We start from the raw sequence: 72089 nt of genomic DNA, 5'->3' as shown, positions 1-72089 counted from the left end.
GTTATAATGATTAATACACACACACACTCATTACATAACATACATTACCTGATGTGAAGTATTTCTGAGGGAAGCTGCAGAAAGCTCTTCCCTCACTTGCATCTATTTATGGTATGATTAGTACACAGACACAATAATTACTTTTCATCCATTACCGGATGTGAAGTATTTATGAGGGAAGCTGCAGAAAGCTCATCCCTCAGCTACATCTGTTTCTTGTTATGATTAGTACACAGACACAATCACTTCATTTCATCCATTACCTGATGTGAAGTATTTCTGAGAGAAGCTACAGATGGCTCAAGTGTCTTTTGCGTTTGTTTGTTTTTATGGTTACTACAAAACCAGAATCATCGCAATTCATTTATTACTCTATGTGATATATTTCAGAGAGAAGTTGTGGAAAGCTCTTCCCTCACTTGCATCTGTTTGTTGGTATTATTAGTACACATACACAAACATTAAATTTCATTTACTAGATGATGTGAAGTATTTCTGAGGGATGCTACAGAAAACTGCTACCTAATTTGCATTTGTTTGTTGGTATGGTTACTACAAAGCCAGAAACATCGGATTTCATCTACTACCTTATGTGAAGTATTTCTGAGACAAGCTGCAGAGCGCTTCTCCCTAACTTGCATCTGTTTGTTGGTAAGATTACTATACAGACACTATGGTTACATTTCATCCCTTACCTGATGTGAAATATTTCTGTGGGATGCTACAGAAAGCTCCACCTGCACTTGTGTTTGTTTGTTGGTATGGATACTAGAAGCCCAGAATCATCGCATTTCATCTATTACCCTATGTGATGTATTTCTGAGAGAAGCTGCAGAAAGATCCTCCCTCACTTGCATCAGTTGTTGGTATGATTAGGACACAGACACAATTATTACACTTCATCCATTACCTGATGTAAAGTATTTATGAGACAAGCTACAGAAAGCTCATCCCTCATATGCGTTTGTTTGCTGGTATGGTTACTTCAAAGCCAGAATAACCGCATTTTATCTAATACTCTATGTGAAGTTTTTGTGAGGGAAGCTGCAGATCGCTCCTCCATCACTTGTATCTGATTGTTGGTGAGATTAGTGCTCACACTCATTCAATACCTTTCATCAATTACCTAATGTGAACTATTTCTGAGGGTAGCTAGAGAAAGCTCCTCCCTCATTTGTGTTTGTTTGTTGGTATGGTTACTACAAACCCAGAATCATCCCATTTCATCTATTACCCTATGTGAAGTATCTCTGATAGAAGCTGCAGAAAGTTCCTCCCTCACTTGCATTTTTTTCGTATGATTAGTACACAAACACAATCATTACATCTCATCCATAACCTGATGTGTAGTATTTCTGAGGGAAGCTACAGCAAACTCATCCCCCAATTGAGTTTTTTTGTTGGTATGGTTACTACAAAGCCATAATCATCGAATTTCATTTTTATCCTATGTGAAGTATCTCAGAGAGAAGCTGCAGAAAGTTCCTCCCTCACTTGCATATGTTTGTTGGTATGATTAGTACACAGACACAATCATTACATTTTATCCATTACCTGATGTGAAGTATTTGTGAGGGAAACTGCAGAAAGCTCCTCCCTCATTTGCGTTTCTTTGTTGGTGTGGTTACTAGAAAGCCAGAATCATCGCATTTCATCTGTTACCTTAAGTGGAGTAATTCTGAGAGAAGCTGCTGGAAGATCCTCCCTCACTAGCATCTCTTTTTTGGTATGATTAGTACACAGGAACCATCATTACATTTCATCCATTAACTGATGTGAGGTATTTATTATAGAAGCCACTGAAAGCTCCTCCCCTATTTGCGTCTCTTTGATGGTATGGTTACTGCAAAGCCAGAATAATCGCATTTCAATCATTACCCTATGTGAAGTATTTCAGAGAGTAGCTGCAGAAAGCTTCTCCCTCACTTGCATCTGTTTGTTGGTATGGTTAGTACACAGACACAATCATTACAGTTCATCCATTCATGATGTGAAGTATTTATGAGGGAAGGTACAGAAAGCTACTCCCTCATCTGTGTCACTATGTTGGTATGGTTACTACAAAGCCACAATAATCGCATTTTGTCCACTACCCTATTTGATGTATTTCTGAGAGAAGCAGCAGAAAGCTTCTCCCTCACGTGCATCTGTTTGTTGGTATGATTAGCACACAGACACTATAATTTCACTTCATCCATTACCTGGTATGAAGCATTTCTGACGGAAGCATCGGAAAGCTCCTCCCTCATTTGCGTTTGATTGTTGGTATGGTTACTACAAAACCAGAATCATCACATTTCACCTATTACCCTATGTGAAGTATTTCAGAGTATAGCTACAGAAAGTTCCCCCATCATTTGCGTTTGTTTGTTGGCCTGGTAACTCCAAAGGCAGAATCATCGCATTTTAATTATTACCCTATGTGATATATTTCAGAGAGAACATGATGAAAGCTCCTCCCTCACTTGCATCTGTTTGTTAATTTGATTAAACAGGCACAATCATTACATTTCATCCATTTCCTGATGCGAAGGATTTCTGAGGGAAGCTACATAATGCTCCTCCCTCATTTGCATCTGTTTGTTGGTATGATTAGTACACAGACAAAATCATTACATTTCATCCATTACCTGATATGGAGTATTTCTGAGGGAGGCTACAGAAAGCTCCTCCCTCATTGGCGTGCATTTGTTGATAAGTTTACTACTAAGCCAGAATCATTGCATTTCATCTATTACCCTATTAGATGTATTTCAGAGAGAAGCTGCAGAAAGCTCTTCCCTCTCTTGCATCAGTTTGTTGGTATGATTAGTACACAGACACAATCTTTATATTTCATTCATTACCTAATGTGAAGTATTTCTGAATGAAGCTACAGATAGCTCCCCCCTCAGTTGGATTTGTTTGTTGGTATGGTTACTACAAGGCCAGAAACATCGCATTTCACCTACTACCCTATGTGAAGTATTTCTGAGACAAGCTGTAGTATGCTCCTCCCTCACTTGCATCTGTTTGTTGGTAAAATTACAACACAGACACTATGGTTACATTTCATCCCTTACCTGATCTGAAATATTTCTGTGGGATGCTACAGAAAACTCCACCCGTTCTTGCGTTTGTTTGTTGGTACGGTTACTACAAGCCCAGAATCATCGCATTTCATCTATTACCCTATGTGAAGTATTTCTGAGTGAAGCTGCAGGAAGCTCTTCCCTCACTTGCATCTGTTTGTTGGTATGATTAGTACACAGACACAATCATTACATTTCATCCATTACCTGTTGTGAAGTATTTCTGAGGGAGGCTACAGAAAGCTCCACCCTCATTTGTGTTTGTTTGTTTGTATGGTTACTACAAAGCCAGACCCTCGCATTTAATCTCTTACCCTATGTGAACTGTTACTGAGAGAAGCTGCAGGACGCTCCGCCCACTCCCCCCTCGTCTACGTCTCTTTGTTGGTATGGTTACTACAAAGCGAAAATAATCTCATTTCATCCATTAGCATATGTGAAGTATTTCAGAGTGAAGATGCTGAAAGCTCCTCCCTCACTTGCATCTCTTTGTTGGTTTGATTAAACAGACACAATCATTACATTCATCCATTTCCTGATGTGAAGTAGTTCTGAGGGACGCTACAGAAAGCTCCTCCCTCACTTGCATCTGTTAGTTGGTATGATTAGTACACAGACACAATCATTACATTTCACCCATTACATGATATGGAGTATTTCTGAGGGAAGCTACAGAAAGCACCCCCACATTTGCATGCATTTGTTGGTAAGTTTACTACTAAGCCAGAATCATTGCATTTCATCTATTTCCCTATTTGATGTATTTCAGAGAAAAGCTGCAGAAAGCTCATCCCTCACTTGCATCTGTTTGTTGGTATGATTAGTACACAGACACTATGGTTACATTTCATCCCTTACCTGATGTGAAATATTTCTGTGGGATGCTACAGAAAGCTCCTCCCGTACTTGTGTTTGTTTGTTAGTATGGTTACTACAATGCCAGAATCATCGCATTTTGTCTATTACCTAATGTGATGTATTTCAGAAAGAAGCTGCAGAAAGCTCCTCCCTCACTTGCATCTTTTATTGGTATGATTAGTACACAGACACAATCATTACATCTCATCCATTACCTGATGTGAAGTATTTCTGAGGGAAGCTACAGAAAACTCATCCCCCATTTGAGTTTCTTTTTTTGTGTATGGTTACTAGAAAGCCAGAATCATTGCATATCATCCGTTACCTTAAGTGAAGTATTTCTGAGAGAAGTTGTTGGAAGATCCTCCATAACTTGCATCTCTTTTTTGGTTTGATTGTTACACAGAAAAGATCATTACATTTCATCCATTAACTGATGTGTTATAGAAGCCACTGAAAGCTCCTCTCTTATTTGCGTCTCTTTGTTGGTATGGTTACTGCAAAGCCAGAATAATCGCATTTCATTCATTACCCTATGTGAAGTATTTCAGAGAGTAGCTTCAGAAAGCTCCTCCCTCACTTGCATCTGTATGTTGGTATGATTAGTACACAGACACAATCACGACTTTTCATCTTTTACCTGATGTCAAGTATTTATGAGAGAAGCCCCAGAAAGCTACTCCCTCATTTGTGTTACTATGTTGGTATGGTTACTACAAAGCCACAAGAATCGCATTTTGTCCACTACCCTATTTGATGTAATTCTGAGAGAAGCTGCAGAAAGCTTCTCCCTCACTTGCATCTGTTTGTTGGTATGATTAGTACACAGACACTATCATTACACTTCATCCATTACCTGGTGTGAAGTATTTCTGATGAAAGCTTCAGAAAGCTCCTCCCTCATTTGCGTTTGATTGTTGGTATGGTTACTACAATGCCAGAATCATCGCATTTCACCTATTGCCCTATGTGAAGTATTTCTGAGTATAGCTACAGAAAGCTCCTCCCTGATTTTAATTAGTTTGTTGGTATGGTTATTACAAAGCCAAAATCATTGGATTTCATTTTTTACCCTATGTGGTGTATTTCAGATAGAAGCTACAGAAAGCTCCTCCCTCACTTCCATCTGTTTGTTGGTATGATTAGTAGACGGTGACAATCATTATATTTAATCCATCACCTGATGTGAAGGATTTCTGAGGGAAGCTGCTGAAAGCTGCTCCCTCACTTGCGTCTCTTTGTTGGTATGATTAGTACAAAGCCAGTATCTTATCGTTACATCCATTACCCTATGGATGTGTTTCAGAGAGAAGCTGCAGAAAGCTCCTCCCACACTTGCATCTGTTTGTTGCTATGATTAGTACACAGACACAATCATTTCATTTCATCCATTACCTGATGTGAAGTTTTTATGGGAGAAGCCACAGAAAGCTCCTCCCTCACTTGCGTCTCTTTGTTGGTATGGTTAGTACAAAGCCAGAATATTCGCATTTCTTCTATTACCCTATTTGAAGTATTTCTGAGAGATGTTGCAGAAAGCTCCTCCCTCACTTGTATCTGTTTGTTGGTATGATTAGTACACAGACCCAATCATGACATTTCATCATTTACCTGATGTGAAGTATTTATGAGAGGAGCCACAGAAGGCTCCTCCCTCATTTGCGTCTAATTGTTGATATGATTACTACACAGACAGAATCATCACGTTTCATGCATTACCCTATGTGAAATATTTCTGAGAGAAGCTACAGAAAGTTCCTCCCTCCTTTGCATGTCTTTGTTGGTATGGTTACTATCAAGCCAGAAACATCGCACTTCACCCTTTACCCTAAATGCAGTATTTCTGAGAGAAGCTGAAGAAAGCTTTTCACTCATTTGCTTCTCTTTGTTGGTATGGTTACTACAAAGCCAGAATCATCGCGTTTCCTCCATTACCCTATGTGAAGTATTTCTGAGAGATGTTGCAGTAAGCTCCTCCCTCATAGGCATATCTTTGTTGGTAAGGTTATTACAAACTCGGAATCATCGCATTTCGTCCATTACACTGTTGTTGTTGTGGTTGTTGTTGTGGTCTTCCGTCCTGAGACTGGTTTGATGCACCTCTCCCTGCTACTCTATCATGTGCAAGCTTCTTCATCTCCCAGTACCTACTGCAACCTAGATCCTTCTGAGTCTGCTTGGTGTATTCATCTCTTGGCCTCCCTCTACGATTCTTACCCTCCACACTGGCCTCCAATACTAAATTGGCGATCTCTTGATGCCTCAGAACATGTCCTACCTACCGATTCCTTCTTCTGGGCAAGTTGTGCCAGTCACCAACTTTCTCTTCCGAATGCGAAAATACTTTGTTGATCCCAACCTACATAGGTAGGAATGATCATCAAAATAAAATAAGAGAAATCAAAGCTCGAACAGAAAGGTTTAGGTGTTAATTTTTCCCGCTCGCTGTTCGGGAGTGGAATAGTAGAGAGATAGTATGATTGTGGTTCGATGAACCCTCGGCCAAGCACTTAAATGTGAATTGCAGAGTAGTCATGTAGACGTAGATGTAGATGTAGGAGGCATTGATTGTAAATTGCCACTAGCATACTTCATATACGACCAGAATATCTTGGATGTGTTTGCCAGGTTTCGAGACAAAGTTTCGTCGTGGAAACTGTTATAGGCATCTCGCATTGAACTCTGGCTATCCTTTAGAGAAGCCCGGAATTTAGCGCAATCTTAGGGATTTTGCGTCTGTTTAAATTTGGCATGTTTGTTTCGTTGTTTCTGCAACAGTGTTCTAACCCGTTTTGTGTACCACGGAGGATCAGCTCCGCCGTTTCTTAGTTTATTTCGTATAAATCTCTCAATTACTGCCGATACTATTTTTTGAATGCAAACGACTTCTGGTCTACACTTATATTATTAATTTGGAATGAGTCTCTCAGGAAGGCGTCAAGTGAATTTTTATCAGCATTTTTGAATAGGTATACTTTTTGTTTGTTTTTCGAGGATTTCGGGATTACAATATACAGTCTCACTACGACAACCCTGTGTTCACTAATCCCTATAACGGTTTTGATGCTCGTTATTAACTCAGGATTATTTGTCATTTGCACTTTCTTTAGTTTCAGTAAAAACCTAAATTTGGGAAATTTGTGGTAAGTTCCTATGGGACCAAACAGCTGAGACCATCGGTCCCTAACTTAAACTGACTTACATTACGGACAAAACACACACCCGTGGCCCGAGGAAGGACTCGAACCTCCGAGGGGAGCCGTGCGAACCGTGGCAAGGCGCACAAGACAAATCGGCTACCGCGTGCGGCTCTCTCTACCTGCATTATTCCGTGAAATATTGACTTTTGAAATAATACGGACTTTAGCATATCCCCGCACAATATCAACAGCAAGGCTTCCAAGACACTTCCCTGGGGCACAATCTAAGTTACTTTGATATTTAATGATGACTCTTCATCCAAGATTACAAGCTACATTCTCCTTATCAAATATCCTCAACTGACGCAAATTTTCATTGATACCTAATAGTGCCTTACTTTTGATAATAGTATAGCCGTGGTACTGAATCAAATACTTTTCGAAAATCGAAAAATACTGCATTTATCTGCCTTCGTCCATTACTTTTAGCAGTCATCTGATAAAATAGCGAGTTGCGTTTCACGTGATCATTGTTTTCGGAAATCATACAGGTTGCCATGGGGAGGTCATTCTGTCAGAGATACCTCGTTATTTTTTAAATTTAGAATATATTCGAAGATTCTATAACAAATCGATATCAAGGATACCGGGTACGATCTGTGATTTCTTCCAACTACTGGGCAGGGCTTTTGTTCGTGCGATGGGCGATGGATTGTAGTTAACAGAACTGCTAACGCAGCTGCAAATACAATGCACCGTGTTAAGGGATCGGTCGAGCCATGGAGCTTCATTCAATTTGAGAGATTTCAGCTGTTCTCAATGTTCGATGATCTATTGGAATTTTCCGGACGCAATGGCCGAATGGTTCTAGGCGCTTCAGTCCGGGAATGGGCTGCTGCTACGGTCGCAGGTTCGAATCCTGCCTCGGGCATGGATGTGTGTGATGTCCTTAGGTTAGTTAGGCTTAAGTAGTTCCAGGTCTAGGGGACTGAAGACTTCAGATGTTAAGTCCTATAGGGCTCAGAGCAATTTGAACCATCTGTTGAAACTGATTAAAGGTAAACACATTATATGAGCAGAAGCGTTCTCTTCAGCAAATGCTTTGCAAAAAACAGATGACAGTCCTTTTTGAACAGCAATCTGTTGTAGACTAATTATTATTGGTTTTCCCATATTAAGGATACTGCAAATAATTAAATAGTATTTTCACCATATTTATAACGCATCTTCCTAGTCATTCTGGGAGTATGGATATACGTTATAACACACATAAAAACTATAGGCCATGAAAGAATAATGCGAATGAGACGAAAATCCGTCGATGTGTAGTACATGTACAGAACAATGTGGATGATTTATCCAACAGAAAGTGCTTCAGAAATCGAGCAAGTAAGTAACGCGTTGATCCACATCTGGTGCTTATTCAGGTATTTATTCGATTCGGCATTATTAAGTACAGTTGTTGGATGTTCTCCTGAGGTATATCGTACCAAAATTCTGTCGAACTGACGCGTTAGATCGGCGAAATCCCGACGAAAGATCCATACCCAAAGACTGGAAAGTTGCACAGGTCACACCAATATTCGAGAAAGGTAGTAGGATAACATTATGAATTACCTCGAAGAAAACGACCTATTGACACACAGTGAACATGGATTTAGTGAAGATCGTTCTTATGTAACATGTGAAGTGTTGACTGCTATTGACAAGTGATTTCAAATCGATTCCGTATTTCTGGATATCCAGAAGGCTTTTGACACTGTACCACATGAGCGGCTTTTAGTGAAATTGCGTGCTTTGGAACATCGTCTCAGTTTTGTGACTGGATTTGTGATTCGCTGTCAGAGAAGTCACAGTTCGTAGCAATCGACGGAAAGCCATTGAGTAAAACAGAAGTGACTTCTGGCGTTCCAAAGGTAGTGTTATAGGCCCTTTTCTGTTCCTTATATTTATAAACGATTTGGAAGACAATCTGAGTAGCTGTCAAAGATTGTTTGCAGATGACGCTGTCATTTATCGACTAGTAAAGTCGTGAGAACAGCAAAACAAATTACAACACGATTTAGAAAATATATCTGTATACTGCGAAAATTGTCAATTGACCCTAAATAACGAAAAGCGTGAGGTCATCCATTTGAGTGCTAAAAGGAATCCGTTAAACTTCGGTTACACGATAAATCAGTCAAATATGAAGGCCGTAGATTCAGCTAAATGCCTAGGAATTACAATTACGAACAACCAAAAATTGGAAGGAACACAAAGAAAATGTTGTGGGGACGGCTAACCAAAGACTCCGTTTTATTGGTAGGACACATAGAAAATGTAACAGATCTACTAACGAGACTGACTACACTACGTTTGTCCGTCCTCTTTTAGAATACTGCTGCGTGGTGTGGGTTCCTTACCAGATACGACTGACTGAGTACATCGAAAAAGTTCAAAGAAGGGCAGCACGTATTGTATTATCGCGAAATATGGGAGAGAGTGCCACAGAAATGATACAGGATTTGGGCTGGACATCATTAAAAGAAAGCCGTTTTTCGTTCCGACGGAATCTTGTCATGAAATTCACCAACCTTCCCCTCCAAATGCGAAAATATATTGTTGACACTGACTACACAGGGAGAAACGATCACCATGATAAGGGAAAGCAGAGCTCGTACGAAAAGATAAGGGTGTTCGTTGTTTCCGCGAGGTTTATGAGTTAGGAATAATAGAGGATTGTGAAGGTGGTTCTATGATCCCTCTGCCAGGCACTTCAATGTAATTTGCAGAGTATCCATGCAGATGAGGTGCTGCCCATAATGCTCCGAACGTTCTCAGTTGGAGAGAGACCAGGCGATCTTGCCGGCCGAGGTATGGTTTGGCAAGGACGAAGACAAGCAGTAGAAACTCTCGCCGTGTGCTGACAGGCATTGTCTTTCTGAAGTGTCAGACCAGAATGGCATCTCATGAAGAACAAAAAAAAAAAAAAAAAATAAAAGCACGTGCAATGTCTTGGACTGCTGTGCTGTAAGGGTGTCGTGGCTGACAACCAAAGAGGCCTTACTGTGAAAAGTAATGGCACCCCGGAGCATGACTCCTGGTCGTCGGGTCGTATGGTGGTATACCACCACTGTCCATGAGGTTTCCACAAACGCTTTCGGCCTGGAATCTCATTGGCTGGGGTAGAGCTGTCTTCATTCTTGAGTCCCGCTTCGAACTGAGCGAAAGTGTGTCTGGAGGCGCCCTGGACAGCAGTGGGATACCTACTTGACTCTTCCAAATTGGCCTGTAGAGTGTAACGTGGTTACCGGTTCCAGTGTCTGCTTAGAATCGACGTTTAACGTGATCCGGTAACAAGATTTTGAGGTAATACTATTTTGTTCCCATCGGGATGCTTACTATCGCTGAGCACCCATGCCGCTCACCATTGGAATGCTTGATTTCGTAGAGTATCCATGGCATTCGAGCCTGTCATTAACACCTTGTGGGCATTTTAACTTATTAGAGTGGTTGTGGTTTGTGTTCCGCGTAGCGGCCAGCGTGAGATTTACAGCGGTTGGGCGGAAACGCACATCTAAATCAGTCACCCTGTTGGAGGAGTTCGAGGGAGACGACCGAAGTGAAGCATTCAGCTTCAAATGGTTCAAATGGCTCTGAGCACTATGGGACTTAACATCTGAGGTCATCAGTGCCCTACAACTCAGAACTCAGGATTGGAACCTGCGACAGTAGCGATCGCGCGGTTCCAGATTGAAACGCCTAGAACCGCTCGGCCACAACGCCCGGCGATGCATTCACGTGGTTTCTGAGAGAACTAAGTGTTCTACATCCCACAGTACACTGAGGTATCTGCCAACCACAATCACTCACCTCGGGCCACCACAGTACTGATGAAACACGTTGAAGACTCTATCACCACTAAATTGCATCATAAGTGATACAATCACAGCCACCCCGTAGGAAACAGAAAACTACGTTACCATACAAGTAGCTTATTTGCTAGAAATGTCTTTTATTTGCCCCGTACACATTTACAACACACTCAAGCAATGTCTGAAGATCAGTATGTACCTTTTGAACAGAAAGGTTTTCATTTACATCGTAAATACTTTGTGTCTTAAATGCAAAAACAGGCACAGTGGATATTCGTCGATTACAGCGCCATCTACCGCGATTGGGAAACAAGAAACAATGGTTTGGGTAGGCCGTAGGAATGTTTCCTTTTAATTTTCTTTTCTTTCTTTTACTTACACACTTTCCTGCATGACGGACTGCCACCGACTCCTTGTTATGTTCGTAGCTATCGCTTGGTCTCACGCTGTTAGTAAGATAGTAAGGGACTTCTGTCTTGGTGCGTGACAGTGGATAAGTGTGGCGAACAGAAATTCGCGAAATACTGAGCAACAAATACTCTTAGGAAGAGCTACATACTCTGTGATTTACGAACTTTACCGTACATATGAAAATGCGTTTATTGTTTCATTTGACAGACGCCATACGATGCTTGCCCAGTTTCATTATTCAAACATTAATAAATATATCAGTTTTTAATGTTCCAGTGCGTTTTCGTTAATTGCAGTTTGCCGACAATCAACAGAGTCACAAAGAAAAAAAAATCCAGATATACTACGAGGTAAAACCACTCGTAACAAACAAATGAGTAACCGAACGATTCTCTACAGTGATCTCGCATAAGCATTTCGCTTTTTCTTCATATGTATAATGCTTTTCACGATTTTGCGCGTTTCCGTCAGTAACTGCAAATATAGTCTGTAAGAAAATATTATGAAAACAATATATTACATATATGCAATGAAAAGTACATGCCTAATGACATAAGGCAGCTTCCTCGCATTTCGAGCTTCATTTAAATAGCATTATTTTAAGAGAGTATTACTGCTGTTAAATATGTCGCGTAACGCAACGTTAATGCCAGTATGGATGCAACAGGGAGAGGATTGTATAAGCGTGTATATTAAGTAATGCGGTAAAGTTCAAAGGTAATAGAGAATATAGCCTTTTCTGAGAGAACTAAGTGTTCTACATCCCACAGTACACTGAGGTATCTGCCAACCACAATCACTCACCTCAGGCCACCACAGTACTGATGAAACACGTTGAAGACTCTATCACCACTAAATTGCATCATAAGTGATACAATCAAAACACTTTTACATATATGGCAATGCTCTTAAGTCATATACACTGAAGAGCCAAAGAAACTGGGACACCTCCCTAACATCGTGTAAAGCCCCCGTGAGTACACGGAAGTACCGCAACTCGACGTGGCATGGCTTGACTAATGTCTGAGGTTAGAATTACATTAACACCTTCAGCTGCTGATGGGCTTTGATATATATAAACGAGCACAGGTGAAAATGTGTGCCCCGACCGGGACTCGAACCCGGGATCTCCTGCTTACATGAAGGACGCTCTATCCCGGTCGGGCACACATTTTCACCAGTCCCCGTTGCTATACGTCAACGCCCGTCAGCAGCTCAAGGTATTAATACAATCGTAATTTCGTTCTAGACGGCCTCAGGTCAGCAATTGTGTCCGTTCTTTTGGACGAGAGTCGTCCGACCATGCAACATATTTCCAGTCACCAATAGTCCAATATCGGTGTTGAAGGGCCTAGTGCAGGCGTAAAGCTTTGTGTCGTGCAGTTATCAAGGATACACGAGTGGGCTTTCAGCTCCGAAAGCCCATATCGATGATGTTTCGTTAAATGATTCGGACGCAGCGATGTGGGAGACTTGATATTTTACCGGATTCCTGATATTCACGGTTCACTACACATACATCCTCACTTCGTCGCTACTTTGGAGATGCTGTGTCCCATAGCTCGTGCGCCTACTATAACATCACGTTCAAACTCACTTAAATCTTGATAGCCTGTCATTGTAGCAGTAGTAACCGATCTAACAACTGAGCGTGTCACCTGTTCTCTTATATTGCCGTTGCCGACCGCAGCGCCGTATTCAGCCTGTATTTGAATACGCATGCCTATACCAGTCTGTTTGGCGCTTCAGTGCATATTATTTAGTATTACCGAAGAGTATTTATTGCTCCATATTTCGCGGATTTTGCCTACTTCACTCAGCCACTACCACGTACCGCGACCAAACTAACATGGTAACTGCATTCATAATATCCTTAATGAGATATACGTCTGTGTGCATCTCATATCTAGACCGGTACGCATGGGTGTTCTCATGCCACACATTTTTACTCGGGCAACGATCTGGATGAGAAAAACTGGCGATACCTGCAAGAAAATGACCCAGGTTCCGAGCCAGAACCACAATCCCACAACGAGGCAGCTTTCATCGCATAACCTGGTGGCTGGGATTTGTTGCAGCTGCAGTGTTCATTCCTTCGTATGGGCCATTACTGTGGAGTAACACTTGTAAGCAGCAACAATCTGATGTAATGAAAGTTTACTTTATTACTGGCGCTTCCTGGCAGATTAAAACTGTGTGCCGGACCGAGACTCGAACTCGGGATATTTGCCTCACGGCGTTCTCTGCCGTCTGAGCTACCCAAGCACGACTCACGACCCGTCCTCACAGCTTCAATTGTACCTTCCTAAATTCACTGAAGCTCTTCTGCGAGCGTTGCAGAACTGGCTCTCCTGGAAGAAAGGATTTTGTAGAGACATGGCTTAGCCACAGCCTGGTGGATATTTCCAGATTGATATTGGGTACTTTATTACTGTTTAATTAAACAGCTTCATTAAACAACGAAAAAGTAACTCACATTATATGAGCTGAATCACTAAGATTAAACTGCGTAATAACAGCAGCGCCGTCATTCACTAATGAACATGAAAAATATCAGTTCTGCAGAAGTATGTAAAGATTCTTACGAAAATTCCAATAGAGTTGCAGATTCTCAAGATAAGAAGGCTACACACAGCCCGCTACACTGGCCATACTAATGTAAAAGTTGATTCCTTATTTCCCTCGCAAAGTCCAAAACATCCCCACCACGCCTGAGGTTTTGCGGACCTCCTACCACGCCGTGCGTCAGCGCCGGCACGGAGACCTGTCTCTGAACTAACAGAGCGCTCCATTAATTCGGGCTGAAACACGCCACCACTCTCCAGGACAGGTGCAAGACCCACCCGTGGCTGGCGATAAGTCGCACGGAGACGTGGTGTGGATGTTTTACCAAATAGGCGCGCCTCCACTGACGGAACAGTTTCTGTCAACCTGCAGACTACAGGGCCCCTCATCATACAAGATACTTCCAGTCAGCGTTTGGTATTAGGAAGCCTTCCAAATTTCGTATATACTCTACACTCGACACTCAAAATTATGTTTGAGAACATTTTTCATATTATCCCCACTATTTGTAGTTAAAGAAAGAAAATGATTACAGTGCTTCAAAAAGTAATATTTGCAGTAAACTGAAAAACGTATTGATTTAATTTTACATATTTTAAAAGAAGAAATGTTGAATTTTCTCGCGCAGAGTACGAGAGACTGGCGCGGCTATATGCGCACTGTTTTGACAGACAGGTGGAGCTGAGCTAGATAGGAGCTGGCGTGAATAGCTGGCTGTCTAACGAGCAGGCGATAACCGTGATACTGGCGGAATGTGTGCGCCACTTAGAAAGCGAGTGTCGTAATGACTGCAAGTCTAGTATACAGGCACGTTAATGCAAGTGCTTTTTCCAAGGGAGGGTGGTCTTCCCTGGCCCTCGCGACGTGTGACGGTGCCTCACGCCGCAAATTCTGAGATCGCAAGCTATTAGGATGGTGCATAAGATCGCAGCGTTTTCTTCTGTATATTAATATTGTTATAGGTTTTGGATTTTACAAGGAGTGTTATACTACATTGGTCCCTTACCTGCATTTGTCGTAGATCCCTCGCCCAGCGCGAAGTTCCAAGCGACTGGAAAAAAAGCGCAGATGACTCCAGTATATAGAGAGGTAAAGAAACGGACCCGTAAAATTAGAGACCAATATCCCAAACTTCTGATTGCTGCAAACTCCCTGTACACATTCTCAGTTCGATTATAATAGACTTACGTGAGGCTAAGCAACATACGTCGACGAATCAACATGGCTTTAGGAAGCATCGTAAGTGCGAAACTCAGCTTGCCCTTTCCTCACGTGACATACTGAGAACTATGTATGAAGGGCAACAGGCAGATTCCATATTTCTAGATTTCCGGAAAGAATTTGACATCGTGCCCCATTGCAGATTGTTAAAGAAACTACGAGCATATCGAATAAGTTCACAGATATGTGAATGGCTCGAAAACTTCTTGAAAAATAGTACGCAGTATGTTGTCCTCGATGGTGAGGGTTCATCAGAGACAACGAAATGTGATAGAACGGCTGTTGTTCTTTATACAGGGCGAGGCCATCTAAATGTTCAATACATTAGCTCCGAGGAACAAATGGCAGTTTACTGAAATGTCCAGTCCTAGTTGCTTTTGGTAAAATATCTCAAAAGCTGGGGATAGTGAATTTTACGGGTAATTAAGGAAAGTATTAAATTGATGGGGGTGTTGAAGTAATGACAATTTAATAATTATACTTTGCTAACTTCCAGCATTCTGAAAGGCATTGTAGTGTCTCGAGAATTTCGGGGTAAATTCTAGAGACCCTCGTATTTCCACCGTCTTGAACACGGGTTATTTTAGAGACGAGTGTGGTAAAGTAGAATGTATCTACTGCACCACAATTATGTGTGTGCAGGACGGACATGTATGGGACGGATGATAGGCGCGGGCAGGTAGTCGCCGATCCTGGCTAACAAGGGGAAGGCCTCAGACACGGCCAACCGATTCGGCTCAAATTTGGCAGGTTGCTTGTGTAGAACCTAAAATGAAATAGTCCAAGATCTTTTGGGTCAACACCCCCGCAATTTTGAGAAAATCAACCCTAAAGGTTTTGACGAGCAACGGACTCAGAATTAGAGCGATCGATAGATAATTGTAAATAGAGTATTTTTCATCATCAGGTATGGGGTCCGCAAACGCAAACTTTTCCAAAAATTGAGGAAAGAAACTTTTACAATTGTCGCTCCTGTACCCACATGGTAAACGCTTTTCGCCGACAGCGGCGATAGCGGAACAGCTAAGGTAACTAACTGGCTGGGAATCGGAGAACCCTAGCGGATGTTATTATTTTCGTTTGTATTTTTCCATATCTCAATTGATAGGGATGGGATGGTTAATAAGGTAAATAAATTAATAAAGAATGATAATAATAAAGTAGGCAAACTAATTACCCCAACGCCATTGGTTAGTAAAGTAGTAAACTTTTAAGGCTTGTCACATGACCACAACTACGACTAACAAGGGGAGGCCGCCAATTGTGAAATTCAGATTCGATCCCTACTGCGCATAATAAAAGCTCATGGCCAGAGGTGTAATGTGGCAAAGCACCAAGATGCACTTCTCAGCCGTTGTCGAGAAAATCGACAGTTAAAAGAAACCGTTGCGGTGAAATACTATCTACGATTGATAGTTTTCTACAGCGTCGTGGATCAGCGGTAAACGCTCGGGTTCGTGATCCGAAGGTGGCCGGATCGAACAGCCGGCACGGTAGCTTAGCATGTTCGGGCAGTGTGTTAGCTGCCGTCTGTAATAAAAAAACTGAGTTAATGGATCAACGACTAACTGAAACGGGTGTCTTGCGATGTCCGCCCCGAGCAGATACAATGAACAAAAATGAAATAAAACAAATATACAAAATAAAAAAATCAATGGAACGCCTAACCAACTACTTAGCAGCATAAGCAGTGCAGGGTATATGAAGCGTGTCGGGAGAGGCGGTAAAATAAAAAAAAAAAACAAAATCTCGCGCCGTGCAACATTTTTTATTATTAGTGTTTTGTAATTCATATATGAATTGCTTACACATGTTGGTGAAGGCGGATCGCTGTCCAATTGTACCGCCTCAATTTTTCCGTTTGTTTAACAGGGTGTACCAAAGCTCTCACGTCCGCACTGATTTTCGACGATGTTATAAGTTGCGCTAGGGACCGCACCTACCTTCTTTCGAAGTTGGCAGGCAACTACGCTGTTATGCGGCGACTCGTTTCGGCCCATCTGTCCTTCGAGTGTAACGAGCGAGTAACGGTGTTTATATTTCATACCTGCCACAGCAAATTTGTGTACGTGGGGTTTGTATTCTAATTCGAACGCTTGATTTACGCTATACGTATTCGTTTCGGAATATCGTTTCTACGTCTTCCATTAACTATACTTGGTTAACATTATGAAGACAATTAATAACATTAATGAAATACAACTTTGTTTGCAGAAAACATAATGATGTTCGAAGTTGCCAGTTTTTCCACGACAAACGACTTTCAACAACTTATTATATGCATAATTGTTGCAACTGATTGCTGGGAATTATATATATATTGTATGTATGTACACACATTTGAATTACAAAAAACAAATACTTAAAAAAAATGGTTGCATGGCGCGAGATTCGAACCGGCGAACTTCGGAATTACGAACCCGAACCCGAGAGCTTACCGCTGCGCCACAACGCTGTAGAAAACTATCAATCGTAGTGAGTATTTCACGCCGGTTTCTTTTAACTGTCGATTTTCTCGACAGCGGCTGAGAAGGACATCTTGGTGCTTTCCCACATAGCACCTCTGGCTATGAGCTTTTACTATGCGCAGTATGAATTGAATCTGAATTTCACAATTGGCGGCCTCCCCTTGTAAGAGTGCTTCGAATTCCTCACGAGGGATCACAGACAGCCAACCGCGCGACGGTTGTTTACAGCGAGGCACGGGACAGAATGCACGCGGGGAGAGTTATGTTGTCCCGGTTGCCTCTTCGTCATATCATAGTTGTGAATCTGGAAAAGAGAAGGTGTCCAGCACGAGCCATATAGACGTAAATCGGAAAGAGTTGTTTTCCGTCATTAGGCTGCCGCGATCCTGGCGGATACAGTAGTGATTTTTCCATCATTAATGTGCCGAATGAAATAAGTTTCGTGAATGAATACAGTGTTATTCTGTAAGTAACATATGACGAGTGTTGTATGTAGTTTGTAGAAATTAGCTCGTCTGTTTATGCCGTAGTAACTAGTTATTATTTGTTGTCATATCTTTCAGGTGCATAATCTGAGTAACGGAGGATGTACACCCTTCGACTAGCGTAGTAATATATAGTTGGGAGCCTGTCACAGACGATGGCAAGCGGGAAGTTACCGTCACTGTGTTTTGGTTTGCAAAATACAGATGCATTATCAACGCACTACCGGAAGCAGCCAGGTCTGTTTCTCGGCGTTCCAGGTTGATAAGAACGGCTATGGTCGAGAGATTTTTGGTGGTGACGAACGAAATGACTTTTCTTGATACTGAGGTACTATACCATGAAGACGAAGCAGAAGGTGATTCAGTGGAAGATATCCCGACTAGTGAATCGCTAAATTGTCATAACACTTCAGAAATCTCCACTTCTCTGGGAATATGTGCTTCATCCGTTCCCGATGAGTATCACGAACCAGTTACTAAACGACTTAACTACAGCTCTATACCCCTTGAAGTAAAAGTTAAGGCGGTAGCGCTAGCCTGGAATCATCCAAATTTGAACTTACAAACACTGCAAAAGAATGGAGCAACAACAGCCCTGGAACGGAAGAAGGACTTGAAATTGTGGGAAAGTGATATCGTTAAAGGAGGGACAAGATACGACAAATACCAGGCGATAAATATGTGGACTTACGACCGATTTGTCGAATCTTGTTGACGTAACGAGAATGTAACAGCGAGAATACTTCAGGAGTGGGCTGCAGGTGCAGCGCTTCAATATACGGCCAACAAGGATTCTACGTCTGCTGCATCATTATCTTGGGCAAAAAATTTCAGATCGGGGTATAAAATTCGTCAACGGCGCGTCACTAAATACGTCTCTCATAAGGAAGTACAAAATATAGAAGATATACAGAAAGTGGGAGCTCTTTTCAACAGGCAAACGGCGTCACTTATGACCGGTTTTAATAGTGATTACGTGATCAACACCGGTCATACAGGATGCGAGTATTGGGTGAACATTCGAAGCACGTTATCGCATAAGGGAGAAAAACTAATCCTTGTCGCAGTTGGTAGTAAAAACCTAGTAACACATTCGTACACGGCGCAACATGCCACTACAGCCTCTGGAAAACTGTTACGTAAGGTTTTCCTGTGTTTACAAGAAACGAATGTTACATTTGGTCCTCAGGTTATAGAAGAGGTCAACCGTTTAACCGACTCGTTGAAAAATTTTTACATTACCTTCTCCAAACTGACGAATGCGATTTACAGAACATTTCTTGAGAATGTTTTAAAACCATACGTTTCCGATAGCAAGTTTTTTCTAGTAGTGGATTCCTGGAGTGGACAAAGTAATGCTATATTATATGACACAATGATTATAGTTGGCGAGGGTCAGCCAACGTGCACGGTAAAAGTAATACCGCCCAACTATACACCTGTGTACCAGCCGTGTAATGTTGATTTCGATCGCCAGGTTAAAAACCTTATTTCCAGGCTTCAGGATTGCAGTGTGCTTCTGGAAACCCAGCGGGAATGGACAACCGCACGGATACAATAACTATTTACAACATAATTCATAACCAACTTTCAGCATCGATTTTTCACGCAATGATATCGTATGCGTGGTACGCATCAAAATTAATTCCCGAAAAAGACATTTTGAAATGTAAACCAAGTTTGTTTTCCGCCTACTCTTGGGAAGGAACAGTGTAGCTTTCGAAAGATTGCATTCATTAGATGTTCTTGGTGCCGTGAGTATATTTGTTTCAAATTTTTATGTGACAAGTACCACCCATCTCGTTGTTCGACGAAAAATGAGGACACGTAACAGTGACTGGAAGAGCCATTCTAAAGTGACCTGGAGTAACATTTTAGATGTTTACTACCCCAAGAAGTTTCTGAAATTTATTTACCTACCTTATTTTTATCGTTCCTTATAGATTTACTTACCTTATTAACCCTCCTATTCCTATCAATTGAGATATGGAAAAGTACAAACGAAAATAATAACATCCACTGGGTTTCCTCGCGATTCGAACCCGGTTTCTCAGATTCCCAGCCAATTACCTTGGCTGTTGCGCTTTCAGTGCTGTCGGCAAAAACCGTTTAAAAAGTTGGAACAGAAGCGACAGTTGTAAAACTTTCTTTCCTCGATTTCTGGAATAGTATGCGTTTTCGGATACCATAGCTGATGATGAAAAATGCTCTGTTTACAATTATCTATCGATCCCGCCAATTTTGAGTCGATTGCCCTTCATAACTTTTAGGGGTGATTTTTTCAATAACGCGGCGGTGTTGACCTAAAATATCTTAGATTCCTCCGTTTTAAGTGGTACACAAGCGACCTGCCAAATTTTAGCCGAATCGGTTGGCCATGTCTGAGGCCTTCCATTTGTAAGGAGTTACACGTCCAGCTCAAGGAACAAACGCGCCGTCTCAGTGCGATGTCAAACATTATTTGTGAATATTTGAATGTTGTTGAAAGAGAAGAAGGAACAATTACTTATTCATTCTTTCTCTTACTTTTGTAAGGTCCAGACGGTTGTCTTGTTAAATTTTGTGAGATTTGTACACTGTATTTATGGAAAAATGAATGTGATAGTTTCTGACGGACCAGAAGGTTCCGAGCTTGCGAAAAATGTTTTGTTGTTGTTGTTGTTGTGGTCTTCAGTCCTGAGATTGGTTTGCTGCAGCTCTCCATGCTACTCTGTCCTGTGCAAGCTTCTTCATCTCCCAGATCCTACTGAAACCTACATCCTTCTGAATCTGCTTAGTGTACTCACCTCTTTGTCTCCCTCTACGATTTTTACCATCCACGCTGCCCTCAAATGCCAAATTTGTGATCCGTTGATGCCTCAAAACATGTCCTACCAACGGATCCCTTCTTCTAGTCAAGTTGTGCTACAAATTGCTCTTCTCCCCAATTCTATTCAATACCTCCTCATTAGGTACGTAATCTATCCACCTTATTTTTAGCATTCTTCTGTAGCACCACATTTCGAAAGATTCTATTCTATTCTTGTCCAAACTATTTATCGTACATGTTTCACTTCCATACATGACTACACTCCATACTTTCAGAAACGATTTCCTGATACATAAATCTATACTCAATGTTAACAAATTTCTCTTCTTCAGAAATGGTTACCTTGCCATTGCCAGTCTACATTTTATATCCGCTCTACTTCGAACATCATCTGTTATTTTACTTCCTAAATAGCAAAACTCCTTTACTACTTTAAGCGTCTCATTTCATAATCTAATTCCCTCAGCATCACCCGATTTAATTTGACTACATTCCATTATCCTCGTTTTGCTTTTGTTGATGTTCATCTTATATCCTCCTTTCAAGACACTGTCCATTCCGTTCAACTGCTCTTCCAAGTCCTTTGCTGTCTCTGACAGAATTACAATGTCATCGGCGAACCTCAAAGTTTTTACTTCTTCTCCATGAATTTTAATACCTACTCCGAATTTTTCTTTTGTTTCCTTTACTGCTTGCTCAATATACAGATTTAATAACACCGGGTAGAGGCTACAACCCTGTCTCACTCCTTTCCCAACCACTGCTTCCCTTTCATGCCCCTCGACTCTTATGACTGCCATCTAGTTTCTGTACAAATTGTAAATAGCTTCTCGCTCCCTGTATTTTATCCCTGCCACCTTCAGAATTTGAAAGAGAGTATTCCAGTCAACATTGTCAAAAGCTTTCTCCAAGTCTACAAATGCTAGAAACGTAGGTTTGGCTTTTCTTAATCTTTCTTCTAAGATAAGTCGTAAGGTCAGTATTGCCTCACGTGTTCCGACATTTCGACGGAATCCAAACTGATCCTCCCCGAGGTCCGCATCTACCAGTTTTTCCATTCGTCTGTAAAGAATGCGCGTTAGTATTTTGCAGCTATGACTTATTAAACTGATAGTTAGGTAATTTTCACATCTGTCAGCACCTGCTTTCTTTGGGATTGGAATTATTGTATTTTTTTTTTAGTCTGAGGGTATTACGCCTGTCTCATATATCTTGCTCACCAGCTGGTAGAGTTTTGTCATGACTGGCTCTACCAAGGCTGTCAGTAGTTCTAATGGAATGTTGTCTACTCCTGGGGCCTTGTTTCGACTCAGGTCTTTCAGTGCTCTGTCAAATTCTTCAAGCAGTATCTCATCTCCCATTTCATCTTCATCTACATCCTCTTCCATTTCCATAATATTGTCCTCAAGTACATCGCCGTTGTATAGACCCTCTATATACTCCTTCCATCTTTCTGCCTTTCCTTCTTTGCTTAAAACTGGGTTTCCATCTGAGCTCTTGATCTACATACAAATGGTTCTCTTTTCTCCAAAGGTCTCTTTAATTTTCCTGTAGGCAGTATCTATCTTACCCCTAGTGAGATAAGCCTCTACATCCTTACATTTGCCCTCTAGCCATCCCTGCTTAGCCATTTTCACTTCCTGTCAATCTCATTTTTGAGACCTTTTGTATTCCTTTTTGCCTCCGTCATTTACTGCATTTTTATCAATTAAATTCAATATTTCTTCTGTTACCCAAGGATTTCTAGCAGCTCTCGTCATTTGACTTACTTTATCCTCTGCTGCTTTCAATACTACATCCCTCAGAGCTACCCATTCTTCTTTTGCTGTGTTTCTTTCCCCCATTCCTGCCAATTGTTCCCTTATGCTCTCCTTCAAACTCGGTACAACCTATGGTTCTTTCAGCTTATCCAGATCCCATGTCCTTAAATTCCCACCTTTTTGCAGTTTCTTCAGTTTTAATCTACAGGTCATAACCAATAGATTATGGCCAGTGTCCACATCTGCCCCTGGAAATCTACTACAATTAAAAACTTGATTCCTTAATCTCTGTCTTACCATTAAATAATCTATCTCATACCTTTTAGTATCTCCAGGATTCTTCCATGTATACAACCTTCTTTTATGATTCTTCAACCAAGTGTTAGCTATGATTAAGTTATGCTCTGTGCAAAATTCTACTAGACAGCTTCCTCTTTCATTTCTTAGCCCCAATCCATATTCACCCACTATGTTTCCTTCTCTCCCTTTTCCTACTGACGAATTCCAGTCACCAATGACTATTACATTTTCGTCTCCCTTCACTACCTGAATAATTTCTTTTATCTCATCATACATTTCATCAATTTCTTCATCATCTGCAAAGCTAGTTGGCATATAAATTATACTACTCTAGTAGGCATGGGCTTTGTGTCTATCTTGGCCACAATAATGCGTTCACTATGCTGGTTGTAGTAGCTTACCTGCACTCCTATTTTTTTATTCATTATTAAACCTACTCCTGCATTACCGCTATTTGATTTTGTATTTATAGCCCTATATTCACCTGACCAAAAATCTTATTCCTCCTGCACATAACTTCACTAATTCCCACTATATCTAACTGTAACCTATCCATTTCCCTTTTTAAATTTTCTAACCTACCTGCCCGATTGAGGGATCTAACATTCCATGCTCCGATCCGTAGAACTCCAGTTTTCTTTCTCCTAATAATGACGTCCTCCTGAGTAGTCCCCGCCTGGAGATACAAATGGCGGACTATTTTACCTCCAGAATATTTTACCCAAGAGGACGCCATTATCATTTAATCATACAGTAAAGCTGCATGTCCTCAGGAGAAATTACGGCTGCTTGCTTTCAGCCTTTCCCAGTACCAGCACAACAAGGCCGTTTTGGTTAATGTTGCAAGGCCAGATCAGTCAATCATCCAGACTGTTGCCCCTGCAACTACTGAAAAAGCTGCTGCCCCTCTTCAGGAACCACATGTTTGTCTGGCCTCTCAACAGATACCCCTCGTTGTGGTTGCACCTACGGTACGGCCATCTGTATCGCTGAGGCACGCAAGCCTCCCCACCAACGGCAAGGTCCATGGTTCATGAGGGGAAAAAATGTTTTAGTTGTATGAAAAGTGTTATGTGTGATAAAAATACAGTGAGATTGAGTTCAAAATATTCTTGAGTGTACGGAGTTATTTTAAAAGTATAAAACATTTCCTCCAAAGTAGCATCTTATCTTGGGAGAAGAAGTTGTGCAGGACATCACAGCTGGCTATCCTGAAAAGAAGATCGGAGAAGCAACTCCAAGTAAGTTCGATAGCCAAGAGGGAGTGTGAGTCTTGCACACCAGTACCACACTGACACCCTTAATCACCGGAAACTGCCAGAGCATGGCATAAACAGTTGCCTCACTATCTTTCCCCAAATCCCTCAACATGCATTCTAACCTTACATCTGCAGAAATGGGCTGCAGTCCACCACATAAGAACTGATCCTGACCTTCTAATCCTACCTGTGGACAAAGGCTCCACCACTGTTGTTTTTAACTGCAAGGATTACCTGGCAGTAGGACTCTTCTGGCTGTCAGATACTTCTATCTACAAACCTTGCCACAGCGACTCCATTCCAGTAATCCAGCAAGATCTCCAATCACTACTCAAATCTTATGCGCACATCAGACCCTCTCCCTGGAGTCCATGCCTCGGCTCACCTCTCTCACTCCACTAATAAATCCTACCTTCTACATGATTCCTAAAGTCCATAAACCTAATCACCCAAGACGCCCCATTGTGGCCGGTTACTGAGAGAATTGCTGCTCTCATAGACCAACCCCTACAATCTATTACCCCTAACATACCTTCCTATTTAAAAGATACCAACAATTTCCTCCAGCCAGCCAGAGTGGCCGAGTGGTTCTAAGCATTACAGTCTGAAACCGCGCGACCGCTATGGTTGAAGGTCCGAATCTTGCCACGGGCATGGATATGTGTGATGTCCTTAGGTTAGTTAGGTTTAAGTAGTTCTAAATTCTGGGGGACTTATGACCTCAGAAGTTAAGTCCCGTAGTGCTCAGAGGCATTTGAACAATTTCCTTCACTGACTCTCCACAGTTCCTGACTCTTTACCACAAAGTGCCATGCTTCTCACTATTGGTGCCACCTCCCTGTACACTAATGTTCCTAATGCCCATAGCCTTCCTGCTATTGAACACTCCCTTTCCCAAAGATTGACAGATTCAAAACCAACAACCTAGTCACCATGACAAGTTTATCCTCACACACAATTTCTTCTGCTTTGGAGGCATTACCCACAAACAAATTCAGGGTATGGCTATGGGCACCCTCATAGCACCATCTAATGCCAACCTATTCATGGGCCATATAAACGAACCCTTCCTAAAAACAGAGAATCCTAAACCCCACTCCTGGTTCAGATTCAATGATTACATTTTTGCTATCTGGAGTGAGGATAAGGATACCCAATCCACATTCCTCCAGAACTTCAACTACTTCTCCCCCATTTGCTTCACAAGGTCCTACTCAACCCAACAATCTACCTTCCTAGATGTTGACCTCCACCTCAAATGTGGTTACATCAGTACCTCTGTCATTATCAAACCTACTAACCACCAGCAATACCTCCACTTCAACAATTGCCATCCATTCCATACCAAGAAGTCCCTTCCGTATAGCCTATCCCCACTTGGTCACCGCATCTGCAGTGATGAGCAGCCCCAATCTAACTACCTCACTGAAGCCTTCACTGACCATAATTATCCTCCCATCCTTGTATAATAACAAATCTTTCATGCCTTATCTATTCAGTCTCCCACCACCTCCCAAAATCCCACTGTCTGACCACAGACAACCATGCCCCTCATAACTCAGCATCACCCAGGACTGGAGAAACTGAATTACACTCTATGCCAGGGTTTCAATTACCTCTTGTCGTGGCCTGAAATGAGAAGTATCCAGACCACTATCCTTCCCATGCTTCACATGGTATTCTGTCATCCACCGAACCTACATAATGTACCCATCCTTACACAACCAATGCTCCCAATCCCTTACCTCATGGCTCATACCTCTGTAACACACCTACATCCATACATTCTCCTGAAACCACCTACTCCAGGTCAGGCACCATCACCACTAATCCCATCAAAGGCAGGCCTACCTGTGAAACTAGTCATGTGATTTACAAGCTAAGTTGCTACCACTGTGCTGCATTCTATGTAGGAATGAGAATCAACAAACTGTCTGTCCACACAAATGGTCACCAACAAACTGCAACCAAGAAACAAGTGGACCACCCTGTTGCTGAACATGCTGCAAAACATGATATTTCAATGACTGCTTCACAGTGTGTGCTATATAGATCCTTCCCACCAACACCAGCTTTTCTGAATTGTGCAGGTGAGAACTTTCCCTGCATACATCCGATATATCTATAACCCTCCTGGTCTCAACCTTCATTAGTCACTGTTCTCATCCATCCCACACCTTCCCTGCACCCGTTCCAGCACTATGCAGCCATTATTCCACCACCACACCCAGTCTTTTTATTTCCCTCCGTTTCTGCTACTTCTGCCACCCTCCCCACCTCTCCCCTGCCCGTGGTCTAACCTGCAGCACTTTACTCTACATCACTACCCACCCTCCCTCCCTGCCCCAGTATCCTCCATACCCCCACCCAGTTGCCACTCCCTTCATGCAATGTTGCTGTGTGTATGTGTGTGTGTGTCTGTGTGTATGTGTGTGTGAATTGTGAGAGTCGTTGTTTTGTGTATCAGCGACACAGCATCTCTGGTAGATAGTGAGTAGCAGCTTTCTTTCTCGTAATGTAGAATGCCCAAGTACAAGAAGACCCAAATATAAGTAAATCTATATTTTTATTTGAATGCTCCTGAGAAAGTACCTGATCTGACTATTGTTGTAAGCATACCTGTATTCATTCCATCTATGCTGCGATCAAATGGTTAATTTTCCATACTTGTGTGTGAAGTGTAAATATTCCATTGTACAATTTCCCTGTATAAAACTGATGTGCTCAATACTATGTGGAAAATGATTCAAAATCAGTAGCCAATAATTAATTAAATAAAAAAAGTCCATTTGCAGTGTATATGTACAAATTGAGAAAGCTCATTTTTCTTAGTAAAGACACAAAGACAAGTTTTATGAAATTACATAAGTTTTTTGTACTCAAGTTGATAAGATACACTAATTACATACAGCAGCAGCGTTTTTTCATCATAATGGTCCAGCTAGGCATTGGGGATATGGTATTCTTTGAGAAGGTACTCCACTATTTTCCATTTTTAGATCACCTACAATGCTCAAATATTTCAATATGTGTAAAACCCTAAAAACCATTAACAATACCCTCTAACACAACCGAAGGTCAGATAGAAGGTCAACTGTTTCAGGAACTACAAGAAATGGAAAGAACAGAATCCCATTAGTTGTCAACTGCTGGACACTGGGGGTTCTAGATAGTTATTTCCATAGCGGTACAAAAATATTTTGCTCACTCCAGTAACTATTCTCTCCGGAAATGTCACTGGGTTACCTGTAGTGGTAGCGTGTTAAGTGTCAGAGAATGAAGATTGGAGAGAATAATAACAGCTCTTCCAGATGATATATCCCTCTCTATCATAGCCAGATCTCAGATTAGTTGACGTGAAAGCATAGTATGATCTTCTGTAAACAGGTGGCGCAAAGCACTGTTATTTAAGTAACTGCTAGTATCAGATGAGCCCTTATCACAGTAACTGCTACTTCTCAATAACCAGTTATTTCTATCAGTTATGTTATTTTCTTGTCACCTCTAATGTACACCATTACGCCAGGAGATACTGATTTACTGAATACTGGGGAAAACATCTGCAGTAAAATTCATTTTTACAGCCTTATATACACTCCTGGAAATGGAAAAAAGAACACATTGACACTGATGTGTCAGACCAACCATACTTGCTCCGGACACGCCCCAACATCGTGCATTGTACCTCCAGTGGTGTCGCGACAGGCGTGAATGGAGGGACGAATGGAGACGTGTCATCTTCAGCGATGAGAGTCGCTTCTGCCTTGGTGCCAATGATGGTCGTATGCGTGTTTGGCGCCGTTCAGGTGAGCGCCACAATCAGGACTGCATACGACCGAGGCACACAGGGCCAACACCCAGCATCATGGTGTGGGGAGCGATCTCTTACACTGGCTGTACACCTCTGGTGATCGTCGAGGGGCACTGAATAGTGCACGGTACATCCAAACCGTCATCGAACCCATCATTCTACCATTCCTAGGGAACTTGCTGTTCCAACAGGAGAATGCACGTCCGCATGTATCCCATGCCACCCAACATGCTCTAGAAGGTGTAAGTCAACTACCCTGGCCAGCAAGATCTCCGGATCTGTCCCCCATTGAGCATGTTTGGCACTGGATGAAGCGTCGTCTCACGCGGTTGCACGTCCTGCACGAACGCTGGTCCAAATGAGGCACCAGGTGGAAATGGCATGGCAAGCCGTTCCACAGGACTACATCCAGCATCTCTACGATTGTCTCCATGGGAGAGTAGCAGCCTGCATTGCTGTGAAAGGTGGATATACACTGTACTAGTGCCGACATTGTGCATGCTCTGTTGCCTGTGTCTATGTGCCTGTGGTTCTGTCAGTGTGACCATGTGATGTATCTGACCCCAGGAATGAGTCAATAAAGTTTCCCCTTCCTGGGACAATGAATTCATGGTGTTCTTATTTCAATTTCCAGGAGTGTATATATCAAGATAGATGACAAACAATGTCATATAGTTATTAGCCATATCAAGCGAGAACAAATTCCCTCTCGGTCATGCCACTACACTTCATAACTGTATCAAGAAGAAGATTCCGTAACCTAAATGGCAGCAGATGTCCAGGGCTGTTAAAATGACAATTTTTGCTGGACCCAGGTTGTATAATCTGAGTTGACAAGTAGCATAAATAATAGTTGAAGGAGACCAAAAGAGTGTTACAATACAGTACAAACATGGACAAAGACAACAGTATGGAGATAGCTACACATTGTATAAAAGTCTCATTCACAGTGATTATTATTTTTATAAAAATCATTCATGCACTTGCAGCTTGTTTGATATTTCACTGTACACATATGGACCAAAAATTCACACAATTCAGAGCAATGATCAGTTAATGATTTCAGATTTCTAAAATCAAGGCTATGTTTTTTACTTGTGGTGGCAGGCTGTTCTGTATCTTGGTTAAATGGTGCCATTGTTCATTGTTTGGATATGGAGTTTCCTATCTAATACAAAGTGTGTTGAAATGATGATAATGTAATAATAATCGTTTCAGTTATTTCCTCTTTGTCTTTTTTATGTGTTTTTTCTGTGTTTCTTCGCTCTGTTTGTATTTTGTCTTCATTGTTGTCCCGTGGTTGTAATTGTAAATTGTGTGAAGTAACGAGTTGAAATTATTTATCCTAAATAAGTGTTATTTTCTTAGCAAGTGGTCATGGACCCAGGTGCCAGGTGTTGCAGTACAACAAATAAAGGTGGAAAAAATTGTTCCAGTACCTAATTTAGAGTCATGGCTCAAGAAGAGGAGGAATACAAGGTACTGTTGTTTAATGGGAAGAACTTTAGCAACTGAAAATTTAGGACTGAAATACTTCTATGTGAGCTGGAAGTGAGTTTTGTCTGAAAGAGATACATGGACATGGCTGAGACAGCTGAATGGCAAAACCGATAAGAAGTGTAAGTCTCAAGTAATCCAAAGAATTTCACAAAGTTGCTTGGAGTAGGCCTACACCAAAAATAAGAAATACATTAATTCAAACATTTGAGCTGAAAGGTATGGCTTTTATTAAGAACGGCCTTTAAAGTTTACTGCAAATGACAATAACTCTTGAAATTAATTTTTTGGAGTTTCGTAAGTTAATGGGTAATTTGAAGGATCGGATGATAATATTGGAGGAACTGATATAGTATGCGGTAACTTACAAACAATTCCACCAGAATCCTAAGTAGTTGTTACTGCTCTGAATACCTTCTCAAGTGAGGAATTGGAACCGGATTTCTTAAAGGGTAGATTACTAGACAAAGAAGCAAAACTTAATAATTCTAAAGGTAACAACTGGAAAGTAAATGAATTGCCATCGTCGACAGCATCTGACAGAAAGGTAAAAGGATGTATTCAGAGACAACCAAGTCTCAAGCTATGTATGATGCAGCCAAAGCTTTGTCTAAAAATAAGATTTTAGTTGATATTGTGGATGCTAGGAGTTGTCATTTTTTACTTTGTAGTTCACTGTTGCTATATGAGTTCACATATTGTCATTTTGTTATATAGAGATAATGAGTGGAGGTTTGGACACTAGAAAATGGAGTGCCTAGTGGAGAAATCTAAACATTTCTGATGTATTTTTCTATTACATTTCAATAGGAATGACAGCTACGGAGGCAGTCAGAAACATTCACGTCACATGTGGGAGGGGGATAATTGCATGAGACAGATCATGGCAAGAATGCGGTTTTCTCGTTTTAAGAAGGATCATTTTGACATAAGTGATTCAGCACATTCAGGAAGACAGTCGAAGTTTCATAAAGATTGTTTAAACACATTAACCCACAATAATCAATGTCAGCAAACTCGAGAACTGGCAAATGTTATTAACTGTGATCATTCTACCATCGTGCGACATTTGCATGCAATGGAGAAGGTTGAAAAAAGGTACCACATGCTCTAAGCCGAAAACACATAAATCAGCAGGTGAATGTATGTGCTTTTCTCATTGTTCGTGATCAATTTGCTTGAAAGCAACGTTGACCATTCCTAACTTGTATCGTTATAGCCTTATAGGTGACAAGAAATGGTGTCTTTATCCTAAGATCATAAGGAAAAGAAAAGAATGGTTGCCCCCAAACAAAGCAGCAACTCCCCATATAAAAGCCTGCATGCATCCATAATATTATGCATCTCGTTGAACAGTGATGGTGTGGTGTAGTACAGATTGCTTCCCTGAGATGTAACCATCACTGATGATATTTATTGTCAGTAACTGAGACATCTTGTGGACGCAATTCGAGGACAACGACCAGGCAGACTGCGAAAAGTGATGCTACTCCACGATAACGCCCGTGCCCATTCTGCTAGACTGACCAAAAACTTTATACTAGAGTTGGGTTGGGAAGTCATTCTGCACTCACCTTATTCAACTGATCTTGCACCCTCAGTTTTTCCTGCTCCCTATCGAACAAACTTCAAGCTAAGCTTTGCCGGATGCAAAAGGTTCTCCTACCATACCTCGGCGAGTTCTTCACCTCAAAACCACCCGATGTCTACAGTCATGGAATCAAAAAGTTATCTCAGCATTGATAGACTGTTGTAAATAGTGAAGGAGAATAATTATGGATGAGTAGGGTGTGTATGTGTATCTGTTGTGTTTATCAAACGTACAGAGAAACGCAACAAACTTATGTATCAACCCAATATATGTGTTACAGACGTGGGAAACAATGCCATTATTGGGGAAAAATACAATGTTAGATTGCCACAAACGCATAGAAGTATAGTTCTGCAAATTTAGCTAAATCTCTCCAAAAAATAAACAGAAATGAAAATAATTTTTCTTTCTCAGCTGTTACTGGAAGTTTTCCAGGTGGCAAAGTGGATTGGTTTCTAGATTTGAGGGTAACAGGATATTTAGTTAATTAATCTGTTCTTTGATGGATGTGAACAAACTGGTGAATCAAATAAGAATAAAGGTTGGAGGAATTTATGTTGAAAGCATAGTTTGTGGACTGGAATTTCAAATTAAAACTAAAAGGTGCTCTTCTAGTGTCAGGTTCACTAAATAATTAATTGTCAGTGCATAAACTATAAATGGCTGGATGATGCTTGTTTTTAAAAATTCAGCGGGTTCAATTCAAAAGTGTGATAGCTATAGCTGCAGCTCACAGAAATGATTCAATTGTGTATATACACACACTAACAAGGGGAGTGCGAGGGTTGGGAAATGAAGTTAAGAGTGGGATGGCATGTGTTGGCAGCACTACCCCATAGAGTTACAACGCCCCAGCCATACGGCCAGATGGCTAGCCACTCACGAGAAAAACACTCTGAAACTTTCAGTCCTACAGTATATAATACCCATGTGTCTGCTCACTGAACTGTATGGCACAGTGGTCGATACAATATTGGTAACAATTCTTGCTTCGTATTTCCAAAGTATGTATTTGCTGAAAATCAGGAGATTTAAAAGTGACAACGGTCATGAGTATATTTGCAAATTCAATTACGAAATGGAGTGGCAGAGCGACTAAATCATACTGTCATTGAAAAGGCTCATTGCACAATTTTTGGACGCGAAGTTTGAAAGCAATTTTAGTCAAAAGTTACTGGCAGATACTTTTATCATTAACCATAGTTATACTTCAGTTTTAGATGCAGAAATTTTAGAAATGCTATCGGATGGAAGAAAGCCAAATTTGAACAAATATGACTTTGGGTGTGTTGCATAGTGGCACATTCCAAGGAAAGTATTGAAAAGGAACTAGCCCATTAAAATGTTTCGTGACTGGAAACTGTCTAATTTGCCACAGAATATGGTGTGCCAAGCAACACAAGGTTGTATTTGGGAGAGATGTAATTTTTGAAAAAGATATGTTTCTATTTGAAGGTGAAAGCAGTGATGATTGGATCTTGAAGAAGACCATTCAAGTGAACAATGTAATTCAGAACATTCTTCAGTTTCCTCAAAGTTAGTTCTGTTTTGAAGTCCTTGATTTTGTGCAAACTGTTGAAGGTAACTCAAGGCCCACGATGTCAGAAGAAGTGGAAGCGAGCAGAAACTTTGTGGAAAAGCAATAGAATAACAAGAAAATTTAGGTTTTTCAAGTATTATGCAATGTTTCCCTTGAATGCAAAAACATTCGTGGGAAAACTTACCTCAGAAGTCTGAAGACGTTCAGGTAAGGCATCATGAAGAAGATGTAGGAGAAGAATGGAAAAAAAATTAAGGAAAAATTGGGCTCTCTGTCATCTAATGGAACTTTGACTTATGAACCACTTACAGCAAATATAAGTATCACTGACAGTAAGAGGATGTTCAAAGTAAAAATAGACATGTCTGGAAATATTGAAAGAGATATGACTATACTCCACTTGCTCAATTCACAACACTAAGAATGCTCCTTAGTGTGGTGAAGGAACATAATTCATTTATGGAACAAACAGATGTACAAAATTGATTCCTGCATTGAGACCTGGTGTAAAGATTAAGAAAAGTCTTGTATGCAAACTAAAAAAAAAACTTTTGACAGTTTTATGAAGGAAATCATGTTTCGACAACCCAAAATTGGCAGATGTCTCTATGTTGAAAGCATTGATGATCATTATACTCAATTTGCTTCCATATGTAGATAATATTCCAGCTGGATGTAATAGTAAAAAAAAAAGTCACCTACATTAAGAACTAGTTAAAATGTCGAATGTGAGAACTTGGAGAACCAAAATCATTCCTCAGAATAAATATGCAGAGCAACAGTGGCAAAATGTTTCTTTGTCACTATGTTCATCTTGAATACTTATTGAAAAGATTCAACATGGAAGACTGTAAACACTGAGAACATCGATGGAAGTCAAATGCAGTGGAGATGCTTGTGGTCAAATGGATGAATTTAAACCAGATGGACAATTACTGTGTTTTTCAATGTATATAATGACAGCTGTGACCAGACGAAGTGCATCACTTAACTATTTTAGCAGACAGCAAAATAAACCAACAGAATTAGAGTAGAAATTTTTGAAATGAATTCTTTGATATATTAAAGGAACACTTGATGTTGGCCTGTGATACAAAAAGGAAATTTTAAATGCTATTACTGCTATGTTGATTCTGACTGTGTTATGTTGTAGATCTTCTGTCTTCTTCACTTTCTTATAGTTTTTTGTTTGAAAATACTGTTTCTTGTGACAAGGAGACATATGAGTTTCACTATGAAATAGAAGCAGAATATCCAGCTTCGTCGACAGCTATGACAGACACCCCATGGCTTAAGCATCATCTTGAAGAATCTGTCAATTACGGAAGTGGGAACATAGATGACTGAAGCATGTGGATGTGAAATCCGTTCTACACAAGAGCTATACAACAAAGGCCATCTGAATGTTCAATACATTAGCTCCGAGGAACAAATGGCCCATATTTTACCAAAAGTAGCTAAGAGTGCACGTTTCAATAGACTGTGTTAAAAGCTGGGGATAGTGATTTTTATGGGCAATTTAGGAAATTATTAAATTGATTGGGGGGGGGGGGGTGTTGAAGTAATGACAATTTAATAATTATACTTTTCTAACTTCCAGCATTCTGGAAGGCATTGTAATGCCTAAGGAATTTCGGAGTAAATTCTAGAGACCCTCGTATTTCCACCGTCTTGAACACGCGTTATTTTAGAGATGAGTAGATCTGTGTCTACTGCACCACAGCTATGTGTGTGCAGGACGGACGTGTATGGGACGGATGATCGGCGTGGGCAGGTGGTCGCCTATAGTTACACATCCAGCTCAAGGAATAAACGCGCCGTACTCCATGCGACATGAAACATTACTGTGTGAACATTTGAATGTTGTTGAAAGAAGAGAAGGGACAATTACGAATGTAAGAGAAAGAATCAATAAGTAAGGTCTAGACAGTTGTCTTGTTAAACTTTGTGAGATTTGTAGACTGTATTTATGGAAAAATTAATGTGATAGTTTTCATACAACTAAAACATTTTTTGTAAGCTTGGAACCTTCCGGTCTGTCAGAAACTGTTGTGTGTGATGAAAATACAGTGAGATTGAGTTTTAAAATAACTCTGTACACTCGAGAATATTTTAAAGTATAAAAAATTTCCTCCATGTAGCATCCTATATTCAGAGAAGAAGTCGTGCAGGACATCACAGCTGGCTATCCTGAAAAGATGATCGGGGAAGCAACTCCAAGTAAGTTTGATAGCCAAGAGGGAGTGTGAGTCTTGCACACCAGTACCACACTGACACCCTTAATCACCGGAAACCACCAGAGCATGTCAGAAAAAACACTATGGTTTACCAAATTATGCAATAAATTGCAGAGAGCTGTCAAAGTAGAAATATTAATTTGTTTTACTTCATTACTATGCACCAATTAATGCAGAGTAATGTCGGAGGTAGCCACTTCCAGGTATGTTGGAAATGTGAGATGGTCTATGGACAGCTGATTCTGAGTGAGAAAGGACAACCATGGCAGACAAAGCCCTGAATTCAAATTTGTGTCCTAAGCTAACCACAACCCCATGATGTGAAATGCATAAGAGAGAATAGCAATCAACAATCTGTGCAGATTTAAAAATCGCACTTGCTTTGTTTATGGTGGTTAAAGCTAACCTCTATGAAGCAACTCGAGACGGACACACACACATTAACATTTATTTCCACATTATAGGTGACACAGGCAGAGTACAGGAGAAAAAAGAATGGCAGAAAGAAAAATAAGGGTAAATAAAACAAACAATAATATCAAAAATTACATGTAAACGAATTAATTGAATAAAAATAATAATAAAATTCTTTTGATCGGATTTATAAATTGAAAAAAAGTTTCATTTGTAGTTTTTTGATCCAACAACCTTCTACATCATGTTTATATGATAACCATTGCGCTAGGCCCCAACACAGGTATGTAGCTGGTGCATTAGTTTGTATAATTTTTCTATAGGTTTAATAAACATAACAGAGACTTCAGCGTACAATAATATATCATCCTTCAGTGCTTACAATGGACAGCAAACATTGGGGAAATTTTCGATTCTGCGAAATGTAAATGGCATGGTTTTCTGGTGAAGAATTCATTGAGTCATCTTCAGAACACTTTCTTAATCCGAAAGGGAAGTTCCATGAAAGTTATTTGATAGAGAGTGGAAAAGGCTCAAATCTGAGGCACAAGATCAGGTGAATAAGGTGGGTGTGACATGACTTCCCAACCCAACTTTTGCTAGACTGACAAAAAAATACTGTACGGAATGCAGGCAGGCTCTCTCATGGATCAATATTGCTTCACATGGACTTCCTGGTTGCTGTTCTTAGACTGTATATGCAAGACATCTTTTCTGTTGACAGAAAATGTCAGCAACCACCGTTACATCTTGCGGAAGCAATTCATAATACAACCCACCATCGTCGTCCCACTAGATGCATAACATTATCTTTTGTGAAAGCATGCAGATTTTTGTATGGAATGTTGCTCCTTTGTTTGGCCTCAACCAATCCTTTCCTTTCCTTATGTTAGAATACAGACACAATTTTTCATCACCAGGATAGTGCTGCACTAGTGTCAATCTAGCCAAGGGAAAGGGAAATTTTTTCGAAATTCAATGAAGGCGCTGTTGGGGGATGAAATCTGGGGCCGCTGGCAGAGTGGCATATTGGACGACAGCCAGCAGGCCAGGCAAGGTAAACATGGCACCTGCCGGCGCAGAGCTGCGACAGCGGTATTGCATGCACGATTTGTTTTGAGTGGAGCAACAACAAGGTAGGAAACTGCAGCATTGCTCTTAGTTAGTGGATATATTAGGTGGGGCACTAGGCCAGAGCCAGGAGTGGATATTTGTAAATGGCTGACCTGTAGAAATTTATCCTACAATTGTTAGTGTCTCTCTCTGACACTATGTCAGAAGCAAGGGAGAAACCAATATAAATAGACGGGCAAGTTTAGCTTGACAGGGTCTGCCAGGTCAGTGGAACGTCGGGACAGACCTGTGCTGCTCTATGCTTATAGTGGCCAGTCTGGCAGCAATATTATAAGCATTCTGTATAAATTTGTACTTTGTTTCTATGTTGTTGCTCGGGCTATATTCTGCATCGGGGGACACAACGCCAGGGGAGGGTGGAATGGCATCCTTCCACTTGGAGATAGCACGGTTTGCCTGAAAATCGGCAGTGAGAGAGGTCTGCAGCAGGTCCAGGAGGGTCTCAGTTCCACTCTAGTGTAGTGGCCAAGTTTGCTTCCCACCTTGCATACTGGGTCTGGGCGAGGCGTACCCTGAGGGTAGCAGAGCAGCGCTACGACAGCGCCAGAGATGGCAGTGGGTGTTGCCATCCAGCAAGCACCATTAGTGGAAAATTTCAGCACAGAATCCAGGTGCGCGTGGATTTGAGTCAGGTCACTAGTTGGGAGCAGCGGTGGCCTGAGGGCCACGGGTGACCAGTACATCCACCTTCATCCCTTGGTCAGGCAGAGCAGGCCTAATGGGGCGGAGTAAGTCGCAAGGCGCTACGCATCGCTGGGTGGTGACCGGGAGAGCGGCGGCCAAGTTCCGTTGGCAGGCAGCCTTGATAACATCAGCAGTGGCATCGGCATACCAGGAGTCTGCTGAGCCGGCTGGACTTGCAGGACATCGGGCGGGCAGCACGCTGACACTACGCTTCACCATCAAATACTGTAAATTAGCTGAATAAAGCAATGTTACTGAATACTGCTGTATCACTCTGCACTGTCTCTCAAAATTCTTGAACTTGCTCGGCCTCCTGACGAAATACGGTGTGGTGGGTTCCAGCTTCTGGTCTGCCATGTGGAGTCCCGGGTTTGACCCCTAACCCCACCACAATTGTAATGTTCAGTATTTCATGAGCCGCTTGATGATGAGCAAATAGAGATAGATATGGCCACCAACTGATTTTTGCGATTTTCACTTCGGACATGCGGTACTCATACACCTCATTTTGTAACCTTTCTGTTGCATGCATAATTTGCACAGTGGTGGAATGATCATGATCATCAATGACCCAGATCTTGAATACACTGGCATGCATCACTGTGGATTAATCTTTCCATGATCTTCAGGAATGCCTTCACATTTTTATGAACTTAGTGGGTCACTAATGTGAAAATGGTCCTCCTTTAAATGAGAAAACCATATTCTTGCTGTGCTCTGATGAATAGCATTATCCCCACATATGGTGCAGATGTTTCTGGCTGCCTTCACTGCTGTCACCCCTCTACTGAACTCAAGAAGAAAATGTTCAGATTATTCCATTTGGCACTCCACTTTCTAGCGTCCACAGCTCCACTCACTATCTCCAAATGGCAAAATGTAAACTGAGATAGCAACAGTGAACTACAAATTAAAATGGCAATTGATAAAGAAACCCGTAGCAACATGCGAAACAAAAATGCTATTAACTTGTGTGTGAACCTTATACGTTTCAAAGTGTATGAAAAAGCTGATAGTTATACATATGTTACATAATTGGGCATAAAGTGTTTGACACACAATAAATAAAGGTTTTGAGTTTGATAATTTAATGTTTTTTTCAATTGGGATTAACAAAAAGATAGATGTGTTCTCAGTGGAAAGTGAAAAGCTGCTGTATCACATATATACCTAGTATATGACAAAGTAGTTGAGAGGAAAAGTAACAAATTAAAGGAAACTTCTGTATTCTCAGTACTACTTCATGATTTCAAAATGAGTGGTGCACAACTCTATTGATAAGAACAAACTGGATAACAACATTTCCGTGTGTAACAGCATATGAGGTCTTAATGAACAGTCTGTAGTTAATCTTAAGTTGTATCAGAGAAAGCACATTATTAAATGTTAATATAACATGGAGGGAAGGTATGACTCTGTGAAAGGCACAGTAAGAGTGACAGAATGGAAAGTAGTAGGAAACCCATGTATCAAGTAAAACTTAAATATGCTATGTAGACACTTTTGACACAGAAAGAGATATAGTTTCAATTTTTAAGTTCAGTGAACCCCATTTTATGTATGGAAGTGAGGGGGACATAGACAGACCCATAGGAGGGATGGTGTTACGTGGGGTCAGGTGGATACATAGAGGAAATTACCTATACTATTTTTGTATGGAGGTATAAAAGAAGGGACAATATCATCTCAAAAATAATATATGTACACAGTGTCTGTCCAAAAATTGAGTTGTAAATGTTGGTGCTACAAATATCTTAAGCTGCAATGTGATGTTGTGTCACAATAATGACATAGTCTCCAAAATAGTCAAAAGTAAAGAGACTTAGCTGGAAAATGACAAGTCAACGTATACAGAGACACCATTTAATATTTGTCACAAATCAGATTTGAAGTAACATAGTGCAGTACAGAGCCCAGAATCAGCATGTGACTCCCTATGGTAATGAACAGTTAAACTATTTCCACCAAAACATGGTTATAAACTATGTCCTTACGAATTAATTACATACTATTACACTTAACTGGAAATGTTATAAGTGTGATCAATCTTAACAAGAACTTGAAATGCATGTATTATCTCTCACGCCGAGGAACGACATTCGTAATTGTTAAAAACATATTTTAAGTAATCAGTAAGTGTGCGCCAACCAACCGTGTGTGCCCTTTGTCGTGTATGTATAGATTTGTGAAAAGTGGAGTTAACTCATTAAGATCAGCAAGGCACAGCAGTGTTTGTGCTTCCACCCTGCTGTGGAGGTCCACCTGTGGGTTGAAGTCATGGCTTGGCAGTGTCTTTGAACTCGAGGAGAAAATGGACACTGGCGACAATGATCCAGAAACTTTTCTGTCACAGCCAGATTGAATGAGAGCTCCTGTTATGAGCCTGGCCACACCTACATACATATTCCACCAGCAGCTGTAGTGTGCGTGTACCCTGTGCCACTACTAGTCATTCCCTTTCCTCTTCCACTCGCATAAAGAGTGAGGGAGAAATGAATATCTATATGCGTCTGTGTAAGCCCCAGTATCTTATAGCTTATCTTTACAATTCATATGCAAAATGTATGCTGCTGGCAGTAGAATCATTCTGCAATCAGCTTTAGATGCCAGTTCTCTAAATTTCTCTATACAGTGTTCCTTAAAGAGAATATTGCTTTCTCTCCAGGGATTCCCATATGAGTTCCCAAAGCATCTATGTACAACTTATATGTCATTTGAAAATACCGTTAACACATCCTTCTCTCTCTCTCTCTCTCTCCCTCTCTCTCTCTCTCTCTCTCTCTCTCTCTCTCTCTCTCTCTCTCTCTCTCTCTCTCTCTCTCTCTCTCTCTCTCTCACACACACACACACACACACACAACCATAAATGTTGTCTAAATCATCTTGTACCACAGCATCATCTGCAAACAACCGCAGATTATTCCCCACCCTGCCTGCCAAATCATTATGTTTACAGAAAACACTTCCCTAGGGGCATTCCTGACAATACCATTGTTTCAGTTGAACACTCGTCTCATTAGAGGAGTTTGTTAAGAGTGGTTAAATTACTTTATCGTGAGTCTGAGTAGATATGTGCTTTCTTACGGTCCTCAATCATCTGCAAACAGAAATAAAATTACATGGCCAGAAGTATTGGTACTGCACAGCAGCTCCACTGCATCAAGAAAGTACAAAGTGCAGCAGCAAATTTAAAGATCTATTCACAGCAAATGAGAGACAAGAGTGTTACTATGGAACGGTGGGTTTCCTATGGATTTCCATGAATACTACTACAGGTTGTTAAATGGAGATGTGGAACGTGCGCTGCCTAAACCAGACATAAGTACAGAGAGATGACAAACCAAAGATTCTGTGTGAGAGCTCCCACAGTTGTTTCTATAGGTATTTTGAAGCAATAAATTTCAACGGGCACCAGTATATTTGATTTACCTGTTGCACCAATCTGAAAAATCCAATAAATATTTCTCACTGTGGAACAATGAATGGTAAATGGTTATCAATCTCATACCCTAATATTTGTGTTTTGGAACAGATGAGACAGTATGCCATGCACTTGTGACCACCCACTTTCTGGGAGAGCACGGTGAAAGCATCATTAAGAATGGGACGTTAAACCCTAGTATACCTTTCTGTTTACATAATTAGGCCTTCACAGTTTTCCTGTCGATGGCATGGAATAAACTGCAAGTTCCTCTTTTTCAGTTTGCAAAAGCCACAAGATTTTACATACCACTTAAAATTTTGAAAATGGTGCCTTAACATGATAAAGAGTCACTCCCTAAATGAATGTGATAATTAGCATACCCTAAATACGAGTGTAAATTTACTTACCACAACAGGGCTTATTTATTGCGTCCGAGTGTTACTTAGGAGTAACAATTGTTTCTACACAATCAGAACAAGATTATGAAATTTTTAGATATGTTTTTCAGATTTACTTGCCCCTTAAGGTTTTAGGGAGATATCAATCTTTCAACAGCTTCTCTGTTATTGACAGGACCTGCCTGTTGAACCGCACACTGTCATCCTCTGTATGTAAAAACTGTCACAGTGTTACTGGCAGAGCTAACTCTCTTAACTGAGTATGGAAGAAGCTCCCAAATGCTCAAGCTATCTGTGCACCCTCATGTGGAAATAGGAGAAAGTTATCCCATAATGCTGTCACAAAAGAAATTTTGATTATTGGAAAATTCTGTTCTAATGTAGTGTATAACCACTCAGATACAACCATCTCAGTGTTGTGTATTTGATAACAGCACTTGCCACCATTATCTTTCTTCCCAATTCCAAATTTTATGGACAAAAACGTTGCAAGAGTTTGTTTTACATCTTGAGGTTGCTTCCTGACTACCACATCAAATCAATAAACACTGCCAGAGATGAAATAAGTTATATGTGAGATATCCTTAGGGAGATGAATTAAAATACCTATACATGTCAAACATATTTTTATTTCTTTCTGGATTAAGGCATAGCCGCTTACACTATAATTCAACAACATTGTTAACATCCACTTTCCGCAACAGGCAATAAAGATATAAAAATAGATGCTGTATATAAATCAAGAATTTGCTTTTATAAGAGATCAGTAACAAAATAATGGTAAGTGGCCATAAAAGTGTAAATCAGCATCAACATATTACAATGACTTACAAAAAACACTGCGAGTGACAGTAGGGGATAACTTTAATAATGTATTTCAGGATAGTTAGTAATATTCTTTAATGTTCAGAACATACTAACAGTGAAACAACATACTAAACTTAAACAACATATTAAACACAAACAACTTTTTTTTTTACAATTATAACTTTGAAAACTAAATTACAAACAAGTGTTAGGCAATGCTATACATAAATTCGAGATAAAAATGGCTATACTGACCAGGATTCAGATGAGGCATTAAAGAAATGATACAATGGTGTATTTAACATCCAAATGAATACAGAATTCCATCAAATGAACAATTCAATCATATCATTTAATTTTACTTTATTGTTGCAGCAAAATATGTGCACACCAAAAATTTATTGAATAAAGCAGAAATTTGTATTAAGCAGTCTTGCTTAAGGTGGTAATGCAGTCATCATTGCACTGATTAACAATCAACTCATCTAACAGAATAAATAAATAATTACAAATTTACTGTCCAGTGAATAGACTATTATAATTGTTGTTCATGTCATCAACATCGTTATCATCGCCATTAATACTGTTCACTGTGCTGTGTGTTATTTATATAATGTTATAACTTAACTGGGTCAAAGAGCACTTCGTGACACATTTGATGCTGTAGAATTAAATACTCTGAAACCCTTGATGGATGTTCTCAAAAAGAAGTACATGCCACATATGCACAGCCTTTATTGACACTAATTTTGAGGCAGTCTTGGATAAGGTAGCGGTAAGCTGTCAAGTTACAGTTCACAGTGCCGCAAACGTATGTCAGCTACCCATGTCTTGTGTTGCATAAGAAGGGCTTTGATGCACATACAGATTCATATCCATATAAAATTTGAGAACTGTTGTTCATGGGTGGAGTGAGGATGGGTCTGTGTAGGACCAATTTTCTCTTGGAAAGGAAACTGAAGCCTCTTCACAAGTGTCATGTTACCCACTGCACCTGCAAAGGGAGGTACAAAGAACAGGGTGTGGTAGACAGCGTGATAGCAGTACAGATTGATCCAGGAGTCTAAGAAATATGGAATGTCCAGTACAGCTAGGAACAGAGCGTAATCCTGGTGGCTGCACACCTATCAAGAGAAATTCTTGCACCCCAGAGATGGTCATCCACTCAAGAATGTTTTCATTTCCACGCCAGTCCCATTGTAGCACTAGTCCCATCGTCAAATCAGCCCCATCGTAGCACTAGTTATGCTGTTACATCCAGAAACATCATAGAAATGACGTTTCTGATTATCACAGAATGTCATTAGCTCTGATAGTATTGTTAACATGCGAATACAGAGCTCATTTGTTTTACACAAAAGTAGTATTGTTTTGACTTCTCCTATATGATGCATACAAATATAAAGTAACCAAGCAAAACTGAAGCTAACACAGCTAACATTTACAGCATTAAGAATCAGATACCAGCAAGGCATCTTTACACTTAAAAATGCCTGCAGAAATCAGTGTACAGTAAGAAAGGAAAGAATGTCTTTAAACATTAATCTGAATGTTACTAAGTTTACATTTAATTTTGAATATTTTAAGATAATTGTGCATAAACTATTCTAATTATTATCATAAATTATAACTGTCTGTTTGGAATTGTGTTGACCCAAACTTAAGTTTCCTAGCGAACAATAAACATTTACATACATAATGTATAAACAGGTTACTATATAACATGAATAAAAGTACTTACGTAACTAGAAACATTCTAGATTAAGGAATAATCATTATGTCAACATGACAAATTACTATCAAGCAGTTACAACTTTTACAAGCAGCATAATGGCAGATTTCTATAGTGATGTTTGCTACATACAGAATGTAAACATCAAAGGTAATTATAAGTTTAAGGTAGAAGATCAATTTTCAACATTTGGTAAATACAACTTCAGTTATAGCTGAGCAGTCTAAATATGCACATAGTGCAAACTTCACATCATCCTCTGTAAGTCATTCATTTTACATTATTGTTTGCACAACATACTAATATGTAGCATCTCTGTCCCAAATAATCCCACCACAAACCTCATAGTTTGGGCAATTACATAATATCAGACTGAATAACAATATTTTTGGCTTATACAGAACAAAGCAGTTATCTCACAAACAGCTGTATTCACATGATCTGAGTAAATGTCAGTTTTGTCCGACTCATGTTTCAAGATAAACAAAACAACAGCCAGTATTTTCTACAAAGGAATAAAACTGCACCATAAATTTTTTGAATGCATTAAAACCCTAATATTAAAAAAAATGAAGCATACCTCTCAAATAGTTAATACTAAAAAGTCCATGATTATTTATATAACATCAAGCAGGCATTGAAAAAATTATTATTATTTAACTAGAAATAATGTGAAATTCTGCACCCAGTGTCTGTGATGGATAATTTCCATCCTTCATCCAATTTTGTCATCTTAACTTTGTGGTGAGCTGATGACTCTGCTTTTTCAAATGGGCTCAAGAGACAACACAAAGAATACAAGGGGATGCTAAAAGTATTGTCAAGGTACTTAAGACAGCTGAAACGCAGTGCCCAAACTACAAATATTTGCTCACCCAGTGTGTAGTTATCTGACACAAACTGTATTTTTTTTTTTACGTAAATTGTAAACTTGTTTGGCAATGTGTATAAAAAATTGTACAAAACACTTCAAAATTAACAGCAGATCATCATCATCTACAACTGTAAAAGATGTTATTGCTGTATGTATGGATTAGTTAATTAAAATACTGTTTCCTCTTTCAATTAACATGACATATGTAATATTTCATAAACATTCTATGGTTGAATAAAGTAACTTACTAATATTTTCTGCACAATTTCGACTTTAAGCCCATAGATGCACACTAAATGCTGCAACATAACATAGTACATAAAACCTAAACCATTGGGCTGGATCTCTAAAAACTGAGGAGTACACAGTACTGATTGTGCAATTGCATCAGATTTTATCTTGGCCTGACTGGCAGCAACTTCAAGATATCTTAAATAAAAGGATGCTTTTAGACTAAAAACATTTAACTACATCTGCAACTGCCACTCACATGGCTCAATATAGATACAGCATTTCAAACACTAAAGATAATCTACAAACAAAATATACAACTAACTTATGGAGGAAAATGGGTATCTTAAAATATCTAGAAATATGCATTCACACCTTCAATTCATCTCAGCAAATTCTAAATGAGCAACTACAGCTGGCTAACAAACAATCCTGAAAATGTTCATTGCACTTTTCACACAAATTAAACATGATTGGTCTGTGTTAGGACTCTGAACAAGGGTATCCTTATTCCACTAGCTGCCCAACTTAACATCCATTGAAGAATATTGTCAGGGACCAAAATCAAAACACATGCCATTGCTTCTCGAGAGTAGCCTGATAAATCTTCTTGTTAATTTCTCCTATGACATGCTACAATTAGAGTTCCTCACTTGTAAGAAGTGCAGATTTGTATCGTCCACACATTCTTTACTTAACATACAGTAGATGAGATGTTTCCTTGTTGAGAAATGAGTGATATCGTTGGTCAGTGGATAGACTTTTCACTGTAAGCAAAATCATTACATGTGAAGAACTTGTGAAAGGCTGCAACTGATGAAAAATACTGTGAAGTGTGTGCACAACACAGTGGATTGTTTAGAATAAGTGCATTGTCTATAATTCTTAACTCTTCGTGTGTCATGCTGAAAATGCTTAAGGACCAAAGAAAGCCTAAATGATACCGACAAAACAAATCGAGGGTATGTAAGTATTTCATTTTATATTTTATCAAATACACGTATATTAGCACATTGTTGCAATTACTTAAAAAAAAGTAAGTAAATAAAATAAAAACCTGTAGACAGACATAATAGCTTGAGACTGGTAATGGCATTTAAATAAATACTTTTAGAAGTACTCATGGTTGGTTGCATTCTTAATGAACATATGTTCACAGCTGTTGAGTTCAGGAAGATCCAGAATGGATAAAAGACCATTAAAATTATATGCTAAGCTGACAACAGCCAGTGATTCAACATTACATATTTATAAAAGCATTTCAACCCTCAGAGAAATTTTGAAGTGAAATTATCTATAAAACATGATAAACTGAACTGTACATTTAACTATGTGGGCCCGAATAGTATGGAAACAAATGTGTACCCAGTAACTCAGATCCATAAGGGAATGCATCACATATCCTGTGACTATATACATACTGCAAATAATAATGGTGCACAGGCATTTTTCCATATTATAAAAAGTTTTTACATCTATTTATCATGTTTTATGTTATTTAATTACAGGAAAATTGAAAATAACTCTGTGGGCAGCTACTGACAGGTTATGTATACAGAGATGCATGCTGAACTGATTACAAAAAATGCAATATTAAATACTTTTTATTGTATGCAGGCCTGCAAGGGACTGCAAGTGCTTTATGTGGATCAACTCAGTTTCATATAAGCATCATTTCATTATACTGGAAGAAAAAAACATCGGGACAGTGGAAGTTTTATAAAACTAAATGAAACAAACTGGGACCAGAAATGAGAAAAATCAGTAAAAAGTAGTAAATAGTGTTATGATGATGAAACTTTCCAAAATATTACTAATGTTAACAGTTTAATTCCATTACCCACAGACATTCTTGAATTCATTCACAAATTACTGTAACTATTGTCACTGATAAGCTTATTAAGCAAACGACTTCATTGACATGAATGTTCATAAATATCCTGAAGCTTGTTAGCAAGAAAAACAGATATAAAAGACTGAAGGTGACACTGTCAAAAGGGTGCAACAGTAAAGAACTGACTTATTTGTAACTACAGATTCTTTAATTTTTTGTATTTTCATTAAATACGCCACTAGCTTGTTCCCCTATCCAGGCGTTTTGCTATTTCATACTTCAAATATCTGTATCTGTGCTTACAAACATATCAATTCTTTACCATTGGATCGTTTTGACAACTTCACTTTCAGTTCTTTATATCCATTTTTCCCATGGATAATAAGTTTCAGGGCTACTCAAAATTCATGCAGGTTCAATATCCGTGCCAACATAGTTGAGGGCAAAAGCTAGTGGATATTAAGAGAAGAATTGGAATGCCCAAGCCTTCAGAAATAAGAGTAAATTATTTACAGACAGACACCTTAGTATACAAAGAAGAAGGACAGTGACTTGGATCATTTTAAATTATAGTTGCCAGGAATGGACTTTGTAGAAACAGGAAAAAATATACAGAAGCATTAGCAATGTGAAGTTGCAGAAAATCTGCTACAACATCCTGGGCCGGAAGAAGATATTTTTCCCATTTGGTTGCAGTTGCTGCTCACTGTTAACCCATTGTGATACAGATTTTCTGGACACACAACTTGGTGTTTTTTCAGGCTTTTCACTTTAAATGTGTTTTTGGTGACACTTTTACATTTAATTACGTCTCTAATAGTTTTACGTCTCTACATCATGCTGATTTTCTTTCAGCCCAAGATGTTCATAAACACTGCCCGGCTAAGAAATTGAAATTCACAGAAAGAAAAGAAATGCCATGGGTTCAGTCGGTATGTGATGTTACTTTAGTGATTACAAAATTGAGTCAGATTTACAAAGAACTTGGCAGTATGAGCTCACTTATCAATATGACATGCACCCAATTGCCCTTCTTGCATACACTTGTTTGTTTGGGAGGGTGTCATAAGGCCACTAGATTCCTTCCTCGGGCAAGCTGGCCTCAAACTGTTGTAATGGTCCACAATATTCTGGATACTGACACTGGGGCAGAGTTTACGTCCAAGCTCGTGCCACATATGCTCTGCAGGGAACATATCTAAGGATTTTGCTGACTATGGGAGCAGCTAATACCATGCATACAATTGATACATACACATGCCACTATGTGGATGAGCACTGTTGTGTTGGAAATAACATCACGATACTGTCATACAAGATGTAACACGAGGATTATCGACATCTGAAAGATTGTTGTTCCGTCACAGTTCCCTCAATCACTATCAACTGCAACCTACATTCATAACCATTTGCTGGCCATACTGTGCCTTTCCAAAACGTTGGAAGAATGGAATGTCCCCCAAGCTGCCGCCACACGTGCTGACAGTGGTCATCGGGGATAGTGCAGAACCGTGATTCAACACTGAACACAATGTGACACCTCTCATCAGTAGTCTACCAGATGGTGCTCACACCTCTTGTATACCCTCCACCATCAACACTAGTGGCCTTTCTACTTTTGCTGAGAACCACTGCTCTAATTGTTTACATGCCCACTAATAGTTTGTACTTGTACAAAGTTACACTGTTATGGGTGCTTTATTTCCTTTTTCCAGACACTGCATACGAGGTGTGATCAAAAAGTTACAGGAATTTAATTCTGTTGGCTGTATACATTTTTGTTGTTTTCTTGTTAGTACACGTGTTCCTGATGTACCGTACATATATTTACATCTATTTTCAGTATTTAGTTCATTGTTGACAGTGGAAAAGGAGGTCTTTGTTTTTGAGTGCTCAGAGAATTTTTACTTTCGAAAAAGTTGGATCAAAGATTCTCCATTAAATTTTGTTTAAAAATGGAACAAAGTGCAGTATCGCATTGGAAACATCGAATGTGGCTTTTGGCGACTCTACTACGAGTACAAGAGTTTACAAGTGGTACAAATGTTTCAAAGATGGTTGAGAAGATGTTGAAAATGACTACTGCAATTACTGACGACAATGTGGTAGGAGCGAAGTAAATTGTGCTAACCACAACCAACAGCAGGAATGGCTTGGGCTGTGGATCGGAGCCGCCAGGCAGGGAAGACGCCAGCGGTGGAGCACGCACCACAAGGTAAACACAGGACAAGTCGGACGACAGACCAATGACATCTGACAACAACCAACCGCTACCGACTATAGGCGACACAAGGAGGAAGAGATAAACAACAGAGGCTTGTGGACACCAAACACCAAATGTAAATCCACTCGGAACCAGAGCCAGGCAAATGTCAACAACGAGCAACAACCAGAATGCACTACCACCAAGATAGAAACAAAACCCAGAGCGAGTACCAGACTGGCTGGACTAGGGCAGAGCGGGTCCCTATTACGAAACCGGAGAGAGCGGCTATTGGCCACTGTCTGCACGTGGCTTTCACTGTCACATAGATTAAGGCTTTCTGCCTGAAAGTGAGGAGAGATTTAATTAGGTGAAAAATGAATTAGTTACTTACATTATATCCTTTATTTCTCATCAACTGAGTTTGCACATGTTCCCCATGTGCTAAATATAATGCATAAATATGAATTATGTTCACTGGAAGCTCAGATGTAACTAAAGAAGATCTACGTAGTTAGTGTGTGTGTGTGTGTGTGTGTGTGTGTGTGTGTGTGTGAAGCTTGATTTCAACTTGCAATGGTACAGAATATAAAATACAATGGCCAAGTTGCCCTGCCTTACCACACAGACATAGGACACTCATTTACAGAAGGAAATGGCTTTCACTCAAATCATTTTTCAATGTCGGCCACTGTGGAAGACATGTTCTACAACAAACACATTGTTAATGATATGCAGAAAAACCTGCATATTCATTCCAGTGGCAGGAAAATGTATCTCCTGGAGCAGATAGATATACATTTATAAATGAAAAATAACAAAATGTATACCACCTGAAAAAGAATGGTTTACCAGTCACACATGATTCTACTGAATCTTTTAGACCTTTTGTAAAGTTACAGAATTTTTAATACTGCAGTTTACCACAATAGCTTTGTCTGTGTTTTCACGTTGACTAAAGATCTTATTCTTTCCCAAACCCATAACGATTCTCAACTCTCAACTGCTTCAATCCTGTATATGAACATGAGGAATTAGAGCACAGCAGAAAGGCCTTTTGAAGTACATTACTTGACACACATTTCCTCAGACAGGTCCTATAATAATTTAAGTTAAATAGTGACAAAAGTTGGAGACTGTGGCTGAAATTCACGACATTCTAGTTCAATCCCAAGGAAACATGTACGCCAGGTTAGTGCTGTTCCCTCTAAATACACGAGCTACAACAAATACTTTCTCGATGACTACTATTCAGTGTTTTATCAAGAATGAAAACACATGTTACATGAAGGATAGAAAATACTGCGAAGCTACTCACACCACGAGCATTAAATCACCTCCTACTCCTCCTTTCACAAGGTACACTTCAGGAGACAAGCACACATTTACACAACATAGGCTTTCACAGCGACTGTTCACATTAGTCAAAACTTCTGGACTGGCTTGTGGGAGGACGGCACAGTCGATGAATAAAATTATTTCTGACATTTCATCTCCGACTGAGGTAGACATCTTAGGATTGGTTGGTTTTTGGGGGTTAAAGAGACCAGACTGCTACGATCATTGGTCCCTTTTTCTAATAGTAAAAACACCCACAGAGAATAAGAACAATCAACAAACCAGAGGACAGATGACACAGAATGAGAGAAACTGAGACAAAGACCAGACAAGACGAACTAAAATCACACGGAGAGTGACGGTGGGTGGCCGACCATAGAAACAGAAAGGAAAAGCCAACCACCGAGAAACACATTAAAAAAAGCAGACTAAAATCGTAGCCCATAGGCCAGAATCAACACAAAGCACACACAAAAACACAAACATTTACATTAAGCGATAAAATCCCCCTGCCCGAATAAAATGCAAAACTAAGTCCGCTATGGAACAGTCATAAGTTAAAAGCGCAGAGAGCATTTCAGCCATCGCAAAAGTCTGCCTGAGCACAGTTAAAAGGGCGCACTCCAACAGAATATGGACCACTGTCAAGGAAGCCCCACAACGACAAAGAGGTGGATCCTCACGACAGAGGAAATAACTATGCATCAGTCAGGTGTGGCCAATGCGGAGACGACAAAGGATGACTGAGTCCCTGCGATGGCCCACATGGATGACCACCACACAGTCATCGTCTCCTTGTTATGACGGAGTTTGTTTGGCATGGGCAGGTTGCGCCAATCACTGTCCCATAAATCTAAAACTTTTTGGCGTAATAGTGCCCGCAAATCAGTCTCCGGGAGGCTAATCTCCAGAGATGCTTTACTGGTGGCCTCTTTCGCCAGGCAGTCAACAGTTTCATTGCAAGCTATCTCAACATAGCCTGGGTTCCAAACAAAGACAACAGATCCGCCGCAACGGGCAAGATTATGCAGGGACAACTGGATAGCCATCACCAGACGAGAATGAGGGAAACACTGGTCGAGAGCTGGTAAACCGCTCAGGTAATCACCACAGATAATGAAGGACTCACCTGAGCAGGAGAAGAGATACTCTAGAGCTCGAAAGATGGTGACCACGTCAGCAGTGTAAAAACTGCAGCCAGCCGGTAATGAAAGTTGTTCACAATGGTCCACTAGAGTTAGGGCATAACCGACACGACCAACAACCATCGAACCAACAGTGTAGACAATGCCAGAACCGTGATATGTGGCTAAGATGGAATAAAAGTGGTGGTGCAAGGCCTCCTCAATGGCATCACTTTGTTGGTATGATTAGTACACAGACACAATCATTACATTTCTTTTATGGAGTTTGTTTGTTGGAATGGTTACTACAAAGCCAAAATCATTGCATTTCATTCATTACCCTATGTATGGTTACTACAATCATTACATTTCATCCATTACCTGATGTGAAATATTTCTCAGGGAAGCTACAGAAAGCTCCTCACTCATTTCGTTTGTTTGTTGGTATAGTTCCTACAAACCCAGAATCATGGCATTTCATCTATCACCCTATGTGAAATATTTCTGAGAAAAGCTACAGAAAGTTCCTCCCTCATTTGCGTTTGTTTTTTGGTATGGTTACTACAAAGCCAGAATCATCGCATTTCATCTATAACCCTATGTGATGTATTTAGGAAAGAAGGTGCAGAATGGTAAAGCCTTATAGTTGGTATGATTAGTACGCAACCCTACGTGAAGTATTTCTGAGAGAAGGTGCAGAAAGCTCCTCCATCACTTTCTTCTGATTGTTGGTATGATTAGTACACAGACACAATCATTGCATTTCATCCATTACCTGATGTGAAGTATTTCTGACGGGAAGCTACAGCAAGCTCCTCCCTCATTTGCGTTTGATTGTTGGTATAGTTACTACAAAGCCAGAATCATCGCATTTCATATATTACCCTATGTGAAATATTACTCAGAAAAGCTACAGTAAGCTCCTCCCTCATTTGTGTTTGTTTGTTGGTATGGTTACTACGAAGATAAAATAATTGCATTTCACCTATTGTCCTATATGAAGTATTTCTGAGAGATGCTGCAAAACCCTCCTCCCTCACTTGCATCTGTTTGTTGGAATAATTAGTACACAGACACAATCCTTATATTTCATCCATTCCCTGATGTGAAGTATTTCTGAGGGAAGCTACAGAAAGCTCCTCCCTCATTTGTGTTTGTTTGTTGGTATGGTTACTAGAAAGCCAGAATCATCGCATTTCATCTATTACAATATGTTATTTATTTCAGAGAGAAGCTGCAGAAAGCTCTTCATTCACATACATCTCTTTGTTGGTATGATTAGTACGTATACACAAACATTGCATTTCATCCACTACCTGATGTGCAGTATTTCTGAGGGAAGCTAATGAAAGCTCCTCCCTCATATGCGTTTGATTGTTGGTATGGATACTACAAAGATAGAATCATTGGATTTCATCTATTACCCTATGTGAAATATTTCTCAGAAAAGCTACAGAAAGCTCCTCCCTCATTTGTGTTTGTTTGTTGGTATGGTTACTACAAAGCACGAATAATTGCATTTCATCTATTCTCCTATATGAAGTATTTCAGAGAGAAGCTGCAGAAAGCTACCCCCTCACATGCATCTGATTGTTTGTATGATTAGTACACAGACACAATCATTACATTTTATCCATTACTTAAAGTGAATTATTTCTGATGGAAACTGCAGAAAGCTCCTCCCACACTTGCTTCTGTTTGTTGTTAAGATTAGTACACAGACACAATCATTACACTCCATCCAATACCTGACGTAAAAAATATTTCTGAGGGAAGCTACAGAAAACTCCACTCTCAGTTGCGTTTGTTTGTTGGTATGGTTACCACAAAGCCAGAATCATCACATTTCATCTATTTCCCTATGTGAAGTATTTCTGAGGTAAGCTACAGAAAGCTCAAGCGCCATTTGCGTTTGTTTGTTGGTATTGTTATTACAAAGCCAGAATCATCGTATTTCTTTTTTTACCCTATGTGATGTATTTGAGAAAAATGCTGCAGAAAGCTCCTCCCTCACTCGCTTCAGTTTTTTGGAATGATTAGTACAGAGACACAATCATTACATTCATCATTACCTGATGTGACGTATTTCTGAGGGAGGCTGCAGAAAGCTATTCCCTCACTTGCATCTGTTTGTTGTTCTGATCAGTACACAGACACAATTATTTCATTTCATCCATTACCTGATGTGAAGTATTTCTGCGGAAAGCTATAGAAATAACCTCCCTTAGTTGCGTTTGTTGGTTGGTATTATTACTACAAAGCCAGAATCATTGCATTCCATCTATTACCCCTTGTGATGTATTTCAGAGAGAGACTGCAGAAATCTCCTCCCTCACTTGCATCTGTTTGTTGGTACGATTAGTACACTGACACAATCATTACATTTCATCCATTACCTGATGTGAAGTATTTCTGAGGGAAGCTACAGAAAGCTCCTCCCTCATTTTCGTTTGTTTGTTGGAATGGTTACTATAAAGCCAGAATCATCGCATTTCATCTATTATTATATGTGAAATACTTCTCAGATTAGCTACAGAGTGCTACTCCCTCATTTGCGTTTGTTTGTTGGTATGGTTACTAAAAAGCCAGAATCATCGCATTTCATCTATTACCATATATGAGGTATTTCAGAGAGGAGCAGCAGAAAGCTCCTCCCTCACTTGCTCTGTATGTTGGTATGATTAGTACACGGACACAATCGTTACATTTCATCCATTATCTGATGTGAGGAATTTCTGAGGGAAGCTACAGAAAAGCTCCTCCCTCATTTGCGTTTGTTTGTTGGTACGGTTACTGTGAAGCCAGAAACATTGTGTTTCATCCATTATCCTATGTGATGTATCTCAGAGAGAAGCTGCAGAATGCTCTTCCCTCACTTGCAACTGTTTGTTGTTGTGATTAATACACAGACACAATCATTACACTTCATCCATTACTTGATTTGAAATATATCTGAGGGAATCTACAGAAAGCATCTCCCTCGTTTGCGTTTGTTTGTTGGTATGATTACTACAGAGCCAGAATCATCGCATTTCGTCCATTACCCCATGTGATGTATATCAGAGAGAAGCTGCAGAATGCTCTTCCCTCACTTGCATCTGTTTATGGCAATATTAGTACACAGACAAAATCATTTCATTTCATCCATTACTGGATGTGAAGTATTTCTGAGGGATGCTGTAAAAGCTCCTCGTAATTTTCGTTTGTTTGTTGGTGGGGTTACTACAAAGCCTGAATCATCGTATTTCATCTATTACCCTATGTGATGTATTTCAGAGGGAAGCTGCAGTAAGCTCCTTTCTAACTTGCATCGGTTCGTTGGAATGATTACTACAGAAAGCACCTCCCTCATTTGCGTTGGATTGTTGGTATGGTTACTACAAAGCCAGGACCATCACATTTCATCTATTACCCAATGTGAAGTATTTCTGAAAAAAAAAACTGCAGAAGACTCCTCCCTCATTTGTGTTTCTTTGTTGGTATGGTTACTACAAAGTCAGAATCATTGCATTTCATCTATTACCCCATGTGATGTATTTCAGAGAAAAGCTGCAGAAAGCTCATCCCTCATTTGCTTCTGTTTATGGTATGATTAGTACACAGACACAATCATTGCATTTCATCCATTACCTGATGTGAAATATTTCTGATGGAAACTATAGAAAGCACAACCCTCATTTGCATTTCATTGTTGGTATGGTTACTACAGAGCCAGAATCATCGCATTTAATCTATTAACCTATGTGATGAATTTCAGAGAAAAGCTGCAGAAAGCTCATTACTCATTTGCATCTGTTTATGGTATGATGAGTACACAGACACAATCATTACATTTCATCCATTACCTGATGTGAAATATTTCTCAGGGGAGCTACAGAAAGCTCCTCTCTCAGTTGTGTTTGTTTGTTGGTAAGGTTACTACAAATATAGTGTCATCGCATTTCATCTATTACCCTATGTGAAATATTTCGAAATAAAACTACAGGAAGCTCAAGTGTCATTTGCGTTTGTTTGTTGGTATGGTTACTACAAAGCCAGAATCATCGCAATTCATCTATTACTTTATGTGTTGTATTTCAGCATGGAGCTGCAGAAAGCTCCACTCTCACTTGCATCTGTTTGTTATAATGATTAATACACACACACACACTCAATACATAACATCCATTACCTGATGTGAAGTATTTCTGAGGGAAGCTGCAGAAAACTCTTCCCTCACTTGCATCTGTTTATGGTATGATTAGTACACAGACACAATCATTACTTTTCATCCATTACTGGATGTAAAGTATTTATGAGGGAAGCAGCAGAAAGCTCATCCCTCACCTACATCTGTTTGTTTCTATGATTAGTACACAGACACAATCATTTCATTTCATCCATTACCTGATGTGAAGTATTTCTGAGTGGGGCTACAGCAAGCTCCTCAATCATTTGCGTTTGTTTGTTGGTATTATTACTACAAAGCCAGAATCATCGCATTTCATCTATCACACTATGTGAAGTGTTCCTGAGAAAAGATACAGAAGGCTCAAGTGTCATTTGCGTTTGTTTGTTTTTATGGTTACTACAAAACCAGAATCATCGCATTTCATCCATTATCCTATGTGATGTATCTCAAGAAGAGCTGAAGAAAGCTCGTGCCTCACTTGCTCCTTTTTTTGATATGATTAGTACACAGACACTATCATTATATTTCATCCATTACCTGTTGTGAAATATTTCAGAGGGAGGCTACAGATAGCACAACCCTCATTTGGGTTTCATTTGTTGGTATGGTTACTACAAAGCCAAAATCATCGTATTTCATCTATTACCCCATGTGATGAATTTCTGAGAATAGCTACAGAAAGCTCCACACTTATTTGCTTTAGTTTGTTGGTATGGTTATTACAAAGCCAGAATCATCACATTTCATTTATTACTCTATGTGAAGTATTTCTAAAAAAAGCTACAGGAAGCTCAAGTGTCATTTGCCTTTGGTTTGTTGTTATGGTTACTACAAAGCCAGAATCGTTGCATTTCATCTATTACCCTATGTGAAGTATTTCTGAGAATAGATGCAAAATGCTCATCCCTCATTTGCATTAGTTTGTTGGGCTGGTTATTACAAAGCCAGAATCATCTTATTTCATATTTTACCCTATGTGATGTATTTCAGATAGAAGCTGCAGAAAGTTCCTCCCTCATTTGCATCTGTTTGTTGGTATGATTAGTACACCGACACAATCATTACATTTCATCCATTACCTGATGTGAAATATTTCTGAAGGAAGCTATAGAAAGCTCCTCACTCATTTGCGTTTGTTAGTTGGTATTGTTACTACAAAGCCAGAATCATTGCATTTCACCCATTACCCTATGTGAGGTATTTCAGAGAGAAGCAGCTGAAAGCTCCTCCCTCACTTGCATATGTTTGTTGGAATGATTAGTACACAGCCACCATCATTACATTTCATTTATTACATGATGTGAAGTAATTCTGAGGGAAGCTAGAGGAAGTTCCTCCCTCATTTGTGTTTGTTTGTTAGTATGGTTACCACAAAGCCTGAATCATTGCATATCATCTATTACCCTACATGATGTATTTCAGTTAATAGCTGCAGAAAGCTCTTCCCGCACTTGCATCTGTTTATGGTATAATTAGTACACAGACACAATCGATACATTTCATCCATCACCGGATGTGAAGTATTTCTGAGGGAAGCTGCATAGAGCTCTTCCCTCACTTACATCTGTTTGTTGTTAAGATTAGTACACAGACACAATCACTGCATTTCATCCTTCACCTGATGTGAAGTATTTCTGGTGGAGGCTACAGAAAGCTCCTCCACCATTTGCGTTTGTTTGTTGCTATGGTTACTACAAAGCCAGTATCATTGCATTTCTTCCATTCCCCTATGTGATGTATTTCAGAGAGAAGCTGCAGATATTTCGTCCCTCACTTGCATCTGTTTGTTGTTATGATTAGTTCACTGACACAATCATTATTTTTCATCCATTACCAGATGTGGAATATTTCTGAGGGTGCTGCAGAAAGCTCTTATCTCACTTACACCTGTTTTTTGTTATGAATAGTACACAGACACAATCACTGCATTTCATCCATTACCTGATGTGAAGTATTTCTGAGGGAAGCTACAGAAAGCTCCTCAATCATTTGCGTATGTTTGTTGGTATGGTTACTACAAAGCCAGAATCATCAGAATTCATCTATTATCCTATGTAATGTATTTCAGAGAGAAGCTCAGAAAGCTCCTCCCTCACTTGCATATGGTTGTTTTTATGATTAGTACAGAGACACAGTCATTACATTTCATCCATTACCTGATGTGATGTATTTCTGAGGTAAGCTACAGAAAGCTCCTCCCTCATTTGCGTTTGGTTGTTGGTATGGTTACTACAAAGCCAGAATCATCAAATTTTATCTATTACCCTATGTAAAGTATTTCTGAGAAAAGCTACAGAAAGCTATTGCGTCATTTGCATTTGTTTGTTGCTGTGGTTACTACAAAGCCAGAATCATTGCATTTCATCTATTACCATATGTGACGTATTTCAGAGAGAAGCTGCAGAAAGCTCCACCCTCCCTTTAATCTGATTTTTGGTATGGTTAGTACAAAGCCAGAATCATAGCAATTCATCCTATACGTATATGAAGTATTTGTGAGAGAAGCTACAGAAAGCTCCTCACTCATGTGCATCTGTTTGTTGGTATGATTAGTACTCAGACACAATCACTACATTTCATCCATTACCTGATGTGGAGTATTTCTGAGGGATGCTACAGAAAGCTTGCCCATCATTTACGTTTGTTTGTTGGTATGGTTACTACAAAGCCAGAATCAACGCATTTCATCTATTGCACTATGTGAAATATTTTCAAGAAAAGCTACAGAAAGCTCCTACCTCATTTGGTTTTGTTTTTTGGTATGGTTACTACAAAGCAAGAAACATCGTATTTCATTTTTTACCATATGTGATGTATTTCAGACAGCTGCTGCAGTAAGCTACTCCCTCACTTGCATCTGTTTGTTGGTATGATTAGTACACAGACACAACAATTATATTTCATTTATTACATGACGTGAAGTATTTCTGAGAGAAGCTACTGAATGCTCCTCCATCATTTGCGTTTGTTTGTTGGTATGGTTACTACAAAGCCAGATTCATTGCATTTCATCAACTACCCTTTGTGATGTATTTCAGAGTGAAGCTGCAGAAAGCTTCTCCTTCACTTGCAACAGTTTGTTGGTATGATTAGTACACAGACACAATCATTACATTTCATACATTTCCAGATGTGAGGTATATCTGGGGGAAGCTAAAGAAAGCTCCTTCCTCAATTGCATTTGATTGTTGGTATGTTTTCTACCAAGTAAGAATCATTGCATTTCACACAATACCCTACGTGATGTGTTTCACAGAGAAGCTCCAGAAACCTCTTCCCTAATTTGCATCAGTTTGTTGGTATGATTAGTATACAGACACCATCATTACATTCCATCCATTACCTGATGTGGAGTATTTCTGATGGAAGATGTAGAAAGCTCCTCACTCACTTGCATCTGTTTGCTGGTACGGTCACTACAAGCCAGAAACATCGCGTTTCATCTATTACACAATGTGAAGAATTTCTGAGAGAAACTACAGAAAGCTCCTCAATCACTTCCGTTTGTTTGTTTGTATGGTTACTACAAAGCCAGTATCATCGCAGTACATCTATTACATTATGTGATGTATTTCAGAGAGAAGCTGCAGAATACCTTACCCTCACTTGCATCTGTTTGTTAATATGACTAGAATACAGACTCAATCATTACATATCACACATTACCTGATGTGAAATATTTCTGATGGAAGCTACAGAACGTTCCACCCTCTTTTGTGTTTGTTTGTTCTTAAGGTTACTACAAAGCCAGAATCATAGGATTTCATTTTTCACCTAATGTGAAGTATTTCTGAGAGAAGCTGCAGAAAGCTCGTCCCTCTTTTACATCTGTTTGTTGGTATGTTTAGTACACACACACAATCAATACATTTCATTTATTGCATGATGTGAAGTATTTCTGAGGGAAGTTACAGGAAGCTCCTCAATCATTTGCGTATGTTTGTTGGTATGGTTACTACAAAGCCAGATTCATCGCAATTCATCTATTACCCTATGTGAACTATTTCTGAGAATAGCTACAGAAAGCTCCTCCCACATTAGCCTTAGGTTATTGGTATGGTTATTACAAAGGCAGAATAATCGTATTTCATTTTTTATCCTTAATGATGCACTTCAGAGAGAAGCTGCAGGAAGCTCCTCCCTCACATGCATTTGTTTGTTGGTATGATTATCACACAGACACAATCATTACATTTCATCCATTAGCTGATGTTGAGTTCTTCTGAGGGATGCTACAGAAAGCTCGCCACTCATTTACGTTTGTTTGTTGGTATGGTTACTACAAAGCCAGAATCAACACATTTCATCTATTGGACTTCGATAAATATTTTTGACAAAAGCTACAGAAAGCATTCTACCACATTTGCGTTTGTTTTTTTGTATGGTTACTAGAAAGCAAGAGTCATCGTATTTCATATTTTACCCAATGTGATGTATTTAAGACAGATGCTGCAGAAAGCTACACCCTAACTTGCATCTGTTTGTTGATATGATTAGTACACAGACACAATCATTAAATTTCATTCATTACCTTATGTGAAGTATTTCTGAGACAAGCTACAGAAAGCTCCCACCTCATTTTGGTTTGATTGTTGGTATGGTTAATACAAAGCCAGAATAATTGCATTTCATCCATTACTCTTTGTGATGTATTTAAGACGGAGGCTGCAGGAAGCTACTCCCTCATTTGCGTTTGATTGTTGGTATGGTTACTACAAAGCCAGAATCATTGCAATTCATCCATTACCCTCTGTGATGTATTTCAGAGAAAAGGTACAGAAAACACCTCCGTCACTTGCATCTGTTTGTTGGTATGATTAGTACACAGACACAATCATTAAATTTCTTCCATTACCTGTGTGATGTATTTCTGAGGTAAGCTACAGAAAGCTCCCCCCTCATTTGCATTTGTTTGTTGGCATGGTTACTTCAAATCCAGAATCATCGCATTTCAACTATTACCCAATGTGATGTATTTCAGAGAGAAGATGCTAAAAGCTCCTCCCTCACTTGCATCTGTTTGTTGGTTTGATTAAACAGACACAATCATTACATTTCATCCATTACCTGATGTGAAGTATTTCTGAGGGAAGCTACAGAAAGCGCCTCCCTGACTTGCATCTGTTTGTTGGTATGATTAGTACACAGACACATTCATTACATTTCATCCATTACCTGATATGGAGTATTTCTGAGGGAAGCTACAGAAAGCTCCTCCCTCTATGGCGTGCATTTGTTGGTAAGATTTTACTAAGCCAGAATCATTGCATTTCATCTGTTACCCTATTTGATGTATTTCAGAGAGAACCTGCAGAAAGCTCATCCCTCACTTGCATCTGTTTGTTGGTATCACTGGTACACAGACACAATCATTACATTTCATTCATTACCTAATGTGAAGTATTTCTGAGGGAAGCTACAGAAAGCTCCTCCCTCATTTGCGTTTGTTTGTTAGTATGGTTACCACAAAAACATAATCATTGCATTTCCTCTATTACTCTATGTGATGGATTTCAGAGAAAAAATGCAGAAAGTTCTTCCCTCACTTGCATCTGTTTGTGATATGATTAGTACAGAGACACAATCATTACTTTTCATCCATTACCGGATGTGGAATATTTCTGAGGGAAGCTGCAGAAAGCTCTTATCTCACTTACACCTGTTTTTTGTTATGAATAGTACACAGACACAATCACTGCATTTCATCCTTTACCTGATGTGAAGTATTTCTGAGGAGGGCTACAGAAAGCTCCTCCCTCAGTTGTGTTTGTTTGTTGGTATGCTTACTACAAAGCCAGAATCATCGCATTTTATCTATTACCCTTTGTGAAGTATTTCTGAAAAAAACCTACAGAAAGCTCAAGCTTCATTTGCATTTGCTTGTTGGTATGGTTACTACAAAGCCAGAATCATCGCATTTCATCTATTACCCTATGAGAATTATTTCTGAGAATAGCTACAGAAAGCTCCTAAATCATTTGCATTAGTTTGTCTGTATGGTTATCACAAATCCAGAATCTTTGGTTTTAATTTTTTACCCCATTTGATGTATTTCAGAGGGATACAGCATCAAGCTCCTCCCTCTCTTGTATCTGATTAGTACAGAGACACAATGATTAGATTTCATCCATTACCTGATGTCAAATAATTCTGAGGGAAGCTACAGAAAACTCCACCCTCATTTGCATTTGTTTGTTACTATGGCTACTTCAAATCCAGAATCATCGCATTTCATCTATTACCCAATGTTAAGTATTTCTGAGGAAAACTACGGAAAGCTCCTCCCTCATTTTCGTTTGTTTGATGGTATAGTTACAACAAAGCCAGAATCATTGCATTTCATCCATTACCCTATGTGATTTATTTCAGCTGATGAAAGCTCCTTCCTCACTTGTATCTGTTTGTTGGAATGATTAGTATACAGACACAATCATTACATTTCACCCATTACCTGATGTGAAGTGTTTCTGAGGGCAGCTACAGAAAGCTCCCCCCTCATTTTCATTTGTTTGATGGTATAGTTACTACAAACCAGAATCATTGCATTTCATCCATTACCCTATGTGATTTATTTCAGCTGATGAAAGCTCCTTCCTCACTTGTATCTGTTTGTTGGAATGATTAGTACACAGACACAATCATTACATTTCGCCCATTACCTGATGCGTAGTATTTCTGAGGGAAGCTACAGAAAGCTCCTCCGTCATTTGTGTTTGTTTGTTGGTGTGGTTACTACAAAGCCAGAATCATCACATTTCATCTCTTACCCTATGTGATGTATTTCAGAGGGAAGCTGCAGAAAGCTCCTCCCTCACTTGCATCTGTTTGTTGGAATGATTACTACACAGACACAATCATTACATTTCATCCATTACCTGATGTGAAATATTTCTGAGGGAAGCTGATGAAAGCTTATAACACTATTGTCTGCTGCTGCTGAACCATAACCTTAAAGCAGGTTGTGAAGTAAAACAATATTATTAAAGCAATTATGGTACAATGCAACAGAGCAGTGTTACCCTCTGGGAGGAATTTTGTTGTGTTGACTGTGTTGTACCTAACGGAAGTGGCTTATCGGAAATGAAAGTCAGAATTACGGAAATATTTGAACAGTAATAAACAAAATTTTGCCTATCTGCACTGTTTAACAGGTAAAGAAAACAGTCGCCAGCCTAAGTAGGCAAGAGAATGATTAACATTCTTGTTCAAGAAAATAGTTATTAGAAACTTGAATGGATAAACACAACCTATATTTTGTCACATGCGAGAGCAGTATACTCTTGACACATTCATGTGGGTACGGTACTATTGAAACTAACAGTTAAAGCAGCACAAACTATTTGCAAACTTATAACAGATACTGAAACACACTATTACTTTCAGGGCTTACACAAACTGAATGGTCTTTATAACATTATTACTATTAACTGCAGAATCATTAATTGGATATAGGTTAAGTCTCTCTCAGTTAAGTACGTTCCTATTTAAAATGAAAGTTAATTTGAATCCACTTACAGGTTGCTCCTCACTATCATTTGATTAAAGAAATTAAGGTTTTCCTAATTAGTGGTCTTTCTGTTACTTGTTACCAAGCATTAACCCAATAGACAAACTGTGGATCCTGATATATTATTAATAAGCACTTCTAATACACATCAGAGACAAACACTTAGCAGACTTGAGTATATAATGTTCCACACTGCAGTTTTCCACTTTTACTACATTGACACACTAAATTAACATAGATGTAAGATACTGACTCACCTTCTGTGATTTACAACAGGCAGTAATGAGATCATTTATGAAGCAAAACTTATAAGCCTCAGCCTCTCGAACTCTTAATTTAAAGTTGGCAACAATGCATTAATAAGCTGTTTTATTAGGAAAATTACTTTCATTAACTTTATTTTTTTATGTTCAAGAGGCATTAATTAGCAAAAACACTGGTCTTTAATGTTCTTTCAGTAGTGACATTCGGAAAACACTTTAGTTCAAACAGAGAGGAACCTGATAGGTGTTATGGTAAGGAGACAATTCAAGGTAGGTACATAAACTCAGTTATAAATTACCTTATATTTGAGCACACTAACACATCCATTTAGCTGATCCATCACTGTACATCATTATAGTACTCTATTACAGTGATTGCGCAATGTGGTGGCGATTGCATGTCAGTAGGTGGAATAGCAGGTAGAATTGCTGGACTCTGTCATTTTTTGGTGGCGATGATAGATACAAATTCTAGAATAGTTCCAGCTACTTATCCATTACCTGATGTGAAGTATTTCTGAGGGAAGCTACAGAAAGTTGCACCATCACTTACGTTTGTTTTTTAGTATTGTTACTACAAAGCGAGAATAATCGCACTTCATCTATTACCCTTAGTGAATTATTTCTAAGAATAGCTACAGAAAGCTTCTCCCTCATATGCATTAGTTTGTTGGTATGGTTACTACAAAGCCAGAATCATCACAATTCATCTATTACCCTATGTAATGTATTTCAGAGAGAAGCTCAGAAAGCTCCTCCCTCACTTGCATATGGTTGTTTTTATGATTAGTACAGAGACACAGTCATTACATTTCATCCATTACCTGATGTGATGTATTTCTGAGGTAAGCTACAGAATGCTCCTCCCTCATTTGCATTTGGTTGTTGGTATAGTTACTTCAAAGCCAGAATCATCACATTTTATCTATTACCCTATGTAAAGTATTTCTGAGAAAAGCTACGGAAAGCTATTGCGTCATTTGCATTTGTTTGTTACTGTGGTTACTACAAAGCCAGAATCATTGCATTTCATCTATTACCCAATGTGATGTATTTCAGAGAGAAGCTGCAGAAAGCTCCACCCTTCCTTTAATCTGATTGTTGGTATGGTTAGTACAAAGCCAGAATCATAGCATTTCATCTATTAAACTCTGTGAAATATTTCTGAGGAAATCAACAGAAAGCTCCTCCCTCATTTGCGTTTGTTTGTTGGTATGGTTACTACAAAGCCAGTATCATCGCAGTTCATCTATTACATTATGTGATGTATTTCAGTGAGAAGCTGCAGAATACTTCGCTCTCACTTGCATCTGTTTGTTGATATGATTAGTACACAGACTCAATCATTACATATCACACATTACCTGATGTGAAGTATTTCTGATGGAAGCTACAGAAAGTTCCACCCTCTTTTGTGTTTGTTTGTTCTTAAGGTTACTACAAAGCCAGAATCATAGCATTTCATCTTTCACCCTATGTGAAGTATTTCTGAGAGAAGCTGCAGAAAGCTCGTCCCTCACTTACATCTGTTTGTTGGTATGTTTAGTACACACACACAACAATACATTTCATTTATTGCATGACGTGAAGTATTTCTGAGGGAAGCTACAGAAAGCTCCTCAATCATTTGCGTATGTTTGTTGGTAGGGTTACTACAAAGCCAGATTCATCGCAATTCATCTATTACCCTATGTGAACTATTTCTGAGAATAGCTACAGAAAGCACCTCCCACATTTGACTTAGGTTATTGGTATGGTTATTATAAAGGCAGAATCATCGGATTTCATTTTTTTCCCCTTAATGATCCACTTCAGAGAGAAGCAGCAGAAAGCTCCTTCCTCACATGCATTTGTTTGTTGGTATGATTATTACACAGACACAATCATTACATTTCATCCATTAGCCGATGTTGAGTTCGTCTGAGGGATGCTACAGAAAGCTCGCCCCTCATTTACGTTTGTTTGTTGGAATGGTTACTACAAAGCCAGAATCAACGCATTTCATCTATTGGACTTCTGAGAAATATTTTTGAGAAAAGCTACAGAAAGCTTACTACCACATTTGCGTTTTTTTTTTTTTGTATGGTTACTAGAAAGCAAGAGTCATCGTATTTCATATTTTACCCAATGTGATGTATTTAAGACAGGTGCTGCAGAAAGCTACACCCTAACTTGAATCTGTTTGTTGGTATGATTAGTACACAGACACAATCATTACATTTCATTCATTAGCTTATGTGAAGTATTTCTGAGAGAAGCTACAGTAAGCTCCCCCAACATTTGGATTTGTTTTTTGGTATGGTTGCTACAAAGACAGAAACATCGAATTTCAGGTACTACCCTATGTGAAGTATTTCTGAGACAAGCTGTACAACGATCCTCCCTCTCTTGCATCTGTTTGTTCGTAAAATCTACATTTCATCTACTACCCTATGTCAAGTCTTTCTGACAGAAGCTGCAAAAAACTCCTCCCTCACTTGCATCTGTTTGCTGGTATGATTAGTACACAGACACAATCTTTACATTTCATCCAATACCTGATGTGAATTATTTCTGACAGAAGCTACAAAAAACTCCTCCATTCATCCATTATCCTCTGTGATGTATTTCAGAGAAAAGGTACAGAAAACTCCTCCTTCACTTGCATTTGTTTGTTGGTATGATTAATACACAGACACAATCATTAAACTTCTTCCATTACCTGATGTGATGTATTTCTGAGGTAAGCTACAGAAAGCTCCCCCCTCATTTGCATTTGTTTGTTGGCATGGTTACTTCAAATCCAGAATCATTGCATTTCAACTATTACCCAATGTGATGTATTTCAGAGAGAAGATGGCGAAAGCTCCTCCCTCACTTGCATCTGTTTGTTGGTTTGATTAAACAGACACAATCATTACATTTCATCCATTACCTGATGTGAAGTATTTCTGCCCTAAGCTACAGAAAGCTCCCAACTAATTTGCATTTGTTTGTTGGCATTGTTACTACAAAGCCAGAATCATCGCATTTCAATTATTACCCTATGTGATGTATTTCAGAGAGAAGATGCTGAAAGCTCCTCCCTCACTTGCATCTGTTTGTTGGCTTGATTAAACAGACACAATCATTACATTTCATCCATTTCCTGATGTGAAGTATTTCTGAGGGAAGCTACACAAAGCGCCTCCCTCACTTGCATCTGTTTGTTTGTATGATTGGTACACAGACACAATCATTACATTTCATCCATTACCTGATATGGTGTATTTTTGAGGGAAGCTACAGAAAGCTCCTCCCTCTATGACGTGCATTTGTTGGTAAGATTACTACTAAGCCAGAATCATTGCATTTCATCTATTACCCTATTTGATGTATTTCAGAGAGAAGCTGCAGAAAGCTCATCCCTCACTTGCATCTGTTTGTTGGTATCATTGGTACACAGACACAATCATTACATTTCATTCATTACCTAATGTGAAGTATTTCTGAGATAAGCTACAGAAAGCTCCCCCCTCATCTGGATTTTGTTTGTTGGTATGGTTACTACCATGCCAGAATCATAGCATTTCATCTACAACCCTATGTGAAGTATTTCTGAGAAAAGCTGCAGAACGCTCCTCCCTCACTTGCATCTGTTTGTTGGTAAGATTACTATACAGACACTGTGGTTACATTTCATCCCCTACCTGATGTGAAATATTTCTGTGGGATGCTACAGAAAGCTCCACCAGCACTTGTGTTTGTTTGTTGGTATGGATACTATAAGCCCAGAATCATCGCATTTCATCTATTACCCTAAATTATGTATTTCTGAGAGAAGCTACAGAAAGATCCTCCCTCACTTGCATCTGTTGTTGGTATGATTAGGACACAGACACAATTATTACATTTCATCCATTACCTGATGTAAAGTATTTGTGAGGGAAGCTACAGAAAGCTCCTCCCTCATTTGTGTGTGTTTGTTGGTATGGTTACTACAAATCCAGAATCATCGCATTTCATTTTTACCCTATGTGAAGTATCTCAGTGAGAAGCTGCAGAAAGTTCCTCCCTCACTTGCATATGTTTGTTGGTATGATTAGTACACAGACACAATCATTACATTTCATTCATTACCCGATGTGAATTATTTCTGATGGAAGCTACAGAAGCTCCTACTTCATTTGTGTTTGTTTGTTGGTAAGGTTACTACAATGCTAGGATCATTGAATTTCATCTATTACCGTATGTGATGTATTTCTGAGTGAAGCTACAGAAAGCACCACCATCATTTGTGTTTTTTTGTTGGTATGGTTACTACAAAGCCGGAATCCTCGCATTTCATTTATTACCCTATGTGAAGTATTGCTGAGAAAAGGTACAGAAAGCTCCCACCTCATTTTCTTTTGATTGTTGGTATGGTTACTACAAAGCCACAATAATTGCATTTCATCCATTACCCTTTGTGATGTATTTCAGACAGAGGATGCAGGATTCTCCCAGCTCATTTGCTTTTGATTGTTGGTAATGTCTCTACAAAGCCATAATCATTGCATTTCATCCATTACCGTGAGATGTTTTTCATAGAAAAGGTACAGAAAACTCCTCCTTCACTTGCATCTGTTTGTTGGTATGATAACTACACAGACACAATCATTACATTTCATCCATTACCTGATGTGAAGTATTTCTGAGGGAAGCTACAGAAAGCTCATCCCTCATTTGTGTTTGTTTGTTGGTATGGTTACTACAAACCCAGAATCATTAAATTTCATTCATTACCCTATGCGAAGTATTTATGAGAGAATCTGCAGAAAGCTAATCACTCACCTGCTTCTGCTTTGTGGTATGATTAGTACACAGACACAATCATTACATTTCATCCATTGCTAATGTGAAGTATTTAAGAGAGAAGCCACCGAAAGCTACTCCCCCATTTGCGTCACTTTGTTGTTATCGTTATTACAAAGCCAGAATCTTTACATTTCTTCCACTACACTATGTGAAGTACTTCTGAGAGAAGCTGCAGAACACTCCTCCCTCACTTGCATCTGTTTCTTGGTAAGATTAATACACAGTTACAATCATTATATTTCATTCATTACCTAATGTGAAGTATTTCTGAGGGAAGCTACAGATAGCTCCCCCCTCATTTGGATTTGTTTGTTGGTATGGTTACTACAAAGCCAGAAACATCGCATTTCATCTACTACCCTATGTGAAGTATTTCTGAGACAAGCTGTAGTATGCTCCTCTCTCACTTGCATCTGCTTGTTGGTAAGATTACAACACAGACACTATGGTTACATTTCATCCCTTACCTGATGTGAAATATTTCTGTGGGATGCTACAGAAAACTCCACCCGCACTTGTGTTTGTTTGTTGGTACGGTTACTACAAGCCCATAATCATCGCATTTCATCTATTACCCTATGTGAAATACTTATGAGTGAAGCTGCAGAAAGCTCCTCCCTCACTTGCATCTGTTTGTTGGTATGATTAGTACACAGACACAATCATTACATTTCATCCATTACCTGATGTGAAGTATTTCTGAAGGAGGCTACAGAAAGCTGCACCCTCATTTGTGTTTGTATGTTGGTATGGTTACTACAGAGCCAGACCCTCGCATTTAATCTATTACCCTATGTGAAGTATTTCTGAGAGAAGCTGCAGGACGCTCCTCCCACTCCTCCCTTGTTTACGTCTCTTTATTGGTATGGTTACTACAAAGCCTAAATAATATCATTTCATCCATTAGCATATGTGAAGTATTTCAGAGAGAAGCTGATGAAAGCTCCTCCCTCACTTGCATCTGTTTGTTGGTTTGATTAAACAGACACAATCATTACATTTCATCCATTTCCTAATGTGAAGTAGTTCTGAGGGACGCTACAGAATGCTCCTCCCTCACTTGCATCTGTTAGTTGGTATGATTAGTACACAGACACTATCATTACACTTCATCCATTACCTGGTGTGAAGTATTTCTGATGGAAGCTTCAGAAAGCTCCTCCCTCATTTGCGTTTGATTGTTAGTATGTTTACTACAAAGCCAGAATCATCGCATTTCACCTATTACCCTATGTGAAGTATTTCTGAGTATAGCTACAGAAAGCTCCTCCCTCATTTGCATTACTTTGTTGGTATGGTTATTACAAAGCCAAAATCATCGGACTTCATATTTTACCCTATGTGGTGTATTTCAGATCGAAGCTACAGAAAGCTCCTCCCTCAGTTGCGTCTCTTTGTTGGTATGGTTAGTACAAAGCCAGAATATTCGCATTCCATCTATTATTCTATTTGAAGTATATCTGAGAGATGTTGCGGAAAGCTCCTCCCTCTCTTGTATCTGTTTGTTGGTATGATTAGTACACAGACCCAATCATGACTTTTCATCTTTTACCTGATGTGAAGTATTTATGAGAAGAGCCGCAGAAGGCTCCTCCCTCATTTGTGTCTCTTTGTTGGTATGCTTACTACAAAGCCAGAATAATCATTTTCATCCATTACCCTATGTTAAGTATTTCAGAGGGAAGCTGCAGAAAGCTCTTCCCTCATAGGCATCTATCTGTTGTTAGGGATCCTACATAGCCAGAAACATCGTATTTCATCCATACCCTATGTGAAGCATTTCTGAGAGAAGCTACAGACAGCTCCATGTTCATTTGTGTCTCTTTGTTGGAAGGTTTACTACAGAGTGCGAATCATCACATTTCATCCATTATACTATGTGAAGTATTTTAAAGAGAAGCTGGAGAAAGCTGCCCCCTCATAGGCGTCTGTTTGTTGGTATGATTACTATGAAGATAGAATGATCACATTTCATCCATTACCTGATATGAAGTTTATCAGAGAAGCTACAGAAAACTCTTCCCTCATATCCGTTTCTTTGATTGGTTACTAGAAAGCCAGAATCATCACATTTTATCCATTACTGTATGTGATGTATTTCTGAGAAGAGCTTTAGAAAGCCCCTCACTCAGAGGGGTCTCTATGTTGATAACGTTACTACAAAGCCAGAATCATCGCATTTCATCCATTACACTATGGGAAGAATTTCAGAGAGAAGCTGCAGTGAGCTCCTCCCTCATGGGTGTCTATTTGTTGATAACTTTGCTACAAAACCTGAATCATCATATTTCATCCATTAGCTGATGTGATGTATAAAAGAGAAGCTACAGAAAGCTCTTCCCGCATTTGCGTCTCATTGTTGGTATGATTACTACACAGACAGAATCATCACGTTTCATGCATTACCCTATGTGAAATATTTCTGAGAGAAGCTACAGAAAGTTCCTCCCTCCTTTGCATGTCTTTGTTGGTATGGTTACTATGAAGCCAGAATCATCGCACTTCACCCTTTACCCTATATGCAGTATTTCTGAGAGAAGCTCAAGAAAGCTTTTCACTCATTTGCTTCTCTCTGTTGGTATGGTTACTACAAAGCCAGAATCATCGCATTTCCTCCATTACCCTATGTGAAGTATTTCTGAAAGATGTTTCAGTAAGCTCCTCCCTCATAGGCATATCTTTGTTGGTAAGGTTATTACAAAGTCAGAATCATCGCATTTCGTCCATTACACTGTTGTTGTTGTGGTCGTTGTTGTGGTCTTCCGTCCTGAGACTGGTTTGATGTACCTCTCCCTGCTACTCTTTCATGTGCAAGCTTCTTCATCTCCCAGTACCTACTGCAACCTACATCCTTCTGAGTCTGCTTGGTGTATTTATCTCTTGGCCTCCCTCTACGATTTTTACCCTCCACACTGGCCTCCATTACTAAATTGGCGATCTCTTGATGCCTCAGAACATGTCCTACCAACCGATTCCTTCTTCTGGTCAAGTTGTGCCACAAACTTTTCTTCTCCCCAGATCTATTCAATACCTCTTCATTAGTTATATGATCTACATATCTAATCTTCAGCATTCTTCTTTAGCACCACATTTAGAAATCTTGCATCCTCTTCTTGTTCAAACTAGTTATCGTCCATGTTTCACTTCCGTACATAGCTGCACTCCATACAAATACTTTCAGAAATGACTTCCTGTCACTTAAATCTATACTCGATGTTAACAAATTTATCTTCTTCAGAAATGCCTTCCTTACCATTGCCAGTCTACATATTATATCCTCTCTACTTTGACCATCATCAGTTATTTTGCTTCCCAAATAGCAAAACTCATTTACTACTTTAAGTGTCTCATTTCCTAATCTAATTGCCTCAGCATCACCCAACTTAATTCGAGTACATTCGCTCATCCTCATTTTGCTTTTGTTGATGTTCATCTTATATACTCCTTTCAAGACACTCTCCATTCTATTCAACTGCTCTTCCAAGTCCTTTGCTGTCTCTGACAGAATTACAATGTCATCGGCAAACCTCAAAGTTTTTATTTCTTCCTCATGGATTTTAATACCTACTCAGAATTTTTATTTTGTTTCCTTTACTGCCTGCTTAATATACAGATTGAATAACATCAGTTAGAGGCTACAACCCTGTCTCACTCCCTTCCCAACCACTGCTTCCCTTTTATGCCCCTCGACTCTTATGACTGGTTTCTGTACAAATCGCAAATAACCTTTCGCTCCCTGTATTTTACCCCTGCCACCTTTAGAATTTGAAAGAGAGTATTCCAATCAACATTGTCAAAAGCTTTCTCTAAGTCTACAAATGCGAGAAACATAGGTTTGCCTTTCCTTAATCTTTCTTCTAAGATAAGTCGTAAGGTCAGTATTGCCTCATGTGTTCCAGTATTTCTACAGAATCCAAACTGATCATCCCTGGGGTCAGCTTCTACTAGTTTTTCCATTCGTCTGTAAAGAAATCGTGTTAGTATTTTGCCACTGTCGCTTATTAAAGTGATTGTTCGGTAATTTTCACATCTGTCACCACCTGGTTTCTTTGGGATTGGAATTATTATATTCTTCTTGAAGTCTGAGGGTATTTCGCCTGTTTCATACATCTTGCTCACCAGATGGTAAGAGTTTTGTCAGGACTGGCTCTCCCAAGTCTGTCAGTAGTTCCAATGGAATGTTGTCTACTCTGGGGGCCTTGTTTCAACTCAGGTCTTTCAGTGCTCTGTCAAACTCTTCACGCAGCATCGTATCT

The sequence above is a fragment of the Schistocerca gregaria genome, unplaced genomic scaffold (genome assembly GCF_023897955.1).
Source record: "Schistocerca gregaria isolate iqSchGreg1 unplaced genomic scaffold, iqSchGreg1.2 ptg000362l, whole genome shotgun sequence".
Taxonomy (NCBI): Eukaryota; Metazoa; Arthropoda; class Insecta; order Orthoptera; family Acrididae; genus Schistocerca; species Schistocerca gregaria.
This window is presented reverse-complemented; position numbering follows the sequence as displayed.